Source organism: Protomyctophum bolini, assembly GCF_963924005.1.
Source record: "Protomyctophum bolini genome assembly, chromosome: 14".
Lineage (NCBI taxonomy): Eukaryota > Metazoa > Chordata > Actinopteri > Myctophiformes > Myctophidae > Protomyctophum > Protomyctophum bolini.
The window spans coordinates 36586570-36658658 of record NC_137875.1 but is presented as its reverse complement, the minus strand read 5'-3'; the positions used below and the strand labels follow the sequence as shown (position 1 = coordinate 36658658).

The window sequence follows — 72089 nt, the reverse complement described above, 5'->3', positions numbered from 1 at the left end:
GAAATTGTTTGTCTAAAATGGCATGCACAGAGTATGAAAGTGGTTAAAGCTTATTTTTTTTCCCTTTGCTTTTTCGTTTTGTTTGGTTTGTTTTGCTTGAATCTCCTTTTTTTGGATTGTAAGACCTGATCTCTCATGTCTGGCATGGTGATTAATTATGGGGTAAAAACATAGTTTTTCTTTCCCTCGTCCGCCTGTCATCTCCTTCTGTAACTAGCAGGCAATCCCCATGCAGTTAATCCCCTAATAGGCCTGGAGGCTAATTCTTCTAGCATGTGTGGAGAGTTGCTGGGAGGATGGATTTGGGTCAGATCCAGAGTTTCAGACAGCGGGGGGGCAGAAAACAGAGAGAGGAAGAAGGCAGTTCATTGTTGTTGGATGGACACCACCGTCGATGCACTGACTAAAGTATAGGCTTCATTTAAAAAACGGCAGCACAACAGACAGAAGATTAAGTGTCATGTTGATTACTCGCTGGTATAAGTGAGTCATCATCATTGCCTTTTCATCTGAAAAGTAAGTTGGCTGATTTATGCTCTATCGTTCGGCAGTGATGCACGCTGAAAACAGAACTTGTAGATGGGCTATTTTCGGCACGCAAGCACGACAAAGCGTAAACTAGAAAAGGTGCTCCTCAGTCAGAGCACGAAATGTTCGGAATGCGTCGTCGTCTTCACGGCAAGCAGACATGATTTCGGTTCATGATTTGAAGCATTTCGTTGAATCTTTAGTTTACAGGGGCCGGTTCCCAATTGCAGTAAGTGCTCTTTTAGAGCGGTTTTGAAAGAGAGTCAAGATTCACACTTCTTTATGACTGAAAAAAAAAAACCTTCATTCATGCCAAATCTGGGTTGAGCGTGATTTGTGGAGCTCCCTCTGGTGTTGTGATTGTGAACTTGATTGACGTTTTTTGAACAGGTGCATGGGTATCAAAGAGGTGCAGTGTATCTTGTAGACCAGGCCCATTGCAAGTTGCTGAACTCCACCTATCTTCTATACCTGAGGATGATTTGGAAAGAATTCACGACAATCGTTCGTGATTCAAAAACACAGTCTCTCCTGCCTGGCGGCGGAGAGAGACAATCGGGGCTTCGCGGAGTCCAGTTGTTAGCAGCTGTCATGTCGCTGGCCTTTCCTTCACGATTTGACTTCACTTGGCTGACTTTGATTTGAAAGGTTCAGTGGACGCTGTCAGACACTGTAAAGAGAGTACACAGCGGTCCGTCTCTCTCTCCCTCTGAACAGAACAGCGCCGTTCGCTCTGCTGCCATCCCTGACAGGCTGATGAAAGAGAAGGCCTCCCCGGTGATAAAAGGGGTTAGTTTTGCCGGTCAGAACGGGAGATGAGCTCCGGCAGGGGGATGTTTGTTGTAGCATGTCAAAAGGTTCTTCTGCGGGTCATTCTCTGCTTGATCCTCTCCGTTAAAGAGTCGGCTATACTGAAAGGCTGCTCGTCGGTGAGATTTATTTTTTTCCCCTTCTTTTTCTTTAGCTGCGTGGAGATTTTCAAAAGGACCCTTTTAAAAGGATATTTCATAGGTCAACAGTAATTCTCAAATAGCGTTTCTCCCCCCCCCCCCAGAGAGGCTTAGAAAGATATTGGAAACTGGGATGGCGGCCAAAGGCTGCTGTAGACTAGAACAGAGCGTGTGGCGGCGGGTGGGATGTTGCTACAGCTAGTTTGACTCTGAGGTAACGGTAACAGACTAACAGTAGTCTCCTCTAATTCGTGACTGATGCCGATGTACCTTTGAAAAGTCCACTTCCCCAACCTACTGTACATGTCAACAGGTGTGAGTGTACAGTACTACCGTATACCTACTGTAGATGCAAAGAAACCTACGTTGTGTGAATACACGGGTCAAAGTTAATTAAACGGGTCCTGTGTTTCATAACTACTGTGATGCCAGGACAGCTACGCTGATGATCCAATGAGACGAACCAATGTTATTCTCCGTAGAAAAGAAATACTTCCGTGACCGAGTAGCGCCAAATCCGTCGGCCTGTTGTGAGACCAACTGTACATGAGAGCGTGTTTCATGTTGTAGGACCACTAAAGCACCACACGATCACATTGGCACGGCGTTTGTTTCTTCTCCTCCAGGTCAGGCACTGCAGTGCTACACCTGCATGGCCTCCAACAACAACGACTGCAACCGCCAGGGTTCCAGGACCTGTCCCAGCTTTTCCGATGCCTGTGCTGTGGTGGTGGGCCATGACAGTGAGTCCAACAGTCACGCTGTGTAGTACTAGTACATCTGCTATAATGTTCCCAATATGTATCTGCAGAACGGAGCCAGACAAAACTGAATGCCACAGACTCCTACGTGTCATCATGTGCTTATCAGGGTGGTGGTGCAGGGGGGGTTTCACGGTCTGAAATGCTTTGAGAGCGAGTGTGCCTTAGAACGATCCTCATGGAAACATGAAAGCCAGTATTGGTGTTTTTCATGTTCATTGGGGACTGAAGGCCAGTCCACACCAATGCAACTCCTTGCAAGCATTCTGCCCAAATGGCACCAGTCATTCCCCACCGCTGCAACTGTCTCTAACACTGTTTGTTGCGTTGGTTTGGTGTGGACTGGCCTTTACTTATACTGTAGCTCTGGGACACCGTGCAATGAACTATACCGTACCTTGCAACTAACTGAAACTGTTTCCTGGGTCCTAGCTGTGCCGAGTACCACCGCTGTACAGAATATAAAAGGTCTGGTCCCAAAGATAGATTTAAATAGTTCTCACAATGTAGCTGTGTGTGTGTAACAGATTAGTGTACACTGTATGTCCTTCATTCATATCTGTGTGTTTATGCCAGACAGGAAAAAAATCTATCTTCACAAAGTCACTCCAAAATGCAGAGATCCTTAAGTCACACACGGCGCACATTGAATTGAACCGAATTTTTAATTTGAATGTGTCAATTAGTCCATTTGTAACGTACCGGTATGTTGCTTAGAGTTAACCCATTCTCGGCGGGGAACCCCTTTTGGTGTTTTAACTATGTCATACTTTAGCTATTGAAAAATAGCAGATCTACAAGCTCTTGTAGGTCTGCTATTTTTGAAAAACCCTGTGAAATTGCGGCACAAATCTTTGAATATATATTCTTTCAGAGCGAACGTTTTATTCATTTCGACGCCATGAGGCCTAAATGGGTTTTAAATAAACACTCAGGATTTCGCAGTGTTAATGCGAAACCTTCTCCTTTGGGCCCCCCCCCCTCCCCCCTCCTCAGGCGGCGTGATGAAGTCGTGTTCCTACAAGTCGTTCTGCAGCCAGGCCAACAGCCAGGGCTACAGGTCGCCGGGCGTCCGAGTCAACTGCTGCTACAGCGACGACTGCAACGTGAGCCGCGCCTCCGCGCTGCCGCGCCTCGGCTACGCTCTGCTGCTCCTCCCACTCCTGCTGTTACACCTGTTTTCGTACTAGTAGCCAATTGAATCTCCATCCCAGTTAGTAGTTACCGTATGCCCCGCTTACACCTGGACCCCATAATGTCGCACCCACCCGACCGCCCCAGAAATGTCAGCGACGAAACACCTATATACGTACAGTACACTACACACACCTGCGTCTGTAATGCCAACATCTTCGCATATAGACCGATTCACAGAGGGGCGCCCTGGGCGCGGCCATTACTGAGGTGTAGTACATGGAGCAGGTGCTCTGTAGACCAGGTGTAGCTAATCAGTGCTGCTGCACTTAATGGTACACCTCAGTAATGGCCGCACCCAGGAAACCCTCTGTGAATCGGTCTATAGCGTGACTTATACCGGTGCTTTACTTTTACGCTCCGGGCCTGTTGTATCCAAGACTTTGAGGAGTTATCCGTAGAGAACGTTGGCTGGAACATTGTGGACACTACTGGGCCCATGTGTCCCGTTGGAGTTATGCCATTAATATGCAGTAGAGGATTTTGTGACAATAAGCCACAAATAGGATTCTATGGACAATACAAGCCCTGTTATATTATGTAGTAATGCATGCTATCACAGTGTTGCTATGGAAATGTACAGTAGGCCTGTACTGTATGCCGACCAGAAACTGCCTACTCCTACCTGACCAAACTGCTTGTCTGCCGACACCGTCTACTCCCTGTTCAGTGTGAAAACCACGTACACAACTCCTGTTATGCAGTACTTACAAACATACTCGCCTTTCAAAGTAAATTAAAGTCATGTCAATTTTGTGTATACCGTACAGCGCCAAATTAGAACAAACACTATGTCATGTACTGTACCAGTGGGGACCTATACTATATAAATGTACACACACCCAACAATCCCCCCATGAGCTAGCGCTTGGCGATGCAGGTGCCAAGGAAAACCTCCACTTTAATGTGAAGAGATCTCGTTTAGAACCAGACTCTAGGTGGGCGGCCATCTGCCTTGCGTGGTTCGTTTGAGAGAGAGAGAGAGAGAGAGAAATACACAAATACACAGAGATGCACAGCAACAAGTATAGTAATGGTCTGGAGCTCCGGGTCCGTAATCACAATCCATGGAAGCCCGTTAGAGGAGAACGTACAAAAAGCGTTGATGGGTCATGAGTGCATGTGGAGAGAGAGAGAGCGAGGGAAAGAGGAGCTCAGTTGTGAGTTATGGGAAGTCCCCCAGCAGTCAAAACAAAGGGCTAGTGCCAGGCAAGCATAAGCCTACTCTTCAGCATACTGTAGAGAAGGTGTACAGTTGTACACCTCCTGGAGCAAAACTGGAAAAGAGCTTGATATTTGAAGACTGGGAGCGCACTGTTCTAGTGGGGGTAATTGGGGTGCAATGAGCCCTTGAAGCTGTGATGTTGACTGACCATTAAGGGCGCTGTGAGGAGAAATATTTGAAATTATTATTTTTTTCTCTTTTTGCTTTCTTATCCAGTGCAGAGAGGCTAATATGGGATCAATATTCCCATGCTGTAGTTCTTGTCGATACATTCACAGCAGCATTCTGGACCAACTGGAGAGTCTTTGGTAACTTATTGATAATCGAGGGTATGCGCGTGACATCATCATCAAACCCGGAACTTATGCAGGAACGCATACTGAGGGCTGTATTTTGCGTGTCTTAAGTACCAGGTCTTATTCCCTAACTTGAGTAAACTAAAGACCTGGAGGCGTGATCAATGCTCTTTGGCCACTCAGAATAGCCAAATGGCATTGATCACGCCTCCAGGTCTTTAGTTTACTCAAGTTAGGGAATAAGACCTGGTACTTAAGACACGCAAAATACAGCCCTGAGTGTCAAAAAACTACTTTCTGGCCTTGACAGCCCCATACATCCAAACAGAAAAGTCCTATCCGATTGCATTAAACAACGTTAAACAATGTTAAACTCACTTTGCCTGTTGCTTTGCCACTCGATTTGCCACTCGATGTGCCATTCACTTTAAATATGCGCACATACCCTCCATAATAAGGAATTGCAATATTCCAGGCTGGTGTTAACAAATGTGTGGACTAGTTATTCTGCATGTTTTTGAGAGGGGATGTGCCTAATTCTTGCAATGTTGTGTAGTTTTTACAAGTTAAATGTTTGTGATTAGGGTAATGTATATATATATATATATATATATATATATAACCTTGTCCAACTCATTGTCTAACTTGTGTCATCATTCATGTGCACACACTAAAATTGATAAATGAGACTTAAAACCATAACCGCTTACTGCTGGTCCTTCAATTAAAGGTTCTAGTCTCAGTAATGAGATGCGATGGTCAATGGTATGAAGTGTCGTGCTAGAGTCTAACAAAACGACTACGGACAGAAGTCATATATATTACATAGAACATCTATATGTCTACCACTACAATATGGTACGTCAGACATTTGTATTTATTATATTGCCTTCAGGCTTCAGCATCCCTATCACCCACCCACCCAACCAACCAACCCTATCTAAATATCGTACTTGGAAGCTTAACATTGTTTACTTCCCCAACTCACTTTTGTTTTACCAGCCATAACCCTCTCAATCTGAATTACCATTTAATTTACGTTAACCTAGCTCTGCATGCAACAGCTTTGTTGCACGCTATCCTAGATGGCCTCATTCATACTTTCTTCGTCATACGATGAGTAAATGCAGTGACGGAGAGAAAAAGCGATCACCAGTAGTTGCAACAAAATATGCAACATTAGTCTGCCATGCGAGGTGAGTTACATCATAGGCCACTATAGTTACAAACGCATGCTTTTCCCAAGGTTTCTCATCTGTCAGAGTGAGGGAATAGAGGGTATATGTGTGTGACATACCCGGAAGTTATATGGCAACGCCTACTGAGTGACTACCCTACTTTCTGGCCTTGACAGCCCATACATCCAAAGAAAGGTCTTATCTGAGATGAAAAAAAGATGAAGACCTGTTCGGTCGAATCATGTTGGCAGTTGCCTTTTAATTTACTAAAGGCGTTCCTCTTTCTTTTTTTAACTTTGTGTGCCCGGATCCTTCTCTTTTTATCATGTTTTGATCACCGCTATCACATCCTGCTACCTCCATTGAGCACCTGCTTAGGCCTTGTCCACACGTATCCGGGTAAACGGATAAACGCGTTTTTGGTCCATATAAACGCATCTTTTGGAAAACTCCTGCCACAGTGTATTTTTTTTAAACTCCGCCTGTGTGTTCCCGTGTGGACAATGTAAACGGAGTTTTGCATGGGTCTTGCCATTGGTCATATGGACAGAGAGATTTAAAAAAACGAAAACGCTACGTTTATGTAGTAGGTGTGGATGAAGCCTTAGTTCCTCTTTCTTCTCTAAAGGTCCTACATCTGATGCAGTGCATTAAACTAGGTCAAACTCACTTTATGCATGAGCATATACAGTATACCCCAAGCAGCCAAGTCTCGGCAGATGCTACAGTAGCTGAACATGCTACAGTTACAATCCAGACGCTGGCGTATGTTCGGTACAATTAACCTTTCAGATGTCAGCCATACATCTGACTGCACTTAATTAAGACCTGACTTAACCCACTACGACCTGAGGCCGATACTACAAATCCCTTCTAAATCATATCCTTTCTCAAACTTTTTTGTGCCGCGGACGCCATAGAAATTATTATATATTATTTTCACACACACTCGCTGCACTCCAAATCCATACCCTTTTAGCAGTGGTGGGAAAAGTACTCCAATTATTTACTTAAGTGAAAGTATCAATACTGCAACATAGAACATACAACTTAAGTAAAAGTCCAGTTCACATTCAAAATGTACTTGAGTGAAAGTAGGCCTACAAAGGAAGGTATTGGAATCGAAATGTACTTCTAGTCCAAAAGTCCTGTTTTCAAAATGTATAAAAATCCTTAGAAAATAGTAAATCTACAAGCTCATGGATCTACAAGCTCATCGTCGCATCGCCACATTGTGAGCTTGATCGGCTATTTTCAAATGGCCGAAATGTATATCGGGCTGAAGTGGGTAATGTATGTTTTGTAATAATAATCTAAATCCACAAAGCAACTATAACTAAAGTCAAATAATTATAGTGGATTAAAAGTAGAATATATTTGCCTATATTTGCCTATATACACATATAAATGTGTGGTGGAGTAGAAGTAAAAGTACCGAAAATGTAACATACTCAGGTAAAGTACAAATACCTCAAAACTGTACAGTTACTTTCCGCCAGTGTCTTTCAGATGCTGGTCAGGTGCGTTAAGCACTAATCCACCGCAGCTGAAGCCATTTAAAGACTTACATGGTGGTTAGCTCGAGCTCTTGTGCTCTTCAGTCGAGGATGGAAGACGTGGCGATGTGTAAGTCTGAGATAGACATTCTCAAAATGTAAATTAAGGTTGAAAGAACAACCTGTAGGCTACATTATAGGATCTATGAGAGTTCATGAGCATTAAATCTGGTTCATAATGTCCTACCAAAGTCAATAACCTGTTCAGTGTTTAGTAGGCCTAGTAATGTTCTGAGGGACACCATGGTAATGGTGTGTGTGTGTGTGTGTGTGTGTGTGTGTGTGTGTGTGTGTGTGTGTGTGTGTGTGTGTGTGTGTGTGTGTGTGGTGTATTGTGGTGTGGTGTGGTGTGTGTCCACTCCAACATTTCTGTTTTAACATATGTTCAGGTCTTGTACTTCACATGGTCTCCACTAGAAGGCAGTCCAAGCATACCTTTAGATTCTTACCAGCATAGTCAATCATAGCCTACAGCACAGGAGAGGTTGGATTCATACTGGCCAACCACAACCATATTATAGACACTGTGAATTATGATGCATTATAGACCCAACCTTAAACTAAAGTGTTACATAGATGCTGAATTTTGTGTTTCGGAGTGTGTGTGTGTGTGTGTGTGTGTGTGTGTGTGTGTGTGTGTGTGGTGGTGGTGTGGGGTGGGGGGGCTGGGCTGGGCAGCTAATCTCTGGCACTGTTTTCATTTTGGTTTTCAGAACCTATTCTTTAACTAATAAGATGTATCTCTCTCTCTCTCTCTTCATTATAATGCATTAGGATGCATTATAAATTATAATTATAATGCATTATAGACACAACCTAAAGTAAAGTGTAGTTGGTAGTTGGTATAGTTATATGCTGTTCACTGAGTTTACGATGCATTATGACCAGCACTTAATAAATTAAATTGTTATAAGTTATACTTCAAAAACCTTCTTATAAGTTGTATAAGTGCATAATTATCTGTCTGTCTGCCTGCTTGCATGTAGCCTGGCCCAGCCGCCGTGATTTCTGGTATAGACTAGAGGAGCGGGTGCCGCCAGGAGCAATGCGCTGTATCATATTGGTTCACCGCCCGCCCCCTCCGCCCCTCCCCTCCCCTCCTTGGTAGAAAACAGGCTCTTTTTTTGAGCCAAATGCGAACAAAAATAAAAGCCTGGGTACCGAGGCTACTGCTAGTCTGTCTGTCTGTCTCTCAATTCAATTCAATTCAATTCAATTCAAATCAAATCAAATCAAAGGAGCTTTATTGGCATGAGAAAACAGCTACATTGCCAAGAAAAAAACAAAACAATCAAAACAATACTGAATACAATAAAAGTGCAAACAGAGCTGTGTTACATTGCAACTTTGAGGGAAGACTATCTTAAACCAAAATTGTGTGTGTGTGTGTGTGGGGGGGGGGGGGGGGGGGGGGGTTCTGCCAGAAATAGTTATAGGCCTACATCCATATTGGAGAGTTTAGCCAAGGGGCAGCGGTGGCCGAACGGTTTGCGGTGCGGTCTTGATATCGGAAGGTCGCTATAGTTCGTATCCTCGGACCGGCACGTTAAAATTACCACCGCTGAAGTGCCCTTGGACAAGGCATTGAACCCCTACCATGAAATGTTCTACGAGCAGGGCCTGGCTGTAAACAAGTTCTTGAGCTTAGTCCAGTTACCCTGGGTAAACATATATACCTTTCCTTTCCTTTTTGTCTTTCTCTCCCTGTCTGAATGTCTCCTTCTCCCTCAGCGCCTCTTCCTCTCTCCGCCCCCCCGGCGAGGCCCCAACAGGTCTCTCCTTTGACAGGCAGGTGTGAGAGTGTGAACAGTCTGCCCCGGAGAGGGAGAGACACTGACCCCAAACCGTGAGGCTCCACCAAGCCCTGCTCCGATGGAGCCTCATGCGCTAGCTGGGCCGCTCACATCCACAGACTGGGCTGGGGGGGCAACGTGTCAGCTCTCATCAGCTTTATTTTGGAAGTCTTTCTTTCACCTTAATTAGGGTGGGGGAGGGGCGGTTTAATCTTAAAAGAGAGCGGAGAGAGTTAAGGGGGAGAGGGGGTGGGGGGGGGGCCCGGGGGGCTTAGGTGGGTCAAGGTGATGCTGAGGTGTAGAAAGTTTGTCTTGTTGTGCGCGTAGTTCACTCCAGGATGTTCAACAGTGTTACGGCGGAGTGACGCGGGTTGACGACAGACTGTCTGAGGCTGTCAGGAGGATTATATGCTTTCCTCGGGTTGACTCACAGTACCGTAGCGTTCGTCGTTCTGATGGATGGGTTTTAACCACTTCCTGAGTTAAAAACATTCACTCTGAAAGAATATATATTCAAAGATTTGCCCCACATTTTTACGATTTTTCAAAAATAGCAGACCTACACCAAAATGGGTTAAGCCCACTTTGTCATATACAAAAATGCTCCTCAAAAAGTTTTTGAAACCTTGCCCTGACCACATACGACAAATGTAGCATTGTAGCAAATAGCTAAACCTAATAATTCAATATTGCAAAGGTTCTTTCACAGAGAGGCTGAGATTTGAGAGTTTGTAGCGGTCGACAGTACTTGCGCGCTCTGCTTGCGCACTAGTAGGCCAAGTTGGCCTACTTGGGTGCAACAAGCAAGTAGGCACTCAACAGAGTGCAGTTCTAGTTATTATTATTATTACTACTACTACTAGTGCGGCTACAGAACAAATGATGTTGCTCTCATGTACCCCTATACGCAAGATGTGACTATAAAGAAACCCTCTTACATTGATCTGGACAATGACCAATGACAAGCAACCCCCCCCCCCCCCAAAACACACATACACACACACTCCATCTGAGCTTAAAATGAAGGTCATCTCCATGGCAACTTTTTTGCTACTTAAAATCGGGAGTACATTTAATCCCCTGGCATCTGAAGACATTATTACCACCAATCCCGCTGTCGCTCATCAAAGACATGAAGCTGGCTGCCCTTTAGCAACGAATGGGTGATGTGACAGTGAGGGACTCCGGAAGGCACCTGTCAGCTTCCTCGTGTCCAATCCTCCAAAAGGAGGGCCCAAAAAGAAAAAGAAACCTGCCCTGACTGGTTTCACTTTGATGTTGTGTATACAAACACTGTGTACAAATCCTCCTTGTGCATTTGACTCTGAGTTCCTTTTTATATTATCATATAAAAACAAATCAGTGGTCAACCAGCCGTGCTTTCTCACTGTAAACATACATAGGGACACACACAGCCAGGCATTGGAGCGCCGTGCACCGCTTAGAAATGAAATAAGCAACAAAAAAAGATCACTGTGTTTCTGTACACTGCTGTTAGCCAGGTCGGCTGGGTATACACTTCAAAAAGATTCATAATCTTTTCCCCCCTTTTGCTCTGCTCTAGTAGGCCTATGCCAGGTATTTAAGGACTCTGACGTCTATTATAAAGTTGTTGTCTGAATTGTTATGTTTGCACTTTTGGTACAAGTTGGCTGTGAACTCATTGTCCGCATGGGTCAGAGGTACGGTCTCTCCTAGGGAGCCTATATAAGGTGGGCGGCACTTCCGGTGTCTCCAGCAGATAGACAACGCTGATGAAGGCTTGAGCGCTGAAACGGGTTCGTTGTACTGCTGCTCTGCGGCATACTATGTCAACTGATTAAAAGAATGATTAAAAAGTGCCTTAAAAACGAGAGTTCCGTGAGTGCTGGTTTTCTCTTTGAGAAATGTTCTTAGGGCTTAACCAATTAAGCCCTATATTTTATACTTCTGCTATTTAAAAAGACACCGGCAGATGATCGTTAAGAGCTTGTAGATTGCCTATTTGCGAAAAAGAGTTTAGAAAAAGGTAGTAGGCTACTTTTACTTTGGTAGCCTACTATGAGCATATCGGTGGCCATAACTGAAGGGGTAAAAACTAAGGCCGCCTGCATGGGAAACCGGCTCTATTCGTGAGCAAGCACGAATGAGCTTGCTCATGAATAGAGCTAATAGAGTCTATTAGCTCAATGGTATCCAGGGTAAGAGGAAAGTTACGCACAGGGTAGCTTTAATCCATTCAAAACAGGAAAGCATTTGTGTCATTTTAGATTTGAGCTAAAAAGCATTACTTTATACTTTATTTATTATTTTATTATTGTTATTCGAAAATCTATTATTTTAAAGCGAACACCTTTAACTCAAATCTTTGCTTCTGGGGGTCAGGAGGACCAAAGTATTTGGAGATGGGAGTCGGCGGCCAAATACATTTTGGGGGTCCTAAAGATGGGGTGCCGTGATTTCTCCCCCCCCCCCCCCAAATGATCTTTAAAAGGGATAGTTCACCCCTAAAATGACTTTTTCTATCGATCACTCCATAGGGAACCACTGCTGGTCATCAAATTGGCTTTAATAGAAGAAGAAAAAAGGAAGACCAATTCATTCAAGTCTCCATGGGGTGAGTACATTTACAGTTATTTATTGGGTGAACTATCCCTTTAACATGAAAGCGAAGAGAGAAGAACCATACGTTTTTTCTGGAAACTGTTTGGATTTAGAAGACATTAAATGTCTTTCATATAGAATCAGCCTCGGGTCTTAAATGGGTTAAGTAAAAGTATACTTCTCCCAGGCCAGGACTGTTCATAATGGTTGCCTTCCGAATGGAGACTCCTCTGTGGGGCTGATGCCAGCAGAGCGCCAGGCCCCTCCCCCATGCATGGGGACACATGAACTTATGAACCATCAGAGGAATCCATGCAGGCCAACCTCCGCTCATCTAGGACACTGGCTCTCACCCATTGGCCCGGGCACCACCAAGGGGTCCCTTAACAGGGTCTGTAACTCTAAGACATTGTACACAATATTGGAACCAAATGCACCCGGACTTTGGGGTCTGTAACTCTGAGAGTGAGTGCATGTGCACAAATGGAACCTCACAGTACTGCATTTTGGTTCCATTTGCACACTCTCAGAGTTAAATGAACAGGATTTTGAAGTGTATAGGGTTCCCAGAGATTAAATAAAAAGTACTAGAATTTCGCGGGCCTTCGGCCCGCTCATCCTAGCGGCGCGCAGCGCAAATTGGAGGAAGGAAATTGTGAGAGGTAGACAAAGTCACAACATTTAAAATGTTGGTCTCAGTGTATTTTTTATGGAGTCTGAGTGTATTTGTAGGAAAGAATTGTCATGGCTGGTTCTTGCCTTGACAAACATTCGGAGCAGGAGACGTGCGAAAGATGAACAATATATGATTTATTAAATAATAGGCCTATATAAGGAACTAAAAAGAACTGCAGTACTTAACATAACAAATGATATGGAATGTGTAGTCAGTGAGTCAGTGGTGTAGGTGTAGTGTATGGATGTGTGATACATGGTGTGGTGCATGTGTGGATGGAAAGAACAATCAAACATAAAGGAACGGAGGCATGGAGGCTAATGAAGGGAGTGGAGGCAGCAGGTGTGGCTCCTCTGGATCTCTCTTCTCAACTGGGATGAGTGTGGTATTTATGGCCTCTGGGAGACACCGGGCCCAGGTGCTCTCCCATCAGCCATCGGGCCAATGCCCTACCCAGGCTCACCTACAGGATGAAAGTTAGGCAATAGGCAGGCACATCCACTACTCAGTATGTGTGTGGGGTATCACACTCCCCCCCCCCCCCCTTAAAGTCGTGGTCCCAATAGGAACCATGACTGTCCATTTATCCTACATACATTTACTATACATCAAATGAATTAACATGTTACATTTTACAATTAAGTGCACTATATTCATCAAATGTATACCTACGGTTAATTAACGAAAATGTCCCACTAATCAAAAGATTTTACATTTTACAATGAAGTGCACTATATATTTTTTAACATGTTGTTAAAGGAACAATTATATTGGGCAGCTGATCCAGAGGAGGGCGTGGAGGAGTGGGGTGATGTGGAAGGGGTGTTTCTGGTTCCAGAGATTGTCATGGTTGAGCTTGTAGAAAAGGAGACAGAAAAGTTTGTCAGTAGAGCCTGCATAATGGGAGAAACATGTCCACCAGGGCAGACGTGAAACAAAGGATAGTGATTTGTTTGATCATAATCATGTTCAGGTTAGCATCAGTTTTATATTATTCAGAAATGACATGTGTAGAAATGACATATGTAGCAATGCAACAGCCTTACGTGAATGGGGATTGTAGGGCCAGGAAGCACAGCGCGAAGCAAGGCTTGAAAAACCACATTGGTAGTATGATGTTCCGGCTGTCTTTCTTTCTGCTTTATGGCATAGGTGAGAGCTTCTGTGGGAGCAAAGGTTGACAAAGTCAAAACATGTAAAATGTTGGTCTCAGTGTATTTTTAATGGAGTCTGAGTGTATTTGTAGGAAAGAATGTTAATGTTAACAGTGAACGCAGTTGTTGTGGAAAGGCCAACTTAGTAAAGGAACACTTATATTGGCCAGCTGATCCAGAGGAGGGCGTGGAGGAGTGGGGTGATGTGGAAGGGGTGTTTCTGGTTCCAGAGATTGTCATGGTTGAGCCTGTAGAAAAGGAGACACAGATAAGGGATGACTCAAGCACAAAATGTGAGTGTTAATGTTAACAGTGAATAGTAGAAGAAGCTGCAGTTTTGGTCAGTAGAGCCTGCATAATGGGAGAAACATGTCCACCAGGGCAGACGTGAAACAAAGGATAGTGATTTGTTTGATCCTAATGATCTTCAGGTTAGCAGCAGTTTTATATTATTCAGAAATGACATGTGTAGAAATGACATATGTAGCAATGCAACAGCCTTACCTCAATGGGGATTGTAGGGCCAGGAAGCACAGCGCGAAGCAAGGCTTGAAAAACCACATTGGTAGTATGATGTTCTGGCTGTCCTTCTTTCTGCTTTATGGCATACGTGAGAGTTTCTGGGTTACCCGTCCTTGAGCTGGCAACATAAAGCTGTCCGTGAGTGAAGACAGGGGACGAAAGCCAGACCCCCACTCTTGTAAGTGTGTGTCCTTGGGATTTGTTGATGGTGGTGGCAAAAGCGGTGCGGACTGGAAACTGCCGTCTGGCCCACACAAAGTAGGAATGTTAATGTTGAGGATCAGCAATGAACTTGATTCTAGGGATCAGGACTTCCTTTTGTGTGGCTGCAATTTTGCATAGCAGCAGTTTGTAATCAACATGTTAAATTGTACAATTAAGTGCACTATATTCATCAAATGTATACCTGAGGTTAATTAACGAAACTGTTCTACTAACCAAAATATTTTACATTTTACAATCAAGTGCACTATGTCATTTTTAACATGTTAGATACACTACTACAATAGTTCAAAGTGTAAAACACCCTTAGAGCCCTGGCCTTGCAACACCTGGACCCTCCTCCCCCCCCAACAGTGAACACAGTTGTTGTGGAAAGGCCAACTTAGTAAAGGAACAATTATATTGGGCAGCTGATCCAGAGGAGGGCGTGGAGGAGTGGGGTGATGTGGAAGGGGTGTTTCTGGTTCCAGAGATTGTCATGGTTGAGCCTGTAGAAAAGGAGACACAGAAAAGTTTTGGTCAGTAGAGCCTGCATAATGGGAGAAACATGTCCACCAGGGCAGACGTGAAACAAAGGATAGTGATTTGTTTGATCATAATGATCTTCAGGTTAGCAGCAGTTTTATATTATGTGTAGAAATGACATATGTAGCAATGCAACAGCCTTACCTCAATGGGGATTGTAGGGCCAGGAAGCACAGCGCGAAGCAAGGCTTGAAAAACCACATTGGTAGTATGATGTTCTGGCTGTCCTTCTTTTTGCTTTATGGCATAGGTGAGAGCTTCTGGGTTACCCGTCCTTGAGCTGGCAACATAAAGCTGTCCGTGAGTGAAGACAGGGGACGAAAGCCAGACCCCCACTCTTGTAAGTGTCTGTCCTTGGGATTTGTTGATGGTGGTGGCAAAAACGGTGCGGACTGGAAACTGCCGTCTGGCCCACTCAAAGTAGGAATGTTGAGTATCAGAAATGAACTTGATTCTAGGGATCAGGACTTCCTTTTGTGTGGCTGCAATTTTGCACAGCAGCAGTTTGTTGTTGAGGGTTCTCAGGAAAAACAGTTTGGTGCCATTGCAGAGTCTGAAGTGTGATTTATAGACAATTAAAGGAGTTCAGTGTAAACAATGTTGTCAGTTTTGCCCTCATCATTATTGTCTATTAAAACTTTGACAGCACTGGCTTTCTTTCCCCTAGAGAAGGCTGTGTACAGTTGGCCATGTGCGAACACAGGCTGAGGCAAGTAGATGCCAACTCTGTCATTTTCCTGGCCCTGACCTTTATTTATGGTAACGGCGAAAGCTAACCTGACAGGGAATTGTCGTCTGATGAAGGTAAAGGGAAACTCCTCACCTCTGTCATAGTGCGGGATCCTTGGAAGGAAGATTCTTTCACCTCTGTTTGTCCCTAGTGCAATTTCACACTCAAGTACTTTGTCCATCATCTGCACCAGCACCATTCTGGTGCCGTTCTTGAGAGTGCGGTCGCGACCTGATTGCAAGTTTCTTAGTAGCATGACAGGAGCTCCTAGTTTGAGCTTCAGGTTATGGTCAGGGATTCCAGAGGGTGTTAGTGAGTTGAGGAATTCTATAGGCAGAGAATCCTTGTAGTTGTCCTCTTTAACTGAGTCAGCTGAAAAGTAGATTTTCTCTTGTCCAGGGAACTCAGCTAAGCACCTGTTGTTGATTTCGCGTATGTCCTTGTTTAATGGAGTGTATACAGTGCCTTTAAGAAGGTTGTCTTTGTGGACACAGCCATTGTGCAGGTCAGGAAAGGTGTTTGAAATGAGAGTATCCATATCCTTTACCAAGTGCTGTGGTGGAATGTGGACTTGAATGGCAGTATCTCCATGTGTGATTTTGTCTTCCCCCAAGTCCAGGAGGTAGTTGGCAAACTCCCTCTCAGCTATGTCAGTCCTCATGTTGAAGTGTAGTTTGTGTTCTTTCATGAGAGGATAGAGTGGAGACATTTGGATGCAAGCTCTAACAATTTGGGCTCTGCTTGCTCTCTTGATAACGGGGAGTGTCTGCCTAGGGTCTCCACCTAACAGGACAGTTTTGCCACCCCAAGGTTGGTCAGAATGCATCAGGTCCCTCAGTGTTCTTTCCACGCACTCTACATTGAAGCGGTTAACACTGAAGATCTCGTCCCAAATGATTATGCTGCTTTCTTTGATTAGCTTAGCCAGGGAGGACTCAGCTTTTATGGCACAGACGGAGTCTTCAAAGATAGGGATTGGTATTTTAAATCTTGAATGAGCTGTCCTGCCACCCTCAAGGTTCTGAGCAGCTAAGCCTGTGCTGCCAACACACAGCACAATGCCATTCTGTGCTCTAATGTTGGCTGCAATGACCTTAAATGTAAAGGTTTTGCCATAGCCTGCTGGGGAGTTGAGAATGAATTGTCTTGTGATGGTGTCCTCTTTTGGTGCATTCACTGCCTGATAAACCGCCTGGCAGAGTGCCATCTGTTCCACATTCAGTAGAGGACTAAGCAGCTGTACAATTTCTTCTTGTTCTGTGTTGTTGAATCTTTCTGATGTGAAAATTTGTGTCAGCTTTTCCTGCTCAGTTAGTGGTGTTGGCTGTGGCATGTCCGTGTAGTTGGATAGACGATTTCCCATTTGTGAGAGCTCATCATCCAGTGCAAGTAGTACCTGGTTGTGGATAAATGCCTTGTCTACTGCATCTGTAGGGCACATCTGTGCAGTGGCTTCTGCATGGAGGAAGTCATCACTGAGCTTTTCGAAGAATTCTTCAAAGAGGTGTTTGGGCTGTGATGGGTGACAGTATTGGAGGATGATAGCAAAGGTTTCTCTGAGTTTTCTTGAGGATGCATAACTTGAGACTTCATGCATGGCAGTGATCCATTCTCCATCGTCCTCCAGCAAGCCCATGGCTCGTGCTGTGTCTTTGAAAGTTGTGTAGTGGTTGCCCTCATACACTTTAAGGTCGTCATAGCTTGTTGGTCCCCTGATATGAGCCAGGAGCATTTTTAAGTAGAATCTTTCTCCCTGGAGTACTGATACATTGGACATCCTTCCTATTGTCGTTGGAGTGTGCGTGTGCGTGGATGTTGGAGATCTTTCCTTCCACATGTGGCTGTTTGAATTCCAAGTGTAGTGTTCTGGGATGTCCATGTACAGATGTTGCCTTGCGTGATGGTCACTGACATTTAGCTGGAAGAAGGCCAGTAATGTAGTGGGTTTGGCTGCTGTCAGGGCCTCCTGTGCATGGCCTTCTGTGAAGATGACATTTTGTTGGCCTTCTGTGTGGATAGCGAGACTGAAGACAGCAGGGACTCTGTGCTGGATTTTGTACTCCATTGTTCTCCAGTGTGCGTCATGAGCATCAATTGTCCTGGCATTGATGAATCTGGAAATCTCATCCTTATCTTCAATGGTGACAGTGCCAACATCAACTCCCTTATGGATGTACTTGTAGAGGTACTTGATGGTGTGAAAGGAGCCGACAAATTCAACATTAATGTGGCACTTGTACTTCAGAAGGACCCAGGGGTTGTAAGGCACGACCCATCTGCTGTCGAAGGTAAAGCCGTGCTTGCTAGCAGTGTGACCGTTGATGGGTCTTCTGTACTCTGGGTAGCCATGGCCATTGTGAGGTAGGCGAGTTTCATCACAGTATGCTTTAGGGAATTTCTTGGTACAGATGCCATTGACCATGCAGGGGCTGTTGGGGTTGACTGTTCCACAGGGTCCATGCAGCATTGTTTGAGACACCAGCTCATACAGCTGTGGCTCTGTCTGTGGGTTGGGTATGTCTGCCCTAATGATGTGATCGATGTCATCAACACTCAAGGTCTCATGTAGGAGTAGGAGGATGTGAGCGTGTTTCAGTCCTCTCAACTGTCCCTCAATGGTGTGTACTCTAGCCTTCATGTTCCCAAAGACACCCAACTTAATGTCTTTGAGGAGGTTATCCAAGAACCATTTGAAAACTTTGTTAACAATGTCTGGTCTGTCATTGGGCTGCTGTCCTGGAAAGAGGTTTTGCAGAACACCGTCACTCCGTGGGTTTGCAGTCATGGTGATGAATAAGTCAAAGTTCTTGTATCTGGCTGCTATTGCAAGGGCATCAAGATAGTGCTTGTACAGGTATCTGGGGCTCCCAGTGTGGCTAGCTGGAAGAATGATGCGTTGACCAATGTGGGCAGCCTCAGTCTGTCCTGGCTGGGTTTGTTGAGTAGCCAGGATGTCAGACAGACCTGAATACTGATGTACCCTGTATTTGTCTTGCAGTTCCTTCCTCCTGTAGAAGATCATCCGGCAGCTTTCTATCTTGCTGTACTGATCGCAAAAGTACTCTTGGCCAAGTCTCCCCGACCTCAGTAGAGTGTTGAAGGAGGTAGTTCTGGGATGCATGTGGAATCGGAAGAATTCTTGAAGGCTGACTTTTTGTGTGGTTGAAGTTGCATGAACTTTCATAATGTGATTATCAATGCTGTAGCCGGCATCTCCATGTGGCAAGATTATGGGATAGGCGGTTGGATCATACATAGGATGGAGTGCATTGATTCGTGTTGTTTGTCTCTGATTAGGTGCATTAGCTGCAGTTCTGTAGAGTACAACATCCCTCGGCTGTGTTTGTTCCCCGGGTGCCAGAATAACCACATTAGTCACATCTGGATTAAGATGACGTTTGTTTGCTCCCTGTGAGCTTTTGGCCTTGAACACAATGGTGAAGTCCTCACTTGGGTTGAGGTTGAACATTTCCGCTCCGCTCTTAAAGGACCTGACTAAAGGATTAACTGTTTTCAGGGCATCCTGAATCAAGGTCAAAGTGTCTTCCCTAACTCCATCTCCCCTTGCGTGATGAAGGCGGTTCTTAATTTCATTGTCTTGGTCATAGACAAAGATTTGTGAGTATTTGGGTTTGTGTGTGTTGTCAGGAAAGACTGCTGAGGGAGTGAGGTGGTACATCTGGCCACTCATCTTGAATGGTTGTGGGCCACGTCCTCTGAAGTTCATTTTCGTGCCAGACACAGACTTAGAAGCCATAGAAACCAAGCCATTGTACTGTCTGATGTTGTCAAAGAACTCCCTTGACTGTGGTGACGTTCTGGCAAACAGAGATGTTAGTGCAGGAGGTGGGTCCATGAATGGTTTGAGTTGAATTTGGCCATAACGGCAACAGGCACTGAAGGTTTTTTTTCCAACAGGACCTTTTGACGTCTCCCAGGGGAACATGAGAGCATGGCATGAAATGCAGACCGAGTCCATCCTAGGTGTCTGTAATGGATTGCTGTGTGTAAGTAGTTGAGGTGGTGTCCAGGCTTTTCGGAAGTGTGTTGTCTTTTGTCTGGTCATGCGTGATTGTGGTTCTGTGAAGGTAGATAGGAGAGTATTAATGAGTTATTAGAAGTGATGAGAGTTGTGAAATGTATGCATGTTAGGTCATGGAGTGAATGGTTATCAGCAAAAGTGCAGTACAGGGGTAATGGGAGAAGATGAGTAGTTAGTTACCTGTGGCCAGAGGCGTTTCCAATGAGCGGGTGTGTGTCGTTGTGTGGTGGCTGGCCTCATGATGCTGAGCTGTAAAGGTAGTGGTGAAATGTAAATATTGTGTTGTTAGAAGTAATGATAAACTGCAAGTGTAGGTCATCAATGGAAGAAGTGTTATTTAATGATGGTGTTGTTGCATTAAAGTGACACACACACACACACACACACACACACACACACACACACACACACACACACACGTATGTTGATAAAATGGAGAATAGGAAAGTGCATGCAAGCACAGAAAGATAACAATGCACGGGCTTGAAAACTATTAAACACAGACAGAAGTTGTCAGAAGCACACACATGCAACATGTTATGAACGTGTGATTACCTGTTTCTGGTGCTGTTGCGTGAGTGGAACGCTTCCGTTTGGCGTTGCGTGTATCTGCTGAAAGTGATGTGCGTTTTTTTCGTGGTCTGATGTGTGTTTCTGGGGGTGATGTGGTAGTTGTCCTGTCCTCATGGCTGGGAGCTGAGATGGTAGGGGAGAAACGTAAATTGTATGTAGTTATGAGAGCTAATGTTATCATCTGTGGTGCAATAGTTATGTAATAATGCTGCTGTGCATTAATGCAGTCAATTTAAATATTTGTGAAGTTGGTAAAGCACACACATGCAACATGTTATGAACGTGTGATTACCTGTTTCTGGTGCTGTTGCGTGAGTGGAACGCTTCCGTTTGGCGTTGCGTGTATCTGCTGAAAGTGATGTGCGTTTTCTTTGTGGTCTGATGTGTGTTTCTGGGGGTGATGTGGTAGTTGTCCTGTCCTCATGGCTGGGAGCTGAGATGGTAGGGGAGAAACGTAAATTGTATGTTGTTATGATAGCTAATGTTATCATCTGTGGTGCAATAGTTATGTAATAATGCTGCTGTTGCATTAATGCAGTCAATGTAAATATTTGTGAAGTTGGTACTACCATGTGGGTAATGATATTAGTGTGTAGTTACCTGTGGCCAGAGGCGTTTCCAATGAACAGGTATGTGTCCGTGTTTGGTGGCTGTCGTCATGCTGCTGTGCTGAGATGGTAGATGAAAAATGTAGATATTGGGTATGAGAAGTAATGATAAACTGTATGTCAGTAAAATGTGTTATTGCAGAATGTCAGTAGTGCATACATAATGTAACATAGATGTGTACACACACACACACACACGCGCACACTGAGCAGGGGGGAGGTGTCACTCTCTGTGTGTCACACGCACACACAGAGCAATGCAATGGGCTGTATAGGAATGAGAAAGCAATAAGCATACATTGACATTGGCAAAGCTGAAGGTGAAATAATGGCATCCCCATGCATCAAATGTCTGTTGTGTAGAAATTCTGAATGTCCATGTAATCTGTGTTTCTGTGGTAAGGCTGCTCCAATTAATTGATGAGTCGTTATGGAGTTGCTGAGTGATTGGCAACTAATGTAGTGATAGATTAATTGAATGGGCCTGAATATATCTGTGTAGGCTGCAACAATGATTTCATAAAGCGTAGTTTAAAATAGTTTTGAACAGGCAACTAATGTAGTGATAGATTAATTGAATGGGCCTGAATAGATAGATAGATAGATTTCTTGATTTTTGTGTCATGCACCAAAGGCGTCCAGCCCACATGGGCTTACAGGACACACCATGTCATTGCATTCAATATTGCATTGTGTACAATAAACAGATATGTTTTGTTGATATTCCCTTTTTTTTTTGTTACACAAACAAAACATTCTGCCTTATTTCCCACGCCCTGCATAAAAAGTCTGGCAAAGCAAAAGTACCTTTCCTAAAATAAAATTCCAGTTTTTCATAGTCCTCCAACCAGAAAAAGTCTGCAAATGTGTTAATGCTTCATATAATGGGCAGTAAAACAAAAGATGATAGATTGAACAGGCAACTAATGTAGTGATAGATTAATTGAATGGGCCTGAATAGATCTGTGTAGGCTGCAACAATTGGCGTGCTTTGTGTGAATGGCTGTGGTGAGGTGAGGTTCACTGTAACTTTTTAGACATTCCACAGCGCCAGCGCCATGGGGGAGGGAGGAGGGGCACACACACACACACACACACACACACACACTGGGGCCAGCGTGTAGGCATAGTGTACTGTAGTAAATATAGGCGACTAATAATGTGCATGGAATGGATAGTGCATGAGTGTGCCGGTTCAGCGCACAGGCGCAATTGCGATGTATGGATAAATGAAATTATTAAGCACGCAACATTGAGAAGCATGCAACATGCTGTGTGATTACCTGTTTCGGTTCGCGACACACACACACACACACACACACACACACACACACACACACACACACACACACACACACACACACACACACACACACAGGGCGATGTATGGATAAATCAAACGAACGATTAAGCAAGAAACATTGAGAAGGATGCAACATGTTCAGCGCACAGGCGCAATTGCGATGTATGGATAAATGAAATTATTAAGCACGCAACATTGAGAAGCATGCAACATGCTGTGTGATTACCTGTTTCGGTTCGCGACACACACACACACACACACACACACACACACACACACACACACACACAGGGCGATGTATGGATAAATCAAACGAACGATTAAGCAAGAAACATTGAGAAGGATGCAACATGCTGTGTGATTTACCTGTTTGGGTTTGTGTTGCGCGACTGGCTCGCAAAAGTTTGGAGGCACGCGTGTATTTAGAAAGTGCGCTGCGTTTTCTTCGTGGCATATTGTGTTTGTGGGGGGGTGATGGCAGAGTATATTCCAGTCCAGTTGGCGGTGGCAAGCATGAGTCGTTGTTGTTTGTGTCTTTGTTGTTGGTGGAGTGAGTACGCCTACAGTGCAGTCAGAGAGTAGTTCACAGGTCACACACAGGAGCAGTGAAAGGGGGAGGGGACTTGGGATGGCAGTGTAGAGTAGGCACGACATTGAGGGGTAGAAACCATCCCGGTCGCGTGGTTCATCTAACGCGTGTGTCACTGTGAAGGACTGGCCCCATTAAGTGAACGTAGTTGGCGTAGTAGACGCCAACATGACGATTCTGACGTAGGCTGTTGAGGTTGAGCAAGAATAGCGTGTTTCAGAAAAGTAATATTTAAGCAGTAAATAAGGCATTTTTGGCGAATGCTATGTAGTCTATGTCTTTTGTGGGAGTGTGCAGGTTTTATTTTGCATAGAGAGATGTGTGGTGGAAGTGTGGCTTGGTCGGAGATAGAGCACGAATGAGCGGCCAGGTGCTCATGCACCCCTTTCTATTAGGGTAGCAGGATAGGGTAGCAGGATAGGCTATGAAATGGGGTGGTCTATAATGCAGTGGTTCCCAAACCTTTTAGCCCATGACCCAAAAGAGTTGTGCGCTTGTATAGTCTGGCTATTTTTAAACATTTGATGTGTAATTTATGGAATTTCTTAGATTTGTCTTTGATTTTTTTTTATGGAATTACTTTGAAAAGATCATTGAATTTGTTTTTAATTCATGATACGGTATGTTTGGTTTTTTTTTACTTTTATGAGAATGTTTTTTGAATGAAAAAAAATAAAAGGACCCATGTATTTGACCCACAAATGGGTCCCGACCCGGGTCCCGACCCATGTGCGGTCTGATGCATATGAAACCGGGGGTCCCTGAAGCACTTGGTATTTGATTTAGTTTTACAGACCTGTAACGGGTCCATTTGGACCCCCATGGTATAGTCCCCCGACCAGACGCTGAGAACCAGTGATCTAGGACAGCGATGTTCCGCAGAGGTCAGAGTTCAGCAATGAGGGGGCGATCGAGGCGATCGGTCCTCTACCAACACTGACCTGGTTCTGTGCAGAGTTATGGACCCCACTTTGAAAACCACATCCATCTGCTCCTATCACATCCAAAGGGTATTCATATGTTTCCCAGCGGGACATATTTACGCAGACCGTCTGTAAAGACGAAACAGCGTTGAAATCATGCGGGCGTCCGCTTATATGCATCTACTCGTGTTCGGAAGCAGTGCTTCGGCGGAAGCATTCGAAGACTGAGGGAGCCAGCACGTCTGTCTGTCTTGAGAGACTATAAGAGATAAGCCACCGCAAGCGGCAACTTAATTACATGTCTGTTCAGAGCACCTTTACATCATCGATCAGATTGTTATTGCTCCGGAGAAAAGACAATATCAGTGACTTGGTGCGGCCATGACCCGATGGACACAACAACAAACAAACAGCCTATAGTTAAAGATCACACACTAGCCCCAACATCAAATGCTTGGTGCCATTGTGCTGGCGGAAACAAAAGCACACGGGGGTGGAATGAGAGCATGTGAGACGATGGCTGTGTTTACAAGCACGCGGTGCCCTGGCCTGGCTGCATGGTCGGCACCCGGGTTCATGCAACGGTCACCGGTTCTGAGGTCTCCGGGTCTCGGGTCTTTTTTTTTGAAAAAGATCTGTGAAGCAGAATTAAAGTGATCTACCTCCGGACTCTGGACAGAGACGACCAGGGGCTTTGGGCTCTTTGAAACTGCCAAAAGGGGGAGAAGTGGGCTAGAGAGAGAGAGAGAGAGACACAGAGAGACACACAGAGAGAGAGAGAGGCCTAAGAGGCGAAGCAGAATTGTGTTTAATGAGTGTGTTCCCCGGCCTGAGCCACTTTGAAATGTGTCTAAATGGCCCACCGTCTGTGAGGGCTGTGTGGGGGTTATATGCGCATAGACACGATCTGGAGCTGACGGCGTTTCACACAACATACTGTAGACACAGAATGCGGTTGGATTTGACCCCGTGTGTACGTACGTAAATATGAAAATGCATGTTCGTATGGGATTATATAACGTCGAGCTTCTCTCTCCGTCCCTGCCAGGGGATGTGCATTGCATATTTGTCAAAACAGTTTCTCTGTAATTAGCTGAGGTTTCCTCGGCTATTAATTAAGTACACTGAGAGAATAAAAGCACATTTTTGAACATGCCCAATCCTGAACCTCCTCGTAATTGTATAACGTATTAAATTAGAGAAAATGTTATATAAACAGGACTTAGAAAATATATAGCGATTATATTCTTTCTTTGCCGCTTAAACCCCATACACTTTGTAGGTTTAGTACATCAAATAGCAAAAATAGTGATAGACAAGATATCTCTTATGACGTGCCCAGAATAGGGATGCTAGGGGTTCGTTGTGTTTAAAAACAGGTCATTTGTGGCCCTGCAATATAGCTTAAATGAAATAAATAAAATTAAGTCAGAATTTAGAAAATGCTGTCATTTACGTCATTTAGTTTCTAAATAAGAGATGATTTCTTATTTTAAGAGATGGTTGGTAACCCTATAGTTACTTCCCAGTCACCTCTCAAGATTAAAACCGTTTGTGCCATTTATGTAACAGTGGCTGTAGCAGTGCCGGTGGGCTGTCTATTTTTTGCTATCCTTCCCCTGGGCAGATGAATAGAAAGAGAAGAATTATTGGGAGCGGCTCCAATTAATAGCCTTTTGTACACAATACTAATGTCTAACGAAGTTTTCCAACTCTGAAAATGGCGAATATCCTTTCCCCTTGTGGCAATAAACCAGGGGAAACCGAGCTGTCAGTCAAGCTCAGGCTAGGAGGTGATGGAGGAAGTATTACTACCCTGTCCAGGTTCTACACTACAGCCACTAGGTACATAAGTGGCATTGGTCACACCTGGAGCCTATCCACTAATCAACCAGCTGAACCCTATATAACCAGCTCCAAACACGGTCAGTTGATGCCAGACAGACAGCAAGGAGGCAAGAGTAAGACCTCTCTTGCTTCCAGGAAGAGGCTATAGGCAACAGTGTTGCCCTAACCTGTATTACGAAGACCCCAGCCGGGAAGAACCTCAGTTCACCATTTTGATCCACCCCCCTTTCGGGGCGGCCGTGGCTCAGGGGGTAGAGTGGCTGGTAGAACAGCCAGATGGGAACCGGAGTTAGTGTCAAAGTGTCCTTGAGCAAGACTCTGAACCCCAAATTGCTCCTGATGTGCAGGTTGGTACCTTGCATTGTTTCCTCCGCCATCGGTGTATGAATGTGTGTGGAATCTGTGTAAAGCGCTTTCGATAAAAGCGCTATATAAATGTACCATTTTCCATCAACGTTATTTAATAAAGAAAAACAAAGGCAAACTGTCTCAGAGCCTCCTGTTTTATGGTGAAAAGATAGACTGTAAAAAAATATGGACAACGAGGAGGGACTTCCCCCCTTCTTCTTCGTTGGTTTTTATTTTGACTCGAACGCGGGGTGGCTCCCGATCATAGACTGTAACGGTAGCCACGCCCCTCAGAACATACGCGACTTTATGGTCATTTTTTAAATAAATGAGACCATAGTTTTCCAAAAAGAATATTATGATATGAGAAATGAGACATTAAACTAGTGACTGGAAGCAGAAAGTATTCATGACCATGTTTATTAAGGTAATACAGTCTAGGTGAAGTTAGGCCCAAATACATGGTACTCTATGGAGCTATGGGGTTTTTTGGGCCCAATGACAGCGCCACAACAGGCCATTATTATATGAACTTTCAGGAAGTCCCGATTTCCTTAGTGGCTTCACAAAATATCTGTCTGACTGCATGCCCCCCTGGGTGAAACTTACCTCCATCATATCTGGGTTGCCACACCCTGTAGTTTAGGACGTTAAAGCCAGATTTCTACTTCGTCACACACATCTGTGTCTTGCTGAACTGTAAGCTGACAAACACATTGCAGTGCAACATATTGTGCGTTGTTGTCATGTGCGACACCGTCTGGCGTGCAACAGTAAGTCGACTATAAATGAATTACCTGCCAAGAAACAGCTGAGGGTATGCCAAGTTCCTCACAAACACCTGTACACGCATGCCAAGTAAACAATCGGCACATCGGCGAGGAACCGAAAACAAAGAGTCAGTTAAAGCCTAATTTACAAAGAAATGTTTCCAAAACAAAACGGGGAAAAAGCAGAGCCTGGAGCCAAAACCGAATCGCGCCAGTAACCGCTGCACCCTATATAGGGAGAGGGGCAGGCTTGTGCCCCCAACATAGCATATCTTCAAAACTATCTTCAAACTTGCAGGTCTGCTATTTTTGACGCGCAGCGCTGTCGTACGGCGATGCATAAATTAGGCTTCAGCCGTACCGTATACAAGTGGGATAATTAGTGCTGGAAAGGAATATCAACTGATATAATTGAGCATTCTCCCCTAATGAAGATCCTCAGTGTTGTCACATAGTGAGGCGCTAATTGAAGGGAGACGAGCGGGGTGGGATGGGGGGGGCGGGGTGGGGGGTGGAATTGGGGAAGCGGGGACGGAGCAGGATATGATGGTGGACGTGCTGCTGCCCAAACTGGCAACCAATCAGCGTCTGAGAAGCTGTTCAAGCCTGTCAGTCTCCATAAACTTGTTTTCATGTTATTCCTACACAGTCCCTGTGGGTGTGCAAGCGTGCGTGCGTGCATTGAGTTCCCTCTGAAGACAGGGGAAATGGAAAAACAAAGTAGGGTGAGAAAAACTAGTGAGAGTGGTGGTACAGGGGAGAGCGATGTCTAATAAAAGGAATACTTGTGGGGTGTCTGTGAGTGAGTGTGTGTGTGTGTGTGTGTGTGTGGGGGGGGGGGGTATAGAGTTTAGGGGGAGCACAGGTCGTGTTGGGGGTTTTGATTGAGGGAAGCGGAGGGTCGCGGATTTGAGGAAGGGTGGGGGGCGGGGGGGGGCTGTGAGGTGGGGGTCACGATGAAATCAGTAGAGGGGGATAATAGGAAAGCTAATTGGTTTTGACAAGTTAGGGGAGGTGGAAGTAATGCAGTCCCTTTAAAGAGGAGAGGAGGGAATAATATACAGCAAGGCCATGAGATAATCATTGGGTCCATTCAGGAGTGGGGTGAGGGGGAACGATCCTATAGCCAGATCCCTCCCACCTCCCTTTTTTTCTGTTTAAAATTTTCGCCTCAATTTAGGCATCTGCAATTCCCCCAATTGTGTGTATACTCTACAGTCCTCTATAGTCACTGCCAACCCCTATAGTGTTGGCAGTGGGTCGACTCCACCATAATAGATATTTATACGAGAAATAGATGCCTCATTGGCCGCTGCAGTTCGTTTTGGAGCCATGTGTGTCCAGCGTAAGGAGGAAGTCAAGTGGAAGTGCGGAAGGCACACTGCGTCGCCGCCACTCAAGTGACTACTGGCCAAGCACAGCGCATATTTTCCAAAAGGAGCTATTGGCATGAGAAAACAAACGTTTACGTTGCCTCTGATTGGCCTAGGGTATACGTCCCCTTCCGTGACGCACCACGCGGAGAGTGGCGACACTATAGCGTCGACTCCAAAATTGTAACAATGGAATGCGGAAGTGCTCATTCTATATCTCAATGGGATAGTTCCAATGTTTGGAAGCGTGTCGCCACTCTCTTACTAGATCACTCTGGCACCAAGGAAGCTAATTGGCAAGCTTAGACCCGCCCCCACCTGACTCCGATTGGTCTACTCTACGCATGCGGAAGCTTGGCAAGCTTCTGCTTCCAGCAAAAGCTCGCCGCCACACACACCCCATGCAGAGCCGAAGGAGGCGTCTACCTTTCTACGTCTATGGACTCGACAGCCCAGTTCTTTTCACCTGACAGTGATGAGTTTCACGGAGAGAACTTGAAACATGCGTATAGGAACACGCTGTGCCTCCCCAACCACATCCTCCCTCCTCTACTGACTTCCCATTCTTGTACAAGGCTTTGTTTGTCAAATCGAATCCGCAGTTTCCACGGTGGTAGTCAGGCAGGTATACGCCCTGCGTCGCCCCAGAGTTAAACTATGCAACACATTGCTGTGCAAAAGGTACAAAATATGAAGAGAGAAGCGAAACATTCCCTTTACAGGATTTAAACTCATACATGATGGAAGGTGACATTGAGTTTTAAATTAAATCGTCTGGGGCACCTTCTATTTACTGAACCTACTAGAAGTATTCATGCGTTGGATGAATCATGCATGGAGCGAGCGGGCTACCATGCCGACACGTTCTTTCCCAGCTAGACAGACCTCTGAGTCTGACTGACAGGAGCCAGGCCCCCCCAGACAGACATACTGACTGGCAGGAGCTAGGCCCCCATAGACAGACATACTGACTGGCAGGAGCCAGGCCCCCATAGACAGACATACTGACTGGCAGGAGCTAGGCCCCCATAGACAGACATACTGACTGGCAGGAGCTAGGCCCCCTGCATAGACAGACACACTGACTGACGGATGCAGAGCAACATGTCGAGCTGTGTTTGACCACAAACACGGGATTAGCAGAGTTCAATGCCGGTGAAGGTAAATAAAAAAACAGTCAACAGACAAGACTGACTGACTCAGGGCCGTTGGGTTGGCATGAGGTAGCAGTTGTTTCAATTTCACGCTCGTTTCAAATTAATGCTGTTGGGTAACGGAGCCACAGTCCAGCTTATTGCTGTCGGATGTGCTAGAGTTGACTTAATACGGGGAGTAGGATTAAATCTGAGCCGTTATGCTGTCTGCTATCTTATTTTTTTAACTTCTTATTTTTTTAAGAATTACGGTTAATTCTCCCCTGCCGACTGGAACAGGAAGCGGGGAGGATATTGTAATTCTCAATTCATGCTCCGTCATATGAATCTACAAGCTCACAGTGACGCATCACAGTGCAACGTGCACAGTGAGATGTACTGTAGACCGACTATATTTCCAGCACGTGACACTATCACGTATCACACAAGTATAAATGGGATTTAAAAGCAGACAGTGGATGATCTTTTTTTGGAGTCCTGCTGGAGGTGTCTGCATACTGTAGAAGTAGACAGCACCAGACAGAGGCCAGCGGAAGAGATAAAGTCATACAGTAATATTCCTACCATGTGTTCACTGACACATGCATACATGGCTGATAAAGCAAGCATGCACGCGTGCACACACGCACGCACACACACACACACGCACGCACGCACGCACACGCACACACACACACACACACACACACACACACACACACACACACACACACACACACACACACACACACACACACTTTGTGCCTTGTGCAGCTCCTGGTGTCCGATTCGGAATGCAATTTGCTGCAGCTGTCAAGGGTATATATGCATGCACACACACACACACACACACACACACACCCACACCCACACGCACACGCTCTCTTATTCCTTCTCTCTCACCATTTCAGATAAGTCTAATATCACAGACAGCACCTATGCTTATCAGTGTGTACTGTAGCTCTCCACATCATTGCGCTGTCTCTGCCCCGGCCGTCAGCCCCGCTGACTTATATTAATATAATAACTTATATCGTCCTGATGCTGCTTGCTGCAATGTAAATACCAGACCGACAGAATAATATGGTGGCCTAGACGAGTGCAAAAACACAAGGAAATTGAACCAAAACACAGTTTGGGGAAATAAGAATAATTTGAGCTTTTACGCTTTGAATCATTGTATCATAATAAGGAAGTGGGAAATGTTCTTGAAAGCAAAAACAGTGCGTATGTACAGTATGTGTGCATTCCTGATGAAACTGCCCAGCAAGCCAAGTCATCATCATGCCATCACGACGTCCTCCGGTGACATTCAGGTCTAGGCCAGATCACAGCCCATATATGGGGATGATCTGTTTCCAGGACAGCTTCACCAGTTGAAATAATCTACCTTATTCTGGGCCAGATCAATTTAAGTCATATCATATAACTAGTATCGATCGGACTCTCTCCGATTCATCCAGGGACGTCCGTCTTTAGTGGGCAGAATTTATGTTGGTTGAAATCAGGTCATATTCTGTGCCAGATCTGATGGTCTCGGTAACTGGTTTGACTTAATGATCTGGCCCCAATCCAGAAGCTGGGTGTGTCATTGTGTTAAGCTACATTTAAAAAGCTTAACACACCAACTGGAAATCATTTGCAACAAAGATATGTGGTAAAATGTGTTACATATACTATTCTGTATGACTGATTTGAGCGAATGTATGTATACATTACCAACCCAAGGCGTAACATAAACCTGATTCCAGACGACATTGTTAAGAATGCACAGGGACTAAGCCAGAACTATATGTACTGTATATCTTTATGAAGATACCGTACACAATGTTATATCATGTCAGTATCATTCTCAGTATCATGTCAGTATCATGTCAGTATCATTCTCAGTATCATGTCCGTATAATGTCAGTATCATGGTCAGTATCATTCATGACAGTATCATGGTCAGTATCATGTCACTATAATTCAAAACAAAACATACTGAACACAGACAATATTAACAAATAAATGTGTGAATGGGTTAAATTAAGCCTTCTTACTGCACAGTATATACTGTACAGCAGAATCCTTTGTGTTCACTCTGATATATTGTATAAATGGAACCAAATGGACCAGTGTAAAGGAGGACTCACAGCACTTGACTAAAGTGCTGAACTATGCTGAACCGTCCAAAATATGCCACACCATATCATCATAAACAGGTTACTACTGTATATCCAAGTATACCCCATAAGGCTGGGCTAGAAACGATATGCACGTTTCTGTTTCTGTCATTAACTAGTGAAATATTGAGAAAAACCTATTTTAATGAATGCTCAGGTAAGATTTACAGTGTCATGGGATCTCCGTTGGCCCCAAATTATGCAAATGTGTGTATTGGCAAATTTGAAACTGATTTAATTTTTAATAACAATCCTTACTCTAAGGACATCGAATGTATAAGCATACTGGAGATGTATTGATTATATCACAGACTTGCAGGAGTTCCAGAAATATATGAAAACTGGCAAAGAGACCATTACATTTTCTTTTGAGTCTATGATTTTGTAGCTTCTTTCAAACCTTTAAACATTTGTTTTCATGGTGATATACTGACTGCCACACGGCCCATCCATCATGTTATGTGGTCAGATGGGTGGGCCATGAACGCTATTGAGATTTTCAAGTGGGACCTGATCCAGAAAAGGTTGAGAACTACGTACTGTACATGATCTACCTAAATGTATTCACAAATAGTTAGGTAAAGTTAGCTTAAGTTGTGGCGAAAGTGGCTATGGCCGAATTTAGCCATAGTATTTTCGTGCAAAACTCATACTTGGAATGGAATGGATTCAGCATCATGAAAACCCCCTAGTTTGACATGTCACATGCTACTTAAAGTATAATGAAATTTGGAAAATGTTGCCTTATATTGGTTGATAATGGTACCCCAACTTTCAGCAGCTGTCACAAAGTTTCCCAAGGGAGTTGGGTTGGAACAATGTTTTCTGTGATAGTAGACACGTTTATGAACACATCTGTGAAGAAAGCTAGTGGTAAGCATCTCTTTTGCAGATTTGCCACAACTTAAGCTAACTTTATCCAACTAAAAGTAGCGGCTCTACAAGCTCACCAAATACTTGCCCCAGAATAGAATGGTATGAGATGTGTCAGTTCACCAATTACTAGTAGTTTTGGCTCTGTGGGCAGGTGACAAGTGCTGCTGGAAAAGGAAATCTGTATATTCTTAAAGTTTGTCAACATACGCAAGCACACAGTGCTGTGAAATATATGTTTGTGTTGACTCTACGATTGATAAAACACAGTGATGATTTGGGTCCATGTTATCTGGATGGTGTTGTTCCACTGTCTGTGAAAGCTTCACACAGTCAACACAGCCAACTATACCAGGATATTTTAGAGCACTTTGTGCTTCAGTATGTTGACAAGATTTATGGAGATGCTAATATTCCTTTCCAGCTCGATTTGGCACCTGCCTGACCTGAACCCCACAGATAATCTATTTTTTATTGTCACGAGGAAGGTGTGAGACACTATAGATTCAACAATACAAATGAGTTTAAAACTGCTATCAAAGCAAATCTGGGCTTCCATAACACCTCAACAGTGCCACAGGCTAATCACCTCCATGCCACGCCCCATTGATAAAATAATTTATTTAAAAGTAGCCCAGACCACGTATTGAGTGCATAAATTGTATACTTTTCAGATTATCGACATTTCTGTATTAAAATTGTTTTTTTAGTGGTCTCATAAAATGTTAAAAAAATGTGAGATAGGATTTTTTTGAATTTCATGAGCTGTATATGCCATAATCATAAAGATTAAAACAAAAAATATTTCACTTTATGCGTAATGAATCTAGAATAGAATCTGAATATCATGGAAGAAAATGAACTTTTCCACGATATTCAAATGTTTTGAGATGCACATGTGTGGTTCGTGTTTTCAAAAGCAAAAACTGTGTTCTATTGTAACTGCAGACTACACTGTAGTATATATTTATACAACGTAGTCAATAAAGCCCCTTTGAATTGAACCGACTTGATTTGAATTGTACATGATATTTTTGAACCAGGCAGTCAGTCGAGTCCATGCTTAAAATCCCTGATCCCACCGCGAGACCAATAATTGTCCGTGTTTTCCATGTGACCCCCATCTCCCCGCGCATTAGTGCAGTCCACTGCAAAGTAGCTGCAAGAATCAGCACGCGGTCAACTGTGGCAGGGTAAAAAAAAAAAGACAAGTAGAGGGAGGCAAATATTTAAGGCCTTGCTCCCTCTGTCAGCTTTCACCTCCTGTCCCTCGACTCCCTCCTTGTTCTGGGTTTGTCAGCTCCTAATCCTGGCGGCTCCAACGCGGACCAGTCACAGGTTTTGACAGCAAGCTGTAATGACCTAAGCTGTGCCCTGTGGGGGGTGAGGGGGCTGTGTGTGTGTGTGTGTGTGTGTGTGTGTGTGTGTGTGTGTGTGTGTGTGTGTGTAGGGGGGGGGGGGTGAAACGAAAAGGAAGGGAAAGAGAGGGAGTCTTTAACCACATTAACCCTGGTGTCCCCGTTTTGGGGAAGTACGTCTTTAAACCTTTCAGTTTTGTAAATGTTGCCTTTTGTTTTATTTAAGACAATAGCAGATCTATAAGCTCTCAATGTGTTGTGTCGGTTGGTTATTTTAGAACTATCAACGTATACATCAGGGTTTAAGTGGTTAATAAAGGGGTTACTTGGCATTATAGTGCGCTTCAGGTGCAGTTTCACATCTAGTCCTCCAGGGGCAATGCACCTTCACAATCTGTTTGAAGTTGGGACTGCCAGCCAGGGAGACAGCACAAGTTCGGAATTCTTATTGCTTCCCAGTGTTTCCCAAACACTGGCTGGTGACCCGTTTGTGGGTCACAGACACATTTGTATGGGTTAGGGTTTGAAAAAAACCCATACTTTTTCATGAATATAAAAACAAATTCAATTAGTTAGAAAATGGATGATCTACAACAGGGAGCCTGCACTTTTTTGATGTGAGAGCTACTTTCAAAATGACCAGCTGATCGAGATCTACACAGTACCCACCCAAAAAGGTATTGCTGAAAATTGTTTAAAAATGTACCTGAAGGGGGCTTTAGAATAGCGGCGGTGGTAGGCCTATTACATATAAGACACACTCGGAATGGAAAATAGACGGGGGAAATGGAATTAGTACTGTTTTGAATAATGCTATACTGATGTTTGTGTGCAACACTCTTGGAAACAAAAACAAATTGAATTGTGGGTTTGAGCTGACAGGCCCTACATTATATCGGCGCAGGCACACACGTCACGAAGATGCCAAAAGCCGCGAGCGGCAGGCGTCTCTTTCGGCTTTTTAGACAGCTGGTGGATGGAAATGAAGCTCCACCCACGCAGCAGAATGCCGCGGGGGCAAGCTTTTCTGGGAATCTGGCCGATGCTGCCGCGTGGGTGGAGCTTAATTTCCATCCACCAGGACGAGACGCCTGCTATGAGCGGCTTTTGGCCGCGCATGGAAGCCCAAGTGTGCTTATACACCCAGTGTCAATCAATGAAGTCACCTTAATTAAAGTGGCAGATACTTATTATTTTTATTATATATTTTTTAGGGCATGTCATGTGGTCTATACCTTTTGGACACCCCTGATCTACAAGCTCGACAACGGAGCGCGAACCGCCACATTGCAAGCTTGTAGATCTGCCATTTTCACTCATTTGGGTCCCGGAGAGACATCGGATTTAGGATAGGATAAAAGGATGAAGTGAAGATTTGTGTCCAAATGTCAAGGTGACCTCATATCCGTCCCACCCTCGTGTATGCGAGGCATTTCATTACATTAGGGACCAGCAACACCCACGTGAACTCCAGGGAGAGCTGATTAGAATCTGTCGGTCAGAGGCCAAAGGTCAAGGTCAGTGACCTCACAAACAACGTGTCATATTTGTCAATACAGACATGACTTGCATTTTGACCCCAAAATGCACATACTGTAACACCTTTTATTAAATATCATATCTCCAAAGTCCTCACTGCTGTAGGCTACCTGTATTCCCCTTTAATTTAAGTGATTAAAACTAAAGATGAAAAAGAGAAGTAGGCCTAGAACTATAAGGCAAATTTGAAATGCAGTGCAAGCTAAATAAATCACCTCTGACATGTATTGATTAGAGAAAAGTGAATGACTCAGAGTTGCTTATCATAGTTCAAATTAAACATATTATTTGACGTGCTGAATGAGTTTAACTGTCCTCAAATTTAAACAAATGTAGTTGAAGAATGCACATTTGACATTCATTTAAAACAATGCATTTAATAGGCTTAACTAGCCATAGCCTACTCCAGTAAGGGGGAATGAATGTGCATGGGATTCCATTCATCTGACCATGAAAATGTTATAATAAAGATGCCATATGTTTTAGTGATATCAATGTTCAGTTAGTCTAAAAGTGAATAGATATAATCTTTCACTGGAAGAAGAGTAATTGAACCCAAACACTCACATGCACAAAAATAAAAATCATAATACTAACTAGAAAGGCAGTTCCTGTAGAAACTGCGTGGGCTCGCATAAATTGCAATGTATAAAGTTTTTGCCGTGTCAAGTTTGAAACTCGGGGACCGGAGTAATAGTGTTCCCATTGGTGGTCTAAATCCATAATCAAAATTTCGGGACTGTAGCATATTGTAAACAAAAGTAGAAAATGTATTAAAGCTGAAGTAAAAGTTTTAAAAAGTATGAACATTTGGAAAAACTATAGTTTAAGCATAAATAACTGCATAAAGCGGAATAAAGTATGTGGAAGTTGTAGAAGTGTTTTTAATTTTTTTTCTTAAAGGTAAAAAAAAAAAAAACTTTATTAAAAAAAAATTAAGTTTATTCTTAATAAGTAAAAAAAAAAAAGTTGAAGTTTTTTCTTAAGTATTTTTTTTCAATGTTATATATTTTTTCAATTTTTTTCAATAATTCAATTTTTTCATTTTTTTTCATTTTTTTTCATTTTTTTCATTTTTTTATTTAAAAAAAAAAAAAATCAAAAAAAAAAAAAAAAAAAAAAGTTTCATTTTTTTTGCGTGCGTGTGTGCGTGCGTGCGTGCGTGCGTGCGTGTGTGCGTGCGTGCTCTTGCGAGAGCTGTGTAAAGGCCAGCCAATAGGAAGACAGGGTGTGTGTGTGCGTGTGTGCGTGCGTGCGTGCTCTTGCGAGAGCTGTGTAAAGGCCAGCCAATAGGAAGACAGGGTGTGTGTGTGCGTGCGTGCGAAGACAGGGTGTGTGTGTGTGTGTGCGTGCGTGCGCGCACTTGCGAGAGCTGTGTAAAGGCCAGCCAATAGGAAGACAGGGTGTGTGTGTGCGTGCGTGCGTGCGTGCGTGCACTTGCATGTGTCTAGCCTAATTGCACAAATAGCAGACCTACAAGCTCACAAGGTATCGCAGAGCAACTCATTGAGATCTTGTAACTTTAATGTCAAGCCCTGTAATTAAGCCCTTATATGTCTCAGCTGTGGAAGTAAAAAGAGTTCTACTACTTGCCAGCACTATGACTGGGAGATTTCAATGGTCCTGGATGGAGGAAACTATGCCCCGAACAAATTGCTCTATCGCAAAAAGTAAAAGTCGAATGCAAATATTTTTTTCGCTGTGAGTGGCCTGAGATATTGAGGTACACCATGTGCGATTGTGGTGTTGGTACGATTGAAAATGTGGTTATAAGAGCGAGTTAAGAATTGTCAGCGCGATAATTTCCTCGTAAGAATTATACAATGGAGGTCAATGAGCAGATTGACTGTTTTTGTGTCACTTAAAAGGCCGTAGTTCACATTCTGTATGTCTCTGTGCTTTGGTGGTCACATTGTGTGAAAGAGGACATGTGTGGCTACAAAATGACCAAAGAACATGCGTGTAAAATGAATACTTTGGCCGGGACGACAATTTGTTTGGTAAATTTTCAAGGAAAGAATTTCAGTCTCCACACTCTAGTCAAAGAAGGCCCGCACTCTAAAATGGCACTAATTACACGAAACGGCCTGCGATTGAACTGCGATTTCGGAAAAAACGTTTAACGTATTCGAATACGGTTTGAACCACGACAAAGTCCAGAGTCGTGTGAGCGTTCTAAAGTTTAAATCACGTTTCTACGACAAAGTATGCCAGAGTAATGAGGCTGCAAAAGTGAGCTTGATTTAGAGATAAAATCCCATTCATTGTCTATGGGAGGAGGTTAAAAAAGTTAAAAAGTTAAAAAGTATAAAAAGTATAAAACTTTGTAAAAAAAAAAATACAAGCAACAATCACTTCAAAGAGCTGAACAGTTTGAAGTTTGAACTAAATTTCTAGCATAAAGTATGTGGAACTAGTAGGAAACCGAAGCTTGAAATCCAAGGGTAACAATAGTGTGCTCGCTGAGGCGAGCCCACAATTAGTAATTGTAACAGCTCGTAAATGTTTTTCTTCTGTTTCACCAGTGGCTGTTATGTACAGTGCAAGATACTGTGGAAAAACTCAAAACATCATGGATTACATGTCCCATGTTGAGAGGCGAGCCATAATCATGAATTGAAATGTCTACATTCACATTCTGCATTTGCATAATAATCACACACATAACCCACATGCAATGACAATCTATTCTACAGACAAACACAATTATATAAATCCAAGTGACCTACCATGTGCCTTCTGCCCAGAATATTCAGGAGTTGTTACATTATCTTTTATCTTTTTGACATAGAAAGAGGCAGAGCTCCTTGACTTTAACCTCTGAAAATCTGTTCTGATTACGTGCACCTTCCTCATACAGGTGAACTCAATGTTGCCGTGATTACTTAGTGTGACAGACTGTCACGTGAAACCTGCCCTTACAACAGGCCATAATGAACTGATCAGTAGATGGCACTATATTACCCCAAATCAAAATATATTCACAATTATTACATTTTCAGAAGAATAAGCAATACAATAAAATAAAATGCTACTAATAATAATTTATTTCACTTTGTTCATTATAAACTAAAACAAGTGGGGCCATCATCCAAAAAGGCAATATGACAGATACTGTGAAGAAGGTATTGGTAAACACTCCCTAAGCAGCTTCTCGGGCGCGCGCGCACACACACACACACACACACACAAACACACACACACACACGGACCCCAGGAAGACTAGCTTTTGTCAAGGCAAAAGCTAATGGGGATCCTTATAAACAATAAACAATAAACACACACACACACACACACACACACACACACGATGGAAGTTGAGTTGTCCAATGTCCATGTTGTCTGGAGACACAACTGTAACCAATTAAATTGGAAGACTCGTCGTCGACGTCGTGACAAACAAACTGCATTTCTGCGTCAAGCGGATATGAAATGGCTGGGCCCATGTAAGTAAAGTAGCTATTAAGTAGCCTAGGAACTGAGTGCTACAGTACAACTTACTCCCAGTCAATGAATTACTCTAGGTAGCCTACACAGGAAGGCATTATGTGTTTTGTAGAGGCTATGCAAGTCGACGTTTATATGGGGGAACACAGATATAAGCCATTCTTTTTTGTATCCTATATTCTAAAATAAATAAAATACACAATGTTTTCTTGGGGTGTTACACCACCAAATATCCTGTAGGCCTAAAGAAACGTCATACTAATTGCTTACTATTACCATATCAGATTTGGTACCTATAGCCATTTTATAATGTGTGCATTTTTACAAATGCCACCAGAGAGTGAAGACAAAAGAAACATATGTTTACTGTTTGTGATGAATGAAAGCATGAATTACTTTTTCAAGGTCAGGACTAACCCTTGTCAGCCTGTCCTATAATGTATCCATATCTACTGTACTCTGCTTATTGCTTAATCTAGAACAGGCATTATCATTTTCTGTGCAGTTCTACCATTAGGCCTATGGCAGTAATTATTCAAAATGTTATAGTAATACAAATGTAAAAATACTATATCCATGTAAAATATTACAAATATTTTATGAGAAATCTTAAGGGTGCGCTCAAATACACTTAGAATTGCAACACCGAACATTGACAGCCCATATTAACTGTAGGCCTACATCCAAACAGAATCCTATCTGATTGTACAAATTCCAACACTTCACCTGCACAGCATTTCTTGACATAAAGATTCTTATGAAACAAACACTTTGCAGATAGAGGATAATTCAAGCAAATGGAGGGAAAAGTACTCACATTTACACTTTTTTAATTGGCACACACCAAAAATTATATATTTAAAGTGGAAATGTGAGTATACTTTGTCCTCCATTTAATTGAAATTGCTACCTTTTTGGGATTTTTTCAATTCCTGCTTTTTGGGTCTAGCACTCCACTGAAAACCATCGCTGATGTGCAACCTCTTTTTCTCATTTAGGATAATCAAGCTGTTCGTACAGCTGCAATGTTGATGAGTTTAACATTGTCCAACACAATCAGGACTTTTCTGTTTGGATGTATTTATTGGTCGGTGTTGCAACTAGCTATTTGCGTATAGTGAGTTGTTGTGACGGGGTCCATTATACATGTATATGTGACTCTAGTTCTTTCTTTCTTTCAGACCACACAATATGGTGTTCCTCCCTGTACAATCTCCACGGAAGCCCTGGTATTTTGCTGCTGCAGAATACTGTCCCCCAGCCTGGGGTAGAAGCCCACATGCCAAAAACCCTCTCCGGATCATAACTGGTTATAATAATAATAATAACTTTATTTATATAGCACATTAGTTAAGGTCACAAAGTGCTGCACAGCAAATCTACACACTAAAACAAAGCAAGGGAAACAAAACACAATTAAAATGGATACAACAGAAAATCATCAACAAAAACAGACAATTGATACTGTTACAGTACAACAGTATATTGTACTGTAATTCAACAGACAAACAGCGAATGCTTTTCTGAACAATTATGTTTTAAGATGAGATTGAAATTGTGCAATAGTATCCACTTGACGGATGCTCTTGGGAAGGGCATTCCACATTTTGGGGTGCATGGACAGATAAGGCTCAATCTCCCTTGTTTACGTGGTTGAGACTGTTCTTCCTGGGGTCCAGGCAAGAAATGTCGCAATACAAATCATAAAATGCAGTACACTACAGCCTAACGCAGGCCTAACCCAGCATGTACAATGTTAGTGAACAAAAACACAAACGTAAGAAGAAGGCCTGCCACACGTCAAAGGTCCTGCCATGCCAGCAATGGACCCTGCTGAACCGACCGCATTTAGTGAGTGAGTGAGAAGATGGCAGCTAAGGAGAATGGGGCTATTGACACTGGGAGCTCGCACCAGGGAAGGAAAGTACAGGCCAGCCAGATGTATGGAGGGTCAACGTGACTGGAGACGCAGCTGTAGGGCTCAACCGAGGACGAACTGCAGATCTCTTTATCCATGGGTTCCGATGTTTGACCTGCATGGCCATCACTTATACAATAGAAGTACAAGACGACTCAAGGTAGGAACCCTTTTTCTTTTTCTTCTTCTTTTTTTTTTTGCTGCAGCTTGTGTTGAATGCCGTGTGTAACTATATTGATATGATTCAAGATTTTGTACTATTGCTGTCATTTTGGGACCCAATTACTGGGTGTCTCTTTAATTATCCTATAATAATAGTGAGTTTGCTATGTCCTTAAGGTTTATGATGACTGGCTTGGTGGCAATACCTCTGTCTGTGGACATTAATTAAGAGGTATAGGAACTTTGTTTCTTATTTCTTTGCTGTGTCATGTACAGTATTGACCAATGTTTCAGTGAAACAAGTGGGGTAAATTGAGTTTTTCAAACCTGTTGCGGTCATAGCTATATATAAAATGGTTGCTTTTCCTCAAGGGTAGGTTAGTTCAGTGACATGACTGTGTTGTTGGGTTGTTTGCAGTGCGTATTAACGGTGACATGATGTCACTGGGAAATCCTTGGCAGTGCAGTATAGGCACATATCATTTTGGCTATTGCTAAAAATGCACGTTCACACCAACCGGACCAAAGGATTAAGCGGACCATGGTCCAAACAGCCCTGGTGTGTGAACACGCCCTTAGTAACATTAGAGTCCATAAGTGAAGGATGGTCCGTAGCAGCCAGACATCCAGATCACATAAGCAGTGCTATAGGGATGGTTGCATCCACATTTTTGGAAACCAAGCTTGTGTATTCTCTCCATCATGATGGATTTGTTCCATCTTATCAATGGACATCATCTCGTTGAACCATCTCTTGAAACATGGAGAAGTTGGAGACTTCCAGTTTAACAGTATATTAATTGCAGTTGTGTAAAGTAGCTAAAGTACATTTTCTCCTGTACTGTACTGAAGCATACAACTTTGAAGTATTCTTTAAGTGGTACAACCACTTTATTAAGGAGCTTTGTGTGTCTCACTCACACACACACACACACACACACACACACACACACACACACACACACACACACACACACACACACACACACACACACACATATTAACTGTATGTACCGGTATGATGATTTCGGGTGTGACAGTACAGTACAGTAGAGCCACCCCCTGGGGACCCCCACACGATCATTTCTCGACCGTTTCAGACGAATCCGCAGAGCTCTGCCCTGGGCACAACCATAAACTGCAGTGTCAATGACCACTTGACACCGCAATTATGGTTGCCGCTCGGCGGATGCCTCTACACTATACATTTTGGTCATTTGAAAATAGCCGATCTACATAAAGCTCACAATGCGTCGCATCAGCTTGTAGATCTGCTATTTTCAAATGATTTTACGAGGAAGGAACGGCAATGTCCGTCCCTGGCTGTGTCCCCGTGTCCCTTAGGGTACCAACAGGGGGCGCTGTTGCACCACTCACTTCAGACTGGTCTGATTATTTATTTTTTACATTTTGTGCATTTGAAAACTTGTGAAATGGGGCATTCTGCATTTGTTTGATTGATTGAAAAATGTATTTCACAATATGTAGAATGGGTACATTTCGAACGGAAGGAAGTATTTAGACAGGTGGATGTGTATCGAATCTTGTAGACCAGTCGCCACTCCCTGACCCATTGCAAGATGCTGTACTCTGTCGTCAACCCTAAGCAATTCCAGCCTGTCAAAATGTGCAGGGGTGAGGTGGGTTCGGGGTCCGGAGTGAGTCCAAGTATAGTAGCCCATGACCAGTTTTTGATTTGCATAATGAGTAATTGCTACTTTTGGAACTTTAAGTACATTTTCAATTCCGGACTTCTACTTGTGACAGAGTATTTCTACATTGCACGTATTGATACTTTTACTTAAGTAAAGAATGTGTGTACTGGTACTTTTTCCACCACGGAATAATTGGTATGCAACCAACCTACCTTAAGCGTCTGTCGTCAGGATTGGGACTCGAACCCACGACACGCTGTCAGGCTGGATCATGATGAGATGAGATATACTTTATCGTCCCACAACGGGGAAATTTGACTTGGGCAAAAGTGCAGTAGGGCCTAGTAGTTTTAACCCATGCTGGGCGAGAAGTGGGAACCCCTGTTATTTTATGCTTTAGCTATTGAAAAATAGCAGATCTCGCAAACGTTTTTAACTCAAATCTTTGCTTTCTGGGGGGAGGTCCCTATAGAACAGCATGTTTTGAAATTGGGGTCGGCGGCCAAATATACACTTAAAATTCTGGGGGTCCTTGACATGAAATATTGAGCACCACTGATATAGAAACACAGGTATTTCAGAAAACTGTCGTGACTTTAGATTTTAGAAGACATTTTTAAATTTTCGACTTCAGGTCAAAATGGGTTAAAAAACACAGACAGACAATACACAATAGCAGCATTATACAAGACATAGTATCACAAGAGTATCGCAACAGCGCACACATTTGCAATCAGAGAAGGTATAGCGGCTTATAAGTCCTCAGAAGTTTACGCCAGCCGTAAATTATTTAAATTTTAGCTTTGGTTGGTTATTTCATTAGTTCTAGTTAACTATAATATGAACCTTGCTCCATCCACAGCAGTGTCTGCGTTCACGTCATAAAGAGCCAGCCCCTTGGGGACACCACCCGGCCCAGTCCCCTATATTAGATAGTGAATCTCTGCCTCCCACCCCCCCCCCCCCCCCCCCCCATACCAATCAAGCAGATAAATGAAGGTTTAATTAAGAAACACTCCTCACTGGGGTTATAAAGGTTGGGTGTGTGTGTGTGTGTGTGTGTGTGTGTGGGGGGGGGGGGTGTGTGTGTGTGTGTGTGTGTGTGGGGGGGGGGGGGTGTGTAGGTGCGGCACTTGAATGCTGCACCTATGGAATAAACCCCAATAAAGGCATGTTTATTAAGTACCCATCTTTGGCCTGAGGCTAGTGAACATCAAAGACAACAATGTGCACTCATAATAGAAAGAAGAAAATCCATTAAAACTGAACATCATTAAGGCTTGGCCACTTAAATTTTTTTTAAGAAATATATATATATATATATATATATATATATATATATATATATATATATCATCACACACACACACACACACACACGGTTTGTTGAACTCCCTCCCTCTCCATATATATATATATATTTTTTTTATGTTTTCCAATTACATAATTGTGTTTTATCATCTCTGCCAAATTGCAAAATGCATCTTAACACGAGGTACTGGGCATTCTAGTAATTGGTGTGGAATTAATTTTGAGAGCAATTTGGTTTATAAACAAATTTCCATTATTGCCCAAAGAGTCAGAAGTGTCAGAGTGTCTCAGGTCAGGACAGGACAGGACAGGACAGGACAGGACAGGACAGGACAGGACAGGACAGGACAGGACAGGGGGGACGCTGAGGTTTCGGGTGGAAACCTTGTATGTCCAAAACTGTTATTTTCTGGAATTGAGGCAAAGAGAACCTGTGTTCTGTCGTGTGTTCTGTCCATTCATGGTTCCAGTCACATTTCATTGCTTTATAAAACACACAGATGGACTACTTTTAAAACCCTTTTTTTTAAATAGCAAAAATTGCAGATATACAACTTCACAACATGTCGTGATGTGACTTGTTGTGACCTTCAGCAGGGCTGAGACACTCTACCCAGGGGTGCCCACACATTTTTTTAAATGACCAGCTCAACAAGATCTACCCACTGGAAAACTAAATTATACCATTGCTGAAAATAGTTTGTACCTGAGGGGGCTTTGGAATATAGTAGAGCTGTCGTTACATATAAGACAAATGCACTTGGAATGTGAAATAGAAGGGGAATAAATGGAATAAGTAGTTTTTTTGTATTTAATTTGTAATGCTACCAACGTTTTTGTGCACAGCAACTAGGGATGTTAGCCGACCGTTAAGAAACATCCGAGTATGCTTATCAGCTTTACGGTTAATTTGCATAATAATAAATGCGTGTTTTGATCTTAAATCCCTTTAATTTAGGTAGTTTTTAGTAATGGTACAACATACATTACAGTGACTGTAGTTGTCACTGTACAATACTTTAAAACAGTTGTCATGTTGCACACATGCCTAAAATTGCTGTTATTTGCGCCGCCCAGCTTGTCACACTCCAGGCTGCATGAACAGTGCTCGGGCGCTGTCACTAGGGAGGCCCTGGGCAGACATTGGGGAGGCACTGGGCAGTTGGAAATATACATGATGGCTTCTATTTCAGCAAGCTAAACCAGGGAGAGAAGGGCACTTATGTTTCCATCGCCTTTGAATCCCCATCCATGATGTCAACTGGTAGGCAGGTTTCTGAGATGGAGAGTGAATAGACAGAAATGGTGTCATCTTATAATGAGCACAAGTGAGGCCCAATTATATTATGAAAATAACGTTGTAATTGGGTGAGGCGCAACGCAACCCCAAAACACCCAGAAGATCCTTCAGTGTCATCACTTCCAGGGTCGTGAGAGGAAGGAAAAAAAAGTGCAGGCTGTCAGACATAAGCCACAAATAGTCTACAGACATGAGACATGCTACAGTATATGGCTGACACCGTGACAAAAGCTGTTGACATTTCCTGACCCCTATAGTCAGGTTATCCTTATACTTTGATTTAAACTTTTGTCAGAGTTGCAAAACTATATCTTTTTGGAAATGGTATTGTGTAAGTGTAAGGTATCAGAAAATCAATGTTGCCATTTGCCCGGATATCTGTGTGTGCAGCTATATTGGAATTTACAAAATGGCCACCGTAATTTTTTTAAATATCGCTGCCTCTAAATAAGCTAGATAGAACATTGCTTTTAAAAGGGCATTCCACTAATTTTCAACATTTTACTATGTCATTAATATACCTTAGAGCTGTTGTGTGGAAATAATTAAAAAGTCCCCCCATTCTGTGTTTCCTAGAACTGTAAGTATGAAAAAAAAATCATTAACATGGTGAAACACATCTTGATGATGAATTCATCAAGATGTGAATTCACCATTCACCATGATTTTTTTCAGACCTCCAGTTCTAGGAAACACAGAATCCAATGCCAGTGTAAATCCGACTGTTCTTCTAGCAGATGCTCCTGCAAAGCTAAGGACTTATAGCCTGTACTGACATGTGTCAGTTTTAAAGTTAAGCTTCTAAAACGGTTAGTCTCAATACTTGATTCTGATTGGCTGGTTACCGTCACGTGATTTATGTTATTGCTTGGCCCTGTCTTATCGCTGCCTGCAGCTATATTTGGATTTAGTTTTTTTTTGTTACTTTTGAAATAATAATGAGGAAACTATAGGTCGTCTACATTTCATGAGCTGTGTTTAACCAGCAGCTAAAGCAGCTGGTAAAACAAATAGTGATTCACTCGCAACTCGGTCCAACATTGGGTCCCACCCGAGACTAACCGACTGTTTGGGAACTGTTTGGCCTTTCTCAGGGCTTAAAGTTCTCAGTCCTGCATGGGGACTGATTCCAGTCCTGAGGATTTAATAGGGGTTATTTAATGAGATCAGTGCAGATTTGCAAAAAACTTTTTCAGTCTTGGGATTTGTTTTGGCTTTAAGCCATGCTTTCTACTAACGGCAGGATCTGAGAACATTGTGTTCTGTGATTACAAGGGCTGTTGAGTGGCATCCCATTGAGAAGACCTTCTGCTATTACCGACTACAGCTCCATTTAGAAGAGGTCATATAGGTTTGGCTGTTTTCTTGCAGTGTTCTTCGGCAGCTTGTTGCTCGTGGCTGTGAGACGCTGATCCCTTACGGGTCTGACCTTGTTTCCAAGGTGAGAACATTTCATCTCTGCATCATCACGCAGCGTGTGCTCTCAGTCCTTTGGCTACTGGAAGATTCACATGGAATGTTTATTTTTACCCTCTCTCCCTTGTTTCTCTGCATGTTGCTCTGTCTCCATCTCTCTATAGTCTATAGTCTCTCTCTCTCTCTCTCTCTCTCTCTCTCTCTCTCTCTCTCTCTCTCTCTCTCTCTCTCCAGTCTTAATTTTTTGAATAACACCATTTAGTTTTAGTCCCATTTCAGTCATCTGAAATTGTTTAGTCTTAGTCGACTATATCCATTATTTTTAGTCAACAAAATGAACACTTTATTCTTTATTCTTTATTCAGATGGATCCCCATTAGCTACCACCGAAGTAGCAGCTACTCTTCCTGGGGTCCATGACAAACAATACATACACAATAAAAAATAACACTGCACAATAAAAACAGGTGCAATCTCGAAAATACATCCATAATACAAAATACAAAATGCATTTAAGACATACAAAATACAGAGAAATAAAAACACTAAACAAGACATCCCCTTTTAATGATTGTCAGCTAATTCAAATTCAAATTGGGGTAACACTGACAGGCATTTTGCATGGATCTGGGCAGAGCAAAGAGGTGATATGGACCACCATGGGAGTGTCACACTTGGGAGTTTATGGCCCTGTGCTTGTTTTTGGCCTTTTTTCGGATGCACTGCTGAGCCATTTAGGATCACTTTCCCCATAAACCTGCATCATTTGGACTAGAGAGAGCTGAAATACAGAGCTGTGTGCCGCCTGTGCCCTAAAAGACCACAGGTCATATCGGTACAACCAAAAGTAGGTCTCTTCTTGTGTGTGTGTGTGTGTGTGTGTGTGTGTGTGTGTGGTTTGTGTGTGTGTGTGTGTGTGTGTGTGTGTGTGTGTGTGTGTGTGTGTGTGTGTGTGTGTGTGTGTGTGTGTGTGTGTGTGTGTGTGTGTGTGTGTGTGTGTGTGTGTGTGTGTGTGTGTGTGTGTGTGTGTGTGTGTGTGTGTGTGTGTGTGTGTGTGTGTGTGTGTGTGTGCGCGCTCTTAATGTTTGCACGCACACATTCGTGCACACACGTGAACCATGTGTTTGTGTGTAGAAGTAGTTCACCCCTCTGCAAGTCCGCGTGTGCGGCTAAGAACAGAGGGTGGAACGACGCGTTGGCCCCGGCCCAGCCTTTTGCCTGCGGCGGCCATGGTCCTCCATGTGTGTGCATGTGTGGCAAGCCTGTCTCGCGGCCCTTCAGGTCCCCGCGTCCGTCCGTCCGTCCGTCCGTCGTCTCCACTCCACTCCACCGGGGGGCCCCAGAGAGATGTTATAGGGTCTTGGTGACCCCCCTCCATCCACGCTACACCACCGCCAGCGCTCGGGGCCATGACTGACTTTCTACCGCATGTTGGCAGCGACGTTGGCGCGCCGGCGCTTTAGACAAGCTCTCTCTCTCCTCCCATCTCCTCTCCCCTCCTCCGTCCCCTCAGAGAGAGAGAGAGAGGTAGAGGGAGAGGGAGAGAGATGAAGAGAGTGGCCAGGGTTGACCGATTTTAACAGCTGCTGGGTAATGCACTTAGAAAGTCATTTGTTAAAATCTAATTGATCGCTCCATTTCCACCTCCGCACTCGGCGTGGCATGCTCTCTTCGCTGTGTGCGCCGCCGCTGAACGCCCGGCAGATGCTGGCTGTCCTGCTGGAACGAAGGGGACGGAGGGGTGGAGCGGGGGGCCGAGGTGGGGTGGGTAGAGTAAAGGGATGTGGGACAGAGTATTGCTTATCCCATTTAGGCTCTGAAAAGAATATATATTCAAAGATTTGTGCCGCATTTTTTACGATTTTTCCAAAATCTACAAGCTCGACCTACAAGCTCGTAGCGCGCCACTCGGTGGCACGCTATGAGCTTGTAGATCTGCTATTTTTCAATAGCTAAATGCTTAGTTAAAACACCAGAATGGGTTATACTCCGTCGAGTATAGAGCGTCGCAGTCGTCCGTCCCCCCCCCCCCCCCCCCTCGAGAGACCCGGAAAAGAAATCCCCGTTCATTTTCCTCGTAGACTTTTCAGAAAGTATTTATTTAAAGACGTTTACGCCGCGGACAAAGCCAACTCTTGTCGTGACAAATCATGACAACAATCACACAATCTTTCGGGCCAAACACAGAATTAGAAAGTAGAAAACACTTTTTTTTGTTGTTTTTTCTGTAATTATTTGTTTGGTCACATTATATTGTGTGTGTTGTCATGATTTGTCACGACATGAAGAGTTTCCATGGCTTCGTACGATGCTTAAAAGGTCTTTAAATAAATACGTTTTGAAATGTCTATGGGGAAAAATGCATTGAGATTGATTTCCTGGGCCTGGCGTCGACGCTGTGTACCTGCACCATTTGAGCTCGCCTCATGCCTCTGTTCCCTGACAGACCGAGAGCGAGGGCTGTTCTTTCTGATATCCCTTCCCACATCTTCTATAGTCCTGCTATATTTTGCGTCTCCCCGTCTGTTCCTTGACATTGAGAGGACCTTTTAGCCTCCCCCCCCCCCCCCCCCCGCAGGGACCCAGAGATGTGGCCTCGTTGTCCCTCTTGCAACAACCCCCTGTCACACACAGACACCTCCTCCCCCTGTTTCATTTTCACCTCTCTGCCGAGGACGAGACCTTTTCTTTCCCCCCCCCCCCCGCTCTCTCTCTCTCTCGTCGTCTGGGGCTTTACCTGGAGATGCGGGCGAACAGCTGAGCTCTCACTTCTTTCACCAACGCGTGCCATCGGCAGTCACCTCTGCCCCGCCCGGCAGCCCCCCCCCCCCCACACACACAAGCCCCCCCCCCCCGGGCAGCGGTGGAAAGTAACCCATTACCAAAATATACACATGCACTCAAGTACTGTATACTCTACTGTACTTTTACTTCTATTCCACTGCATCTCAAAGGGAAAAGTTACAAGTACTAGAAAGCTTTAGTTACTTCACTTTTTTTTTGATTTAGATTAGATTTTATACATTTTATACATTTGAAGACTTGTGAAATCCGACCTTCTGCATAAGGAGTACTTTCACTCTGGTACTTCAAGTACATTTTGAATACCGGACTTGTAACATGCTATTTGTACAATATATATACTGTAGGGTATTGCTGTATAGCCTACTTTTACTTTCATAAGTACAATATTCCATCACCGGCCCCCCGGGGGGACTTATGGCCCGGCTACTAACCCAAAGCTTTGCCTAGTGATGTGACACAGAACCGAGACAGTCCAGTCCAGCCGTGCCTGTGGTCTGCCGCGCGCCCCAGAGGACCCTTAAAACGCAATCATTTCACATCAAAGCAATCAGCCAGCGGGCCTCGGGCACAATTCTCACCCGCTGAGCTGTGAGACGGCGGTATGCTGCACCGCGCGGACACAATCACACGGCCCCACTCCCACTCGTCACACCTCCCCACACGCCTGTCAGCCGCGGCTGCAGTCAACACTATACAGTATGTGTGTGCACACCCACGTATTATTATTATTATTATTATTATTATTATCGTCATCATCACGTCGCCTGGCATTGGCGGAGCTCCCAAAGAGCAGTCTTCCATGCAGGGACTTTAGAGCAGTGGTCCTTGAAGGGGTTCCAGGTGGTCCCCATGCAGCTAAATGCTGGAGAGTGTGTTTAATTTGACACTCTCAAAGAGTTAAATTACTGTTAAACATCGGCATGACTTAATTTACAAGAAGGCTATACACACAATTGGAGAAAGAAGAATTATTATTTTTGTTCAACGTTATCTCTCCACGTCATCACAGCGTGGAATTGTGGACAAAACGACAACATATTCTATGTCTCGGGTCCAAGAGGCCAAATCCCATCAAATGGTGGTCCAAATGCAGAATAATTGACATAAAAAGGGTTTAAAAACACTACATTAGACTAGAGAGCAAGTAGGCTATAATTTTATAAGCTCTCTGGGTGGCCTGGCTGTTCCCGGACATGGCTGCCGCTCCGCTCCGCTCCACACAGAGAGCATCTGTCAGCCTCCGTCCGTCTTTTGTAGCCTTCCGGGGAGCTCCATGAGGAGGCCGTTGTAAAGTAAACACACACAGACTGATGGGTCTGATCAGCCAAAAGGGGGGTCAAACCAGAGGGACCCTGCACACGCAGCATGATGGACCTGACAGCTCTGTGTGGCCGCGCGGTTGGAACAACAAACTAAATATACCCAGTGGAAGACCAAACTGTATGGCTTTCAGCTCCGGGGGAATCGTTGTTCACTATTATGTGCATCTGGTAACACGTGGCAATCGACATCCCCGACTGAACTGTATAGTGTCTCTGCAGCGGGGACGGAAATGTGACAGAATAACTGCTTAAGAGACTGAACTCTCTAAAAGCAGTGATTGTACTCCTATTTTGCCGCTGAGTAGTGCCGAAATGATTTCGGCTCGTCCGAAATTGTTCAGTAGCACTGAAGAGCAGACTTTAGGACGGTACGCGCCTGGGACCCCCCGATTTAAAGATACTGTTATTAAAGACCGATATTATGTTCTGTCATTGCGTCCACAATTCCTTTACTGTCTAGATACTGCAAGTATAGAGATAGTAAAGGGCATAGCATTGTGGCGTGGTTTTCTGCTTCCACTGAGAAATCTCCAATTCAATTATTTTAAGCCTATAGAATCAAGCCCTCCAGGATCATGATTAATCATGACAATAAAACCTTTGATTCCATGGAAAAATAGATGGCTTGATTCAAAAAGATTTTTTAACTATATTATAGTCCTATGATATTTAGTCGACTAAAACTAGACTGAAACCAAAACATTCCAGATAACTAAAACATGTCTAAAAGACTATAAAACTAAATGAAATGTTATTCAAAAGACTATAATGCCGCCACTGAAGAGGACTTGAGGTGGCGGAGCCTTGGACGCCATAGCGCCACATCGCTCCCTGTCATTAACCCATTCTGACCTGAGATCAGATTCTAAACATGTCTGTTTGAAAATGACAGTTTTCGATTTCGATTTTTGGAAAATAGCAGACCTACAAGCTCGTAATGTACAATACTTGCCTCTGAGGTGTAGTCAAGTAAAAGTATGGAAAGTTGTACTTAAGTACAGTACTTGAACTTGGTTACTTATACTTCCGCCAGTGCCGGCTGCCACCATCGCATAGTATGCACGCACTGTACGCACCACACACGCCCACAAGCATATTTGTCATTACTTTGTACAGAAAACATTGTAGATCAAGCTATTTTCGGTGCGCGTCACTGACACACAACTAATGTTGGTATATAAATCAGCCTTTTGAAACCATGCTGCTTCAATTTCCCCATCCCTCCCTCTCTCTCTCTCTCTCTCTCTCTCTCCATATACTCCCCCTCCCCTCCTCCGACGGCGAGTACCATTAGCAGCCGTACAGAAATCTTTACTTCATTTCGGTGATTGACAGCCAAGGTTATGCCCCCCGCCCCCCCCCCCCCCCCGCCCCCCCACCTTCATTTGCATACCCTACCGTTAGCTCGATATACCTTTTGCCGCTATAATGGTGGGCGATTCCCACCAGTCTGCGCCGCTTCCTGAATTAGCAATGCTTCAGTCTGGGAGTCGTGTGTGTGTGTGTGGGGGGGGTTCTGCTAATCAGAGGGGGAGAGGGAGGCGCCTCAAATTACATCCTTCAGAGTCAACAGGAGGTAGCACATGAAAGCGGGCGACGTCCCGCCGCTTTTCCGGTTGAAGCCGGTTGGATCGACAGTGACAGCACCCCGCTTACCTCGGAGACACCGCCGGAGCATCTCCAATTAACCCGTTCAGGCCTGACGATTTAAAAAAAAATCTCTATATCAAGTGGTTCTCGCTGTTTCATGTCAAGAACCCCAAAAATGATGTGTAATTGGCACCAGAAGCAAAGATTTGAGCTAAAAACCTTCTCTCTGAAAGAATATATTCAAACATTTGGGCCACATTTTCACGATTTTTCAAAAATAGCAGACCTATACAAGCTCGTCGTCGACCTACAAGCTCACAGCGCGCCACTCGGTGGCGCGCTGTGAGCTTGTAGATCTGCTATTTTTCAATGGCTAAATTATGACATCACGTTTAAAACACCAAAAGGGGCTCCCGCACAAAATGGGTTAAAAGCCTCCCATGATTTCCCGCTATTAATAATAAATGCCTCTGAGCATCGTTGGAGATGTGATTGGTACATGTCTGAAAGGGCTTTTTAAGGTCCAGTGTGTGTGTGTGTGTGTGTGTGTGCACGCACACACGTGTGTGTGTGTTTCATGTGTAATGTTTGTGTCTGGTCTTGCATGTTGTGCGCACGTCTCTCCCTTTGAGCGTCCGTGTACCATGCGTGTCATGTGTGTGCGGCGCGCGCGGTGTTTGGTTTCCTGTGGTTCCACGCCTCCTGGCTGAGGCGGCGCTCACCTCAGCCATCGGAGGGACTAAAAAGCCGAGGTCGACCCCCCTCGAAACTGAAGACGCCACATTGGATGGATTTCAGCTGGAAATCCGAAGAGGTGCCTCTCTCTCTCTCTCTCTCTCTCTCTCTCTGTCTCTCTGTCTCTCTCTATCTCTCTCTCCCCCCGTGGATGCCAGGAAGCCAGAGACACTTTTCCCGGAAAAAAAATGAACGTGTTGCTGCAAACACCACGGTCTGTCCCTCGTGACCTCTCTGCAAAACATTGATCATCAGGGGCTCATGTGGAACACCTGGAGAGGCTATAGATGTCTAGAGCCTGCGTGGCTTGTGCATGCCGTCATTCTAACGTCATTAGAGCCACCGCCTCAGTCTTACATAAAGAGGGAATCTTATAGGCGCAGAGAGAGAGAGCGGAAACGACGAGTGCAAAGACGAGCACATTTCAATGCAATTCTATACGTGCCTATACGTGTGGATATAGAGCTATAGTGACATGGTAACAGAGTGAGCATGATATATATAGTTGTGTGGGCATGACTTCAATGAGATGAGTCCACCTGGTCCTACTGCCTCTCGGGGTACATACAGTTACAGTACGTTGGTTACACGACAGTCCGACAGGCATTAGTCCGACAACACCGTCACTCCCGACATGCGTGGCCGGTTAAAACTCACCCGTGGCTCCAGACACGTCGCTCCCGACCTGCTTTATTTACTGTTTCCCTTTATATGCTGGAGATCTTTCCTACACTTTTCAAATCAAGCCAATGCTGTGCTTTTTATACCCTACTAGTAGTTTTAGGGTTTGGGTTTTTGGGTAAGGGTGTTGGAGGACTAATGCTTGGCACACCTGCACCCCTGCCCTATAGTATTCCTTTCCCCCTGTGGTCCCAGGCGACGGGGAGGGGAAATGGCTTTTACAAATTCACCCAGCTGATGGATATACGCAGAGGGCTATGATGAGTGCACAGGGTGGGGAGTGGCGTAGGCCGGCGAGCGGGGAGTAAAGTGTCTCTTCTCTCGAAACTGCTATACCTTTCCGATGCGCCTCTACGGAGGATTTCTCCCACCGACATACACCATGAGTAGGCTACACAAACACAAAGAGTTGCTCTAAATGACCATTATACGTGTGCAACTCTGAGTGTACAACATTTCTATACATTCTCAGAGTTATTATGGGAGTCCTTGAAAATACAATGTTTGAGAACCACTGTCCTAGTTGACTCCTAGAGTGTGTGCCATACATATTAGTGTCAGTAAATCAGTGCAATATATATTCTGAAGAAAACCTGGCAGACTGGCATTGTAATTGGGTCTTATATGATCAAAATAAGAACATAAAATGAGTGTAAAAAATAAAATCTAGAATTTGCCACGGACGAGGCCACAGACACATTTGACATGTCGATGACCCCTGGTCGTCTCTACCCACTCAGCTACGGCCTCCCCTAGAGAAAAACAGTCGTGGAGACACCTGACCTCATGCTGTCGCCTGCCAGACAGCAGGTTGATCTTGTGTTTACTTTGATGAGTCCACTGCTTTGGTCTCTCACACTCACTCACGCAGGCGCGCACACACACACACACACGCACACGCACACGCACACGCACACGCATCATTAGCATTACATTTAATTTGAGTTCCCCTATCACTGCAGCACAGCCCCTTTTAAATAGATTCCAGCGACGCCTCCATCAACAACACGCATGGTGATGAGGAGGAGTGTCACTTATCAACACACATTACCCTGTCCTGGCAGCTGATTTATACGGCCCGGAAATTTACTACGGACTTCATGGAAAGAAATGATCAGGGGGATGCTCCGTTGAAGCCGCCATGTGCCGTCCACATTTTTCAAATATTTAAAGATTAAAAAAAATCCCCCGGGGGAAATGGCAGATCTATAATCTCACATCACTTAATTGGTGTCAAGGAATATCGTGACAATGTCGCGTCGCGTCAGGGCAAGGAGAGACCACTGTCCCGTGCTGTTCAGTGCTACAGGAGGTGATACATGGAGAGGTTACGACCTTGGACGTGGTTCTATTCAGACCCCTACGGTCACCGTTTGTTCTGATGGCCCCGCCTCTTGACTGCATGTCTGTCCAAACATGTCACCTTTCTCTGTAATGAAGCCGTTGAGAAAGCCTCTCGTGCTTTATCCCATTTAGGCTCGACGAGCTTGTAGGTCTATTTTTCAATGGCTAAAGTATAACATAATGCTTAGTTAAAACACCAAAAGTGGTTCCCGCGTCCAGAATGGTTTAATTTTCCCTTGATATGCTGGAGATCTTTCCTATGTTTCAAATCAAGCCAATGACTGTGCTTTTATACTCCTGTTGTTAAGTACTTTATTGCTAAGACTGCTAAAAAAAAAGATAAAGATTGGATCCAATAATAGCATTGCTTCAATATGGATCTCTTACTTCATGATGACAAGTCGTTTATTACATCAGCGTTATGATGCACGGCTGGCTTCTCAATATATCAAAATATGTATCGTCGTCGCAATATCAAACCTGCGCAACATGGATATCACAAAAGACTGCAATAAATGGTACATCCCTTCACACTTGCATGTATCCACACTGTATTCGCATATCAATACATTATCACTTGAAGAAGTGCTATACTGATCATTTAACATTGTTTTTAGGTTTTATTCATTTCAGCGGTATACAGCTATAAAGAATGTTTTGTTTAGGTTAGAGGGTGTTTTAAGAGGAGCAGTGAGGAACTGTATATTGTTAAGTTGGTGTTATATTATTCATTGTCGATAGCAGCTGTAGCCAGGTGCGATGTTTTCAGTAAATCCATGTTGTTGGATTGGGAGTATAATCCATTTCTTTCTTTCTTTTTTCCAGTGTGCAAAGTGCAAACGGGGTAGGCTGCTATCCAGTATCCATTGTCTTGGTTCTAATGTTGGCAGCAAATCTATAAGGCAGAAAGACTTTCAAGCTGAATACTTCTATACTGCATATCGCATTTTCCTCATATCGCACAGCCCTACTATATGACGTCAATCATCATCAGTACTATTTACTTTATTTTTCTATATACAATGCATATTAATGGATGTCACGTAAACACACCGGATATATAGCACAGTTGCTCATTTTCATCCACAGACCTCACAGGAAACACTTTGTAGCACAGTCCCTCATATGATCCCTTACAATCCCTTACTATGATGCCATGTCATCGATGAGCCATACGTCCACTCCATATGTGGGCATGTTTCCAGACCAAGTTGACCTCCATTGACTACTGGCGGTATGACATGTGGCCTGCTGGCACAGTGTGCCCAAGATATTTGCTGCTGATCGGTCCAGTTGCTGTTAAAAAAAAAACACAATACAGGCGCAAGCAGAAGACTCAAAGGATGGCTAGGTGAAGGTGTGGTTGCTTTTGGTATTAATACCAACGTTGTTTTGTCACACATAATCTTGGGTGTCAGATTTGTTCCATGTTAACAGGAAAAGGTGTGACGTGTGTGCGCGTGTGCGTGTGTGTGTGTTATTTGGTCCAACTGCTATTATTTGTTGCTGTTGCTAGTGCACGTATACAGCTCTGGTTCTCAATGTCTGGCCTGGGGACCCCCCGGGGGTCCTTGAGGGGGTAGTTTCGGTACCCAGGCTTTTATTTTCCCAGAAGAAATACATATTGTTGCAGTTGGGCATATGTTTTTTTTTTTTTGAGTGGTTACTCCAAGGAACAGCAATGTCCGCGACCTATGTGACTATGTATGTGTGTGACTAATTGACTAGGAGTACCAGTAGGGGCGCTGTTGTGCCAGAAACAGAGAGAGAGAGATAGTGCTGCACTGTTGCCTGCTAATGAGAGAGAGGGGGAGGGGGGTGCAGGGAAGAGGGGAGTTGCACAACTCGGTTCACACGGGTGTGATTTTTCTTCATACTGTACAGTATATGCACGCCCTACTTGATCATACTACATCGTCACACAAAAGTATCAGATCTACAAGCTCGAGTTGACCCATTTTGAGCTTGACAATCTGCTACTTTTGCTGTTTTTTTATTTATTTTTATTTTTATACTGAATACTAAGTTTTGGACATATGAGGTTTCCATATCGGCAGAAACCTTGTATCTCCATATTTCAACAGTTTTTTTCCATCACTTAATGCCCTACTTCGTCGTACAAGAGTGTCAAGAAAAACGAGTGAAAATAGCCAATCTGCAACAAGCTCACAATGGGTCGCAATTTGACATGTTGTGACTGTTAGCTGATTTTTTAAAATGTTTTTATGTTTTTTTGGACGTACAAGGTTTCCACCCGACAGCAAAACTGGGGCTCCTTGACATTTAAAATGTTGAGAATCCCTACTGTACTCTAGCATGTACCATGGACTAGTATTTTTTACATTTCTTTTATTCTTTCTTTTTTGTAAAGTTGAGAAATAATGAAAGTGACATTTTGGACATGACCCGAACAGACTTCATACGTATAATCTTAGTTTGAGGCAGCATTATTCATTAATGTCACGCCTCAGAATGTTCTATTTCAATAGTGACAAATGACCTGCTCTAACTGTCAACGCTTTACTAATTGAGCCCTATTTAAGTCATTAGCTGGGAAAGTGAGCTTGAAGTCTCCACGGTTCTGAATGAGTTAGCCTAGACACACACACACACACACACACACACACACACACACAGACACACACACACACACAGACACACACACACACACACACACACACACACACACACACACACACACACACACACACACACCCTAGTTTGACACGTCACATGCTACTTAAAGCAAAATGAAATTTAGAAATTATTGCTGTGTGTGTGTGTGTGTGTGTGTGTTTCATAGACAAATGGTGAATCAGGTTTGTAACTTGTATTACTGAATAGACACATCCCTTTACACTTTGCTTTATATTCACGGTACTGAACTTTTAAATGAACCTTTTTACCCAATAATAATGCATGGTATTCTCATAGCTTAATTGTCAAACGTCCAATGGGGGCATCCTTATTTATTTTCCATTTTATTGCGAGAAAGTTGTAGTGTTCAGTTTAGAGTTTGTGCTCAGAATACAGCTTAACAAACACTACAAACAAATAAAAACAAATAATCACTGGCACAAAAAAACCCTAGAGGGTGCTTGACATTCTCTTCCAATATGTCAGCTTTATTTGACTCGATAAGCCTCAGTAATCTGGTTTTCTGCAAGCCACACTGGATTCATTAATTTGATTTCATTTCTTAATTAACTGCTTTTAGAGTCTTTGTCCTCGTATTGCACATATGGTGAAATGTCCATAAGCAAACTGAACTTCAACCTCTTTGCCTTTATAAGGAGATTTCTGAATAAATATGTATAAAGTGATGACTTTATGCTTAATATTTATCTATATTCCGGAAATCACCTATGCTCTAAAGACGGAACAATGTAAGTAATGCACTTGATCGACTTGATGGATAGATAGAGATAGAAAGATAGATAGATATGAATGAATGATGCTAGTTTGAGGCGACCTGAATCTGGGGGCGATAATATCTAACATTATGTGTCGTCTCTGTGGGTGGCTGTACATGTGTGGAGATTATTCTCATCTACAGTAGATGAGATGACTTTATCTAGCATTTGAGCCCAGAGGCCTGCCAAACAAGCAACCCCAGCATAGCGTTTTAGGACAACATCTGACAGTGTGATGATTACTTTCTGTGCCGATACCAATTTTAAGATGAGATAAACCTACAGTGCATGTTGATCCCGGGGGGATGGGGGGGGGGGGGGGTGTCCGCCTGTCCGGTGTCATGGAAGCAACAGCAGTAAGAGTGAGAAATAGGACACAGAGTTATGAGGAAGAGTCCAAGTCTCCAAGATAATAAGTACTGTACTGTACTGTACTGGTAAATTATATTAAGTGTTCTTTTTTCAGTGTTTTAAGTGGTTAAGCTCTAGGTTTGAGCAGTGCCACTGGAGATCCCGTGCACACTCCTCTAGAGGCAGAAAAAAACCCATATCAATTATTATACGACTTCATCTGTGTTGTCAGTGGCGGCCGCATATGGCACACTCCAGAGACCTGAAGAACTCTGGAGTGCCCAGGAAAGCCGCAGTGAATTGGGGGTATATAATATCATGTCATATAAACACAAGTGTCCAGTTTGGTGGCCCTCGTTAAATGAAGAATGGTTCCCCCCAGTCCGCACGGAGCCCTTTGTCTCCTCCGTGTCTTGCCGGACAGCATAGCGTGACATGACCTTTATGGTGCCCGGCCCCAGAATAAGAAGACAAGAGCAGAGCAGAGGACTTATAAAGAAATGGCACATCTGCAGCTGACCTTTTTAAACTGAACCTCATATTGCATTATGATCCTTTGATCACTGGGATTATTCACATATTTATTGGATCACTCTCTGACCCTCCCCCCTCTGTGTGCAACGTTCATGAAAAGCCAAAGAACGACTCAAACGTGCATCACTGTTGTGATGAAATTACACAGTATAGGCCAACCTACAAACAAATAAATATATATTTTTAAATGTTTTATTGAAGGACAGCGCATCCTTCCAACGGAACAATAGCGACTTTAAGCAAAGACGGATACGGCAGTCGGCTATACGGCAACCGGAAATGGATCAGTGCTTCGATACATAAACCTGCTCTCCGTCGCAGCCCTTTCTGCTACGGCAGAACCTACACTTACACGTAGTGTCTACAACAACGCCATGTCATAACCATGTTTATTGTAATTATAGCTGTCATACATTTACACCGATTGCTCCATCACCTCTGTTATGCTGTGTAATGTGTTGGCATGCTCTGAATGAAGAAATAACACTAATACCATATGTCATGTAAAACGCTTTTAGAATAACACAGATTGCTCCAGCACCTTCCTCTTTCCACTGCTGATCATGTCCAGCGCATGTAAGAATTAAGCAATATCGGCAAGTTAGCAGACGCGCGACGGGGTGTTTAAAAAAATAAAATAATAATAATGTCTTTATGTTTGACAAATGCTGCATGGACGCGTCACCATGGCAACCAATGTCGCCGTCGCCGGAGGCTGTTTGCTTAACGATTCTGACAGCTATGCGGCGTGGGCGTCACAGCCGCCGTACTTCCGCGTAGCGGAGCCGTCCTGAAAACAGTCAACATGTGCTAATGTAGCTCATGTTGATACCGGTATGCTGTTTTCAAAGGTGTTTTCATTCTAAACACAGCCAGAGTTTTCATGTAAACAAAGGCATGCAGGCCTCATCAGAGCCGTCCGAGCCTTCCCTATACAATACCCTATACTGCCCAATGTCTCTTCCACCGCCTGGCTCCCAAAGTGTGGAATAAACTCCCTCTTGGAATCAGAAATGCAGACTCACTCCCAATGTTCTGCTGCAGTCTGAAGACTGCACTTCACCACCTCGCAGTCCTCGGGGCATTCTTCTTCTTTTCTGACTAGGTCACCTCTGCGTGACCTATAGTCCTCTTTGCGCGACCCAGTCCTGATTGACACTTGGCATGTGGGCAGCTGGTGATAATATATAGATCAGTTTTGTTTTTAATAATGTTTGGACAGATTAGGTTTGATGTTTCCTTTTATGTATCCAAGTTTATCTTAGGAACTACATTGTTCTCTTTGCACTCTACTTGCACTTACTCTGCTTACTCTGATCTCGCACTTTAAGTTAAGTTACACTGGGTAAGGGCTTCTGCTAAATGAGCAACACATATTGTAGACAATACAAAGTTTGCAGCCTCGGTCGGCCCTTATATGTTCACATATCATGACGGCACAGAGGCTGACATTCTTTCTCATGGCAGTAACGGGCACAAATAAAAGCAAATGACTCCTGTCAATGTGATAAAGGAGATAAAAATTATAGCGTGTTTAAAAGCACATATACGTTGGATGGCATTTGCAATGCCTTTCATGGCAATAACTGTGACTTTCATACAAGTGAAATCGGCTAACTTCAGTACTCATTTTGAAGACAAAGACACTATCACTGTTTCGCTCTAAAGATTCAGCATGTACAACTCGTCTAAATCATAATAATCAACATAAAATGTGAGCGTAGCCATTACAGATTTTAACCACTTTAACTGTCGTTATTTTGGGCATGTCGTTATTATGAATCATGTTGGTTAAAAGTTAAAATGTTGAAGTTTAAAACGCGAACAATATCAGACTTATTTCCATTCTGGTCCACTCACACACAACAAAGATGCCAACCAGCTGCTGGCTATAATATATAAGCTATAATAATATAATTATAAGCTATATTAAATAAAAAACAATTTACAACAAATATAATGTGATGTTTTGTGGTGTTAATTAAGAAAATTAAAAGTATGCAGCAAGTTAACGTTTCCAAGCAATGCCAACTTCAGCTTGTTAATAATATTAACACATCTAATTGCTAGAATAAAAAATGTAGTGAAGTTAAGAGCAGGAATCACATCTTTAATGCTATATCTGGGCCATACCTTGTGGAGGCGAGCAGGTTCTGTCATGAAGCATCGTGATGTTCTTAAGTGATATATATATATATATATATTATTATATCTGTCGCAAGTTAGCGTCTCTGTCGCATGGAAACCTCGTAGCCATCACACAGTTTGATTTTTCTTTACAACATAGTATTTTCAAAGCAATTATTCACATATATCATGTTATGTTATGGTTGAAATGTCACCTATCTGAAAATGTATTTTCTGTTCATTGAAGAGCTGGAGAGACAGAGAGACCCCCTGTTACAGAATAAACAGTCTATAGCAATGATTACTATCAGAATATAGTGATTTAACATTTTAATATAATTATAATTATTAATTATATTTAATATATAACCCATTCTGGATCTACAAGCTCATAGCGCGGCCGCGATATGAGCTTGTAGATCTGCTATTTTTTAAAGATCGTGAAAATGTGGCGCAAATCTTTGAATATATATTCGTTTTTAACTCAAATCTTTGCTTCTGGGGGGGGGGTCCCTGGAACTACATATTTTCAGATGGGGGTCGGCGGCCAAATTCATATCATTCTAGGGGTCCTTGACATGAAATAGTTTGAGAACGACTGACATAGAAACATACTGTAGGGTTTTTCAGAAAACTGTCATGATTTAGAAGGCATTTGTAGAATCGTCCTCACGTCTAAATGGGTTCACAAAACACAAAAAAAAAAACACCGCATGGATGCACCTGGGACGTATCCTCAGTGATGTATCCTGAGGTCAACGGGGTTTCGGGGTCTCTCGACATCATACCCCTCACTCAGGCGAACTTGCCCTACCGTTAAGTGGTTAAAGTATATAGACCTCTCTGTGCTGCAGCCAGACATTCGTGATGCGTTTTCAGAGGCAAAAACAAATCTTAATTCAGTTTCATACATCTGTATTCTGTGGTCACGATGATGAGGACCCCCGGGAGGTCACAGAGGTAACCCCGTTCAGAGCATGGGGGCCACCTTAATCCTCCCGTCAGCCTGCTGTGTATATACCATACCGTCCACGCTATCGACACCAATGCAGCCGAAAAATCAAAGTCGGGCCCAGTCAGGTGTTCATAAGCACCGCCTTGAGCGACGCGAGGCAGCTGGAGGTGGAATTCTTTGATTAGGGCCCTTCACTCTCAACCATAACCTATATCCTGTCCCAATCATCGTCGTCCCATATGGGTGATGTAATTGCCTCAGTGATTTAACCCATTTAGGCCTAAAAAATGTCTTCAAAGTCAAAATCAGTTCTCTGAAAAACCTTATGTTTGTGTATCAGTGGTGCTCAGTATTTCATGTCTAGGACCCCAAATATGTAATATGCCTCCGCCCGCCCCCATCTAAAAATATGTTGTTCCCAGGGACCCCCCAGAAGCAAAGATTTGAGTTAAAATGTTCACTCTGTAATAATATATATTCAAAGATTAGAGAGACCCATTTTCACGATTTTTCAAAAATAGCAGACCTACAATCTCGTAGCGCGGCCCTCGGTGGCGCGCTATGAGCTTGTAGATCTGCTGTTTTTCAATAGCTAAAGTATAACACAATGCTTTAAATGAAAACGCCAAAAGGGGGTTCCCGCCCAGAATGGGTTAAAGCCCCCGACCGGACCCGGGCTCCATTCTCGGCGTGCATCTCGGAGATAAAGCATGAAAAGATGTGTGCAGTTAATCTGTTCACGGACCTCTTCCCTCGCACTGTGGAGATCCAACGACCCGTCAGCAATTCCAGATTATACTAATGTGAGAATGTCTCTCCCCCCATCTGCCATAATTACCATGTTACGGAGGGGTGTTTTTAAATTACATTCGTAATAATGACTGTGTCCAATGGGGAGTCGCCCAGGCCCCCTTCCACCTGTGTTTGTGTGCTGCAGTGCGCTCGCGTCCGTGTGTGTGTGTGTGTTCGTGTGTGTGTGTGTGTGTGTGTGTGTGTGTGTGTGTGTGCGCGTGCCTGCCGTCCCTTTAGATATTATGCACGGAGACGGGAGGCACGAAACGATATTTCACGGGACAATTTTGACATGCCTGGCTGCCTTTTGGATTTGACAGACAGCGGTGCAGACCGGCGTTCTAGGAGAACCACAAATCAATCCACTATACTGTTGTTTTCAAGGAGAGAGCAACGCTCGCCCCGATATGACTCTCAGCAGCAGAAACCTGCAGCTCACTCTGGAAATGATTTCTGACTGAAATGTATATCGTGTGACTTGAAAGGGGCTGAGCAAAGGACATATTCTGATATAACGGAATGAATTGATAACTGAATAATGTGAACTGCCTTTCACACCTTCCTTCCTTAAGTTTAACCCATTCCCCCATTTAGGCATGACGTGGAAATGAAACAAATATTCGAAGATTTGTGCCGCATTTTTACGATTTTTCAAAAATAGCAGACCTACAAGCTCGCAGTGCGCCACTCGGTGGCGCGCTATGAGCTTGTAGATCTGCTATTTTTCACTGGCTAAACTATAACGTAATGCTTAGTTAAAACACCAAAACGGGTTCCCGTCCAGAATGGGTTAAAACTCAAAACCCACTAACCATTATTTTATACTTTATACTAAATAGCAGATGATGCGTATTACAATGTCGAATATACATTACATTTTGAACTCAAAGGGCCCCCCCCCCCTCTGGAACGAAATATTTTGAGATGGGCCAAATATACACCTCATTTTTGGGGTTCCTTAACTTTCCTTAAATTGTTTTTGAGCACCACAGTTGATATACTTATAGAAACATCCGTTTTTCAGAAAACAGTTTAGAAGACATTCTACAAAATGTTGTAGAGAATCGGCTTCGGGTCTTATTAAATGGTTTATTAATCTCAAATGTGGGGAGAAAATCTCTGCCGTTCTTCTCTCGAGACGGAGTTATACGCTTCAGTGCAGTGTCTCATCATGAATCGTGCTGTCGCACGCTGACAAAAGCCTACAAGCGTCGCATCCACAGCATGTTTCCAGATCTGCTATTTTCGCCACGCGACACACCGTTGCACAAGCCTTCTTATAAGATACCTGTGATTACCCCCCCCCCCCCTCCCCCCCGCCCCAAATGATTTCCACGTGCTCCTCCTGTGTCCCTCTGTTTAATTGTGGGGGCCCCGGCCCGGGAGAGAGGGCCCAGTGCTCGTTAAAATAGCTATGCTCTGATCTGGATACAAATTACAGCCACACAAAAGCAATGAATTTCAATCACCTCTCCTGTCTACGCTCGTAGATTGGCTCTGCGTCAAACTGTCGTTAGGGGCCCCGTCCGCACATTTCACAGGATGTGAGTGTTAAGCGGAGGGGACATCATTCATGCGCTCTTTGTTAATCAATCATTAAATAAAGAATGAAGTCAAACAAGGGGAAAAAATATATACAGAGATTCCTGGAGGGGCAGTTTTTGGCTTGAATTAAATGGACCATGAAAGCATGTCACTGTGTGTGTGTGTGGTGTACACATGATTGTATACTATTGTAGTGAAGACCAGTCACCAGCCATGCAATATAAAGACATAAAGAAGTAAAAAAAATATCTTGAACAGCTCAGTGGCCTTGTGGTTATAGCCAAGAGGAGAATTAGCAAGAGAGGCCAACTTTGCTTTACTTCCCGTATATCTGCGTGAGGTGGGTGGTAACACTATTAGGAGACGGGAAGAATGTTGGAGTCTATTCATTTCCATTGGGAGAGTGAACGTGAACACAGCTTCTGAACCATTCATTTCCATTGGGAGAGTGAACGTGAACACAGCTTCTGAACCATTCATTTCCATTGGGAGAGTGAACGTAAACACAGCTTCTGAACCATTCATTTCCATTGGGAGAGTGAACGTGAACACAGCTTATTCCTTAACTCCATGGTCACTGAACTAAACTATTTACAAGATATTCATAGTGAAGTGGCTCCTTTTAGCGAGACAAATCAGGAGAAAATCTACTTTGTTGATGACATTTCTTTATCCCAGCAACAAACTCTCACGAGACTTGAGATGAGTCCGGAAGCCTCTCTCTGTCCATCTGCAATTTCACGGACAACACATAGGGGGCTCTGGCCCCATATTTAAGATGTGAATAATGTGAATATTATAACGTGAAATGAATGGACATATTTAAAACTATTAGAAATTATCCTTATGTGACCAAATTAGAGCTGGCATACTGCATATTGAGACAGGCAGATATGTATAGGCACGGTTGAGGAGGATAGATTATGTAGTCTGTGTGATCTAAAGGAAATTGGAAATGAAATGCCATTCTACAACTCTTATTAGGGAGAGACTTTTTAAAATAAGATAGATCCAAATCATGAATTTATCATGGTTGGAGGACTTCGAGAAACTAAAACGACTATTTCAAAAGTACACCTTTTCATTTGCCTCATTCCTTGAAAAGGTCTGGTCAATGAGGGGGAGGGCCATTTACATGTACAATATTGTATATATATATATATTTAGGAGACCATTTGTAGTGTATACCATTTCGCGTCTAGTGGCTCCAATGAAGTTGGCCCATCTTCATACATAAACCATCTTTGGTTATAGTGTCTGTAAAATCAGACCTACAGTACATCGGCATAGTACATTGCATAAACATTCCCTTTATGATTCTATCTGGTTTCAGTATTCATTTATGATAATATCATCGCGAGGGTCGCGAGACATGGCCAAAGCATTTCCTGGGGGTCCCCCGGCCAAAAACGTTAAGAACCCCTTCCGTACTGTAAGCCCTGTGTGGAGGACACACATTGCTGTGCATTGGAGTGGCTGCACCACTCAAAAATGGGACCCAATGCCTGCCTCCCTGCTTGGCACTCAGCATCAAGGGTTGGATCGGGGGGGGGGGGGGGGGGGGGTTTGATCAACTACAAATGATTCCCGCGCGCGGCTGCGGCTCACTGCTCCAAGAGACCGGTCAAATGCGGGGAACAAATTTCGCATACAGCACGCGTACGTGACAAATGGTAGACATGAACCCTATTCTAGGCATGTGATGATTGGCAGACGTCGTGCACATAGACCCCCTTATCAGAAGACGTCACCCTGATAAGAAGCAGTATGCTTACGCAGGCTGGCACCACATGAACCCTATACACAAAGCTATACACATTTGTATCTTTGTTGTATCTTTGTAGCTGAAGTTGAAACTAGTTCAACTTTTTTGTGGCTTTGTATAGCTTTTGCAGCAGCTAAAAAAACGTCGGATATATCTTTGCATCTTCATGTCGCTGCAGGCTTCCGTTGAAAATGAATGGTAGCTTGTTGTCTCTTTGTATCTGCCGACGGTATTGGGCATCGTTTGGGAATTGATTACGTGAAACAGTCACCTGTGCGTCTCAGTCTTTGTGAACAAATAATTGGCCTATTGCACTGCGTTGTGACCAAATAGACCCCTGGGCGACCCTGGAAAATGGTCAACATACTGTAGGGTTTAAGAGGTTAGGGGTCACACCGCACCGAGCTCTCCTCAGTTTTGTGTGTGTGTGTGTGTGTGTGTGTGTGTGTGGGTGCGCGCTCGCGCATGTTTGTGTTTTCAACCTGTTTGTGAACCCTATAGTATACAGTTAATGTGAAAATGCAATTGTGGCAAATCAGACATTGGCTAGCGGCCAACTTCATTAGACGGTTCTCCGCGGCGTTCGTTGGGGCATGGAAAACACTCACAGCATTTTGAAATGACAGCGAGCCAGTTATACGCAGTCAGTCAGTTTGATCAGCCATGGCAATGCAATGCAACTCATCCTGACCGTCAAATGGAACCACTCAACCCGGCGTCCCTATTTTGGGCTTGGTGAAAAAGGCTTGTACATTGGGTATTATTGATGATCACATGATGAAGTGATGAACTAAAACCGTTAACTATGAGAGAGTGTATATAGGAATGGACCTTTTATGCTGTCAATTATTAGTAGAGAACGAAATTTGATTACCCCGGTCCTGGTCAGGCATACAAGAAGTAAAATACATGCGTCTAAAAACACTAAATATAATTAAAACCTATAGTGCAAAAAAAGCATTTGCACAACCCACTGATATAGAAGCAGCAGCACTAAAAACAGCATTAAAAAAGAAACGGTTCACGTGTCACGGCTCAAGTTCATAGTGCAGCGTTCATGTGTGTGCAAAAGGTCACAGTTCAGGGTCTAGAGTTCATGATTCTCACAGCTACAGGGAAGAAGCTATTTTTTTCTTCCTGGTGGTGCTGGTCTTAATACTGCGCAGCCTGTTGCCCTATACAATTAGCCACATGAACTGAGCTTGTAGATCGGCTGTGAACAGAAAAAATAGTCAAAGTAACTTTGTAACTCAAGTCTAAAAAAAACAAGACGTGTAAGTGATTAAATTGACAATCTGGAGTCAGTGTTGACGGCCTTGTTGATGAAGGGAGGCCATGCATCGAACGAATCCCACAAGGATGACGTTTTGCCAGGCTATAGATGTATAGATACCAGACCGCGGGGCAGTGCAACATGGCATCCTCACTTCCCATCATCATAAACACAAATCCTCCGCTTTATCTCCCATATACCACTGGCGGGGTATATGTACTGTATGTGTACATCACATACAGTAAATCTCAGGCACCATTTATCAACCTGCGAGCGTGCGTGCGTGCGTGGCTGTATGCCAATTCGTGCAGCAGCTTCTGTGCTGTGTTGTTTATGGTCACCCCCTCCCCACACCTGTGGGATTGCGCCGAAGGCGACAGAATAAAGCCGCCTTTAAGCTCTTAATATATCTTCCTCCTGTCCACAGGTCTGTCTGGAAAGACTGACCCCCCCCTCCCCGTGGCACAGCGCGCAGTAAAGCTAGGGTGAAATCTCTGCCTTGACTGTTAATGACACCGTCTGGATCAATCTCCTCTGGAACTTACATCTCTGTCAACCGTTCTCTCTCTCTCTCTCTCTCTCTCCCTCCCTCTCTCTGCATCTCTGTCCCAAATCACGCATCTTTCACTCACACTGCTTCTGTGTTTTTCTGGTGCGTGTGTGTGTGTGCGTGTGCGTGCGTGTGTGATTCTGCATCTCGATGGACTGTGTGCCCACGTACGTCATGGCGGGGAGAGGACGAGAGGTGCTCTCTCTCTCCCGTTGAGCTGCACAACGTCCTCTTTACAGTTCTCTCACAATTACACGCGGTCCGTCTCCAGACAGATCGAATGGGTCAGCTTGTCTCCGCGGCTCTGTGTGCAGTTCTGGCCCCGATCGATGGGGCATCACAGTTAATACCCTCCTCTTGTTTTCTTTTTTTATATCCTCCCGCGGCGCGGCGCAGCGTCCGTCCGTCCGGACAAACGAACGGACGAACGGACGGACGGACAACGCCCATCGACGGCGGCGGCGGCTTTCTGCTCTCCTCAGGATCAGAGGCTCGCCCTCGCCCCGGAGGGAGGCATCCGGTCGATGGCGGCCCGCTCAAAGTGATCAGGGTCATCAGCCACGAGATCAATGGGTGCCGCTCGTCCCCGTCCCCCCCCCATCCTGACGGCGCTTGTCAGAGTTTTCCTGTACGTCTTAACCCATTCTGACCTGAGATCAGATTCATACGAGGTTTCCACTGGACACACACTGGTCTGATTAACCCATTCTGACCTGAGATCAGATTCTAAAAATGTCAGTCGTTCTTCGATTTTTCAAAAATAGCAGACCTACAAGCTCGTAGCGCGCCACTCGGTGGCGCGCTATGAGCTTGTAGATCTGCTATTTTTCAATAGGTAAAGCATAACATGATGCTAACACCAAAATGGGTGCCCGGTCAGAATGGGTTAATGGAAAACACACTGAACGGGTCAATAAATCTAAGAATCAATGGCGGTGCGGGGGGGGAGGGGAGGGGCGGGGGGGTGAGAGAGAGGGAGGGACAGGATACAATCCCTGGCTGAAAGTGACGTCCCGCTGGGGCTTATAGAGATCAGGTTCTGTGCCTGGAAAGTCCTCCATGTGGCACTGACGCTGCAACCGTCGCGTAATGCAAGGCTCACACCTTTTTTTTTTTGAGTGGTGCAACCACTCCGAGGAACAGCAATGTCCGTGTTCACCTATACCTATGTGTTCACCTATACCTATGTGGCCATGAGCACCAGTATGACTATGAGTACCAGTAGGGGCGCTGTTGTGCCAGAAACAGAGAGAGAGAGAGAGAGATAGTATTAGTGCTGCACTGTTGCCTGCTAATGAGAGAGAGAGAGAGAGAGGAGTTGCACCACTCAGTTCACACAGGTGTTATTTCTTTCTATATGAATATTGCTATAGTATACTATAGGATATTCTAGATGTTTTGAATGTGGGATACAGTAAGTGCGGTGCGTCCCAGTTAGCTGCAGCTCCAGTGAAATACTTTGTGGAAAAGGGAAATTAATCTCTTAGTTAGTAACTGTTAGTTATAGTTATCGGGGCCGATCACATAATTTTCATGTTTTGATCGGGACATCCTTGTAGGCCTATCAATATTATTAATATTATATGCATATCATGATATTAAACTGGATATTGTACTATTGCGAACTGGCATAAGTGTTCTATAAAAATCGGATCGGGAAGAATCTGTATCGGCAGATACTCAAAATCAAATGATCTGGCTTTAGCTATTGAAAAATAGCAGATCTACAAGCTCATAGCGCGCCACCGAGTGGCGCTCTACGAGCTTGCAGGTCCGCTATTTTTGAAAAATCGAAGAACGACTGACATAGAAACATAGCTTTTTCAGAAAACTGTCAGGATGTAGAAGACATTTATAGAATCTGATCTCAGGTCAAAATGGGTTAATGTTGGCTATATCTGGACCATACCTTGTGACAGGCCAACACGCGTGTAGGCGTTCCATGAGGTTCTGTGAGTCATGAAGCATCGTGACGCTCTTACGTGATATCAAGTTATCGTCTCTGTCGCGTGGGAACCTGAACGTGAAACTGTTTGTGGATCTGCGAGGCTTCTGTGTGACGCTGTGGTACGATGATCAAGACGTAGCGTTGTTATAATCCTAGATAGAGGTGGTGGAAACCTGGGCGACCGCTGGCCTAGTGGTCCAGGCGCATGCCACATATATAGGTTCTGGCCTAACAGCACGTTGCGTGTTCGAGTCCCGTTCATGACAACCTTTGCTGCAACCTTTGCTCTATCACTCTTTCCTGTCATTCTTCACTTGATACTATCAATAAAGGCAGAAAAGCCTAAAACAAATCTTAAAAAAAAAAAAAAAAATTAAAGAGGTGTTGGAAACCTGTCCATGGAACTGCCAGTCCCACAGTATCCCAGTGTTGATTTTGTTGACTAATTTTGTCGACTACCTTTTTTCAATGACGAAAGTTAAATGGAAACGAAATGAAAACTAAGCTATGAGACTAAATATATTGACGATTTTGTCAACAAATAAAAACTACCGGTAGACTAAAATGTTTGGAAGGGACTACTTCCAAACAAGGGATCCGGTATAATGACTTTTACTGGAGTCATTTGACTTATGACAGCAATATGTGCTGTCAAACTCAACACTGGAGACCTCCAGAAGAGATGATTTGCAAATGATGATTTGTACTGTGTAAAAAGAAAAGAGTATTAAACATTTTCCAAACATTTACTAATTACTATATTCAAAATAGCAGCTGTACAAGCTCACAGCATGGCACGAAGACCCATGTGCTGTGAGCTGCTTTGTGAGAATGCAATGTTTGAAATATTTTGACAGTGGGATTGCAATGTACTGTACTGTAGCTTCTAAATACATCGAACCAATAAAATGTGTTAACAATTATGACTACATAATAACTCTCTCGATCCTGTGATCTATTGAACACTGATCCTTTTTTTCAATTTCCTGAAAAGTGATAGCTGTGGACATAATCTTTCCACCCAACAGCGATGATATATAAGTCCAGGCATTTTAGATGTTCTGCATCCGATCTCTTTAGAGATTCAGAGCATAAAGTTTGTGTATAATTAATTTACTGTGTATGTGTGTCAACGAGAGCTAGAGTCTACATGCACTCATTTCGTCAAATCTCAGTGAATCTTTGTTTGCCTCATACAAAATAATGTAATTGTTATATTATTATGTTATTGCAAAGACAATATGAAATGATGGCCGCCACGCCGCCCTACACAGCATCATAATAATAAAAATGATTTAAACCAGTAATAATATCCGAGCAGTTGTGCATAAAATCAATGATTTAGACTGTTTTGTTTATTTTCAGTGTCTGGGATAAGGATTGTACAAGTATATTCATAATTCACAGAAACACAGTTTTCCAAGATAACGTAATAACAACGTGATTGACAGCTGGCGCTGATGAATTGCTCGTTCCGTCACGTCCGACACGGCAGTCTGTATGTTAATGAGCTCTTGGGAAATGATACGTCAACAGACATGTTTGAATGTGTTAATTATTCATCAAACATCAGTTGAACATGTAATGAAACGTACTTCGAGTCACTTGAATGGTGATTTACTGCACTGGCATTTTTTGTTTGGAAAGCAGATTACACCGTGGGGTGAACAGGGGGGGGGGGGGGTCCTGCTGAAAATAGACGTTTGTTTGCTTTTTAAACACTTTAAATGGTAAATGGTGCATTTATATAGCGCCTTTATCCAAGGCGCTTTACATAGATTGTGCATTACATTCACCCATTCATACATCGAT

General features: G+C 43.7%; 3 protein-coding genes across 3 annotated transcripts in view; 1 reads left to right on the top strand and 2 right to left on the bottom strand.

Annotated features, from left to right (window-relative positions):
• The window catches only part of ly6pge (lymphocyte antigen 6 family member pge), a 4294-nt gene extending 699 nt beyond the window's left edge, over positions 1 to 3595 (top strand). The window contains exons 2-3 of the mRNA XM_080781612.1: positions 2105 to 2221; positions 3236 to 3595. Coding sequence (XP_080637738.1) covers positions 2105 to 2221; positions 3236 to 3429 — 311 coding nt within the window. The 3' untranslated portion in view covers positions 3430 to 3595. The remainder of the gene's footprint in view (positions 1 to 2104; positions 2222 to 3235) is intronic.
• A 9795-nt stretch (positions 3596 to 13390) lies between these two features.
• On the bottom strand, positions 13391 to 19227 carry LOC308328629 (uncharacterized protein). Its single transcript, XM_080782604.1, has 4 exons — positions 15308 to 19227; positions 14399 to 15126; positions 13787 to 14142; positions 13391 to 13595 (listed from the first exon to the last, which is right to left on the bottom strand). Exon 1 carries the CDS (start codon positions 19147 to 19149, stop codon positions 15739 to 15741), a length of 3411 nt encoding a protein of 1136 aa, XP_080638730.1. The 5' UTR covers positions 19150 to 19227; the 3' UTR covers positions 13391 to 13595; positions 13787 to 14142; positions 14399 to 15126; positions 15308 to 15738.
• Positions 19228 to 19336: 109 nt separating this feature from the next.
• LOC308327795 (uncharacterized protein) lies at positions 19337 to 22918 on the bottom strand. Its single transcript, XM_080781345.1, has 6 exons — positions 22786 to 22918; positions 21109 to 21177; positions 20801 to 20941; positions 20491 to 20631; positions 20116 to 20184; positions 19337 to 19973 (listed from the first exon to the last, which is right to left on the bottom strand). The coding sequence occupies exons 2-6, from the start codon at positions 21166 to 21168 to the stop codon at positions 19956 to 19958; spliced, it is 429 nt and encodes a 142-aa protein (XP_080637471.1). The 5' UTR covers positions 21169 to 21177; positions 22786 to 22918; the 3' UTR covers positions 19337 to 19955.
• Positions 22919 to 72089: the final 49171 nt, after the last annotated feature.

Bases quoted from the DNA above. Each gene is read 5' to 3' on its own strand.
- LOC308328629 (XM_080782604.1), bottom strand. From the start codon at position 19,149: ATGTATGATCCAACCGCCTATCCCATAATCTTGCCACATGGAGATGCC.
- LOC308327795 (XM_080781345.1), bottom strand. From the start codon at position 21,168: ATGACGACAGCCACCAAACACGGACACATACCTGTTCATTGGAAACGC. The intron at 20,942-21,108 runs GTAACTACACAC...CTACCATCTCAG, and splicing joins GGAAACGCCTCTGGCCACAG to CTCCCAGCCATGAGGACAGG. The intron at 20,185-20,490 runs GTAATCACACGT...CTACCTTTACAG, and splicing joins CGCAACAGCACCAGAAACAG to CTCAGCATCATGAGGCCAGC.